This window comes from Eleginops maclovinus, chromosome 19 (genome assembly GCF_036324505.1).
Source record: "Eleginops maclovinus isolate JMC-PN-2008 ecotype Puerto Natales chromosome 19, JC_Emac_rtc_rv5, whole genome shotgun sequence".
Lineage (NCBI taxonomy): Eukaryota > Metazoa > Chordata > Actinopteri > Perciformes > Eleginopidae > Eleginops > Eleginops maclovinus.
Window position 1 is genome coordinate 14,083,699 of NC_086367.1, and position 72,089 is coordinate 14,155,787.

General features: G+C 41.3%; 3 protein-coding genes across 5 annotated transcripts; 1 reads left to right on the plus strand and 2 right to left on the minus strand.

Moving 5' to 3' along the window:
• Nucleotides 1-11,946: 11,946 nt before the first annotated feature.
• rnf144aa (ring finger protein 144aa) lies at nucleotides 11,947-43,939 on the minus strand. 3 transcript variants are annotated; one of them, XM_063908531.1, is made up of 9 exons: nucleotides 28,737-29,412; nucleotides 26,750-28,582; nucleotides 24,806-24,956; nucleotides 23,558-23,662; nucleotides 22,152-22,212; nucleotides 20,224-20,440; nucleotides 18,804-18,951; nucleotides 18,327-18,416; nucleotides 11,947-15,796 (listed from the first exon to the last, which is right to left on the minus strand). In XM_063908531.1, exons 2-9 carry the CDS (start codon nucleotides 26,770-26,772, stop codon nucleotides 15,665-15,667), a joined length of 927 nt encoding a protein of 308 aa, XP_063764601.1. In that variant the 5' UTR covers nucleotides 26,773-28,582; nucleotides 28,737-29,412; the 3' UTR covers nucleotides 11,947-15,664. The 3 variants fall into 3 exon arrangements, with proteins under 3 accessions (XP_063764601.1, XP_063764602.1, XP_063764603.1); XM_063908532.1 differs by lacking the exons at nucleotides 26,750-28,582; nucleotides 28,737-29,412 and adding an exon at nucleotides 43,379-43,939; XM_063908533.1 differs by lacking the exons at nucleotides 26,750-28,582; nucleotides 28,737-29,412 and adding an exon at nucleotides 38,555-38,610.
• A 2,745-nt stretch (nucleotides 43,940-46,684) lies between these two features.
• Nucleotides 46,685-48,976, minus strand: rsad2 (radical S-adenosyl methionine domain containing 2). Its single transcript, XM_063908530.1, has 6 exons — nucleotides 48,559-48,976; nucleotides 48,304-48,465; nucleotides 47,929-48,158; nucleotides 47,676-47,825; nucleotides 47,552-47,584; nucleotides 46,685-47,434 (listed from the first exon to the last, which is right to left on the minus strand). The coding sequence occupies exons 1-6, from the start codon at nucleotides 48,902-48,904 to the stop codon at nucleotides 47,270-47,272; spliced, it is 1,086 nt and encodes a 361-aa protein (XP_063764600.1). The 5' UTR covers nucleotides 48,905-48,976; the 3' UTR covers nucleotides 46,685-47,269.
• Nucleotides 48,977-49,506: 530 nt separating this feature from the next.
• On the plus strand, nucleotides 49,507-53,921 carry cmpk2 (cytidine monophosphate (UMP-CMP) kinase 2, mitochondrial). The gene is made up of 5 exons (XM_063908529.1): nucleotides 49,507-50,190; nucleotides 50,949-51,063; nucleotides 51,456-51,657; nucleotides 51,862-52,095; nucleotides 53,396-53,921. Exons 1-5 carry the CDS (start codon nucleotides 49,606-49,608, stop codon nucleotides 53,514-53,516), a joined length of 1,257 nt encoding a protein of 418 aa, XP_063764599.1. The 5' UTR covers nucleotides 49,507-49,605; the 3' UTR covers nucleotides 53,517-53,921.
• Nucleotides 53,922-72,089: the final 18,168 nt, after the last annotated feature.

Sequence of the window (72,089 nt, forward strand, 5' to 3'; positions counted from 1 at the left end):
GCGGCCCACAATGCAGTGTGTTTGAACCTTTTGAAACCCAAATGGAGAATCGATGCAGCGGCCCAGATTCTCTGAAGAATCCTTCCGTATCCTGCCTGTCTGTGTCTACCTTCTGCCGGGCTCCTTTTAGAAGAACTCTGCATCTTTTATTTATCCCTTGAAATAAGGCTGGACCCTGACGAGAGCATAGGCTGCACACACAGACACACTCTCCCTCAAACACACACGCACACAAATGGGCCTCCTTCTGTTACTGAAAAGTCGGCAATTATGGAGAGAGAGGGGAGGGACAGTTGGGATTTGCATATGTCGTTGAGAGAAGAAACTACATCTCCCACAAGGCCTGGCGGTGGAAATGAACCAGCTGTCCATGGTTTGTAGATCAGATCCCATCCTCTTGATTACGAAATCACAGAATAATAAGGACCAAAAAGTTGTGGGCCACGCTGTTTGTTCCTCCTTTGTTGTTCCCTAGAACAGAAGTTATTTTGCTTCCACTGCCTCTGAGCTGTTTGCCATGTGCCAATGTTTGGTGCACTGTGCTCCACTTGTTCTCCTTCTCACACAGAAAATCAGAAGGATCCAGCCCTGCCCCTCCAAAGCTGTCATGTGAACTCCCGCCTTTTGTTTAATTTACATTTTGAGGCACAGCCCATCAATTCCCCCTCTTCCCGCTGCCCCTTGCCAACACCGCGGCCCCACCACACCAACTGGCTTCATCAAAAATGCAGAGTTCAAACTAATTAGTGACATTTGGCCATTTGTGAAACTTTTTGCTCTCCAAGCTCACCTTCTGTCAAGCATGGCCTCGTAGCTCATGCAGGAATGGTTATCATCCGTAAGGAATAATCAATGTATATAAACAAGAAACTACCTCTACAATCTATTTATGCATAAACCTAGCTAAAGATCTGATGCCTCTTACAGTATGTGATACCAGTAACTTCCCAGGCATAAATTAAAGAAAAATAAATCAATTCCACTTTCCATTTCTAACTAAATTACTTAATTACAATCCATAAAAATAACAACATTGATTATGGTAAATGTTTGCATTTCGTATGGATAAAAAAAAAAGAGCTCTCAGTATGAAAGCAAACATCTGGAAGGATAAGAATAAACAACTGTTATAAAATGCTAAATGTAAAATGATAATGATGTAGAGTCTGGGGAAGAGACACACACACACACACACACACACACACACACACACACACACACACACACACACACACACACACACACACACACACACACACACACACACACACACACACACACACACACACACACATGCCTATTCAGTGTGATTTGGCCAGTGTGAGGTGTCTCTGTACTGCCAGCTATTCTTCAGTGAGGGTACAAACAGGTGTTGTGTAAGTTTTTTAAAATATATATATATAAAAAGCCTTGTTTTTGAGATTTTCCACCATGTATTTTTGCAATGGAACAGTTAGTCTACAAAAAAGGTGAGCGATATGAAATGAAATAAAGCAGGATTGATCTTTTTTAATTTACATTAGCATTAACTATTTGTCTGAGATGAGGGTTAGTAATGTTGATGAACAAACATACCCCTGAATCTGCAGCAGGATTGGACGACAAAATGCAGTCCATTAATGCTACACAAGAAAAACAAGACATCAGTTGTGCTTGAAGTCATTTACTTCCGTTGCTCTCATCAACGCTGTCCAATGTTAGCATGAGTCAGACAACAAAGTGGAGCATTTTAGCAGCTAGAAGACAAAATGTTTGTCTTAGAAGTTGGTGAAAACCAAAAAAACTAAGTTAAAGAAGTTAATTCACCAGGTGTCCAACAACATCAGCCCAAAAGCATAATTTACCCCTTAATTCCCCAAATCACTGATCATATATCATATTATTATGCCTTCATATATCATTTTAAGTAATCTGGAAGCCTACTGAAATTGTGAAAACATGTAATGCTAATCTATGTGGCTCTGGGGGAGCTTTGTCTTTTCTGAGAAAATCAGTCTTTAGAAATACAAACAATTTATACTGTAGAAATTTGCTTCGGATTTGGAGAATCCAATGTTTTGGGAGCTTGACATGTTTACATATCTCATCCTCTGTTGATCTGATTTTGGCTATTCTTTAAAAATCTTTCTTGTGAGTTGCCCAATTGAATGGAAGTTTAATCAAAATTCAATTGACAATTCTGTCAAATGACTGCTATACAAACATAGTTTAAAAATGGTGTTGTACTAAAAAGCTATGTTGCTGTAAGCTTTAATTTAATTTAGCTTGTTAGTTGTTCATCTAGCGCTTCAAAAGTATTTCCAGAATGGAGAAAGCATCGCTGCAAGGCACAAAGTTTCTGCCAAACTTTCTTTTACTGCTGTGTTTCCTGTAGAGTCTGGGTGAGAGGGGAGCACTTGAAAATGAGCGAGCAGCAGAACATGGTGAGGAATGGAGCAGTGCAGGTGAGGAGAGGGGAGGTAAAAAGCTGACAACGTTAATATGGAACCAAAAGGAGCGTGCAACCTGGCAGTCACTCAAATCCTGCACCTGCACCTTTATAAAACAAGCTCTCTGGTGAGCCTCTCTGGCTCCCCCTTTCTCTCTCTCTTTTTGGTTCTTTCGTCTTTCTCCCATCCTCTCTTTTCTTTCCATGTGTTGTTGCTTGGGGCATTGTCATTTTCGGCATTTTTCCTATACAGTGTGCACTCTGTGTATGTGTGTATGTGCATGTGTTAATTGCAGGCATCTTTGGGGAAGGAGAGAACGATGAGGAGGACCTGTTTGAGAGCAGCCGTGCCAGGTTCTGTGGTACGACTCAGCATGGAGCTACAGACACCTGGTCTGCCTGAAGGGCAGGAGGAAGGTAGACTTGCTTTTTCTCTTCACACTCCTTCTGCCCTCCCTTCCCTTTCTATTCGACCTCTCTCATTCTTTCTCTCTCACTTTCACACACTCTTTCTCTGTCTCTGCTCTCTTCGAGCTTGGAGAAAACAGCTGCTGTACAGCCTGCGCACAGGCATCCCACCTTACCGGCCCAGCCTATCCCATCAATCATGGCACTCTACTCACCGCTGTTTGTATGGATGCAAGTGCGCTAGAGAGGGAGAAACTTAGAACTTTGCGGGTCAATGACTTTGAAACAATTTATCCAGAAGGCCCGAGGCCACTGTAACAGTGGATAATGTTCCATAAATTACAACAATACATCACTGACCCTCGTAACCCACTCTGGAGCAGAAAAAGGCTTACCCACTCCTTGAACCTGTGTGCTAGATCATTAATATCACTTAAAGGACAACTCTGGTTTATAATAACTTTGGTCTTATTTTGAAAGTTTTGGCCATGATTGCTGAGATCCGGTGGTAGCTTCCTGTTGTCTCAGGACATTATTGTAGCTGGTAAAGATGTAGTTTGGCCTATAACTCTCTGTAAAACCACAACGTGTTGGAATGGGGATTTAACTACATCTGAACAGAGCCAGGCTAGCTATTCCCCCGTTTACAGTTTTTGTGCTAAGCTAGCTAATCTGTGCTGGCAGTAGCCTCATTGTTATGTTCAGAGATGGGAATTGTATCAATTGTCTTACCTTATTTTTTTGTTTTCATAATTAAACGTTTTAATGGAAAGATTGGAAAAAATGAAAGTCCATGTTGCAAATGACGAATGCCTTTTGCACAGATTTTGAATTATGACACCATGTCATACAATCAAATCCATTAAGCTGTGTTGAAATTACATCTGTAACATGACCATGGTTTAATGTCAGTCTGATAACTCTGAAATTGGACTGTGATCTGTGTTTGTCACCACAGTGTGGCTTAGATTTATGGACTGGCGTGCTTTGTGGCTTTTTCACTGCTCCTTGGCCTTTCCACTCAACTTTGACATTCACCATCAGCTTTGTAGCCATATGTGCACATGGTGGTTGAGTGATGAAAAAGTTGCCCGTTTTCATATTCAAGTCTGACATATTGAGGAATGGAAAGATGCTCATGGAGTGCTTGTGGGCAAAGACAGTGACATACGGACACTATCTCTCTCTCTCTCTCTCTCTCTCTCTCTCTCTCTCTCTCTCTCTCTCTCTCTCTCTCTCTCTCTCTCTCTCTCTCTCTCTCTCTCTCTCTCTCTCTCTCTCTCTCTCTCTCTCTCTCTCTCTTGCATGCGCACACAACTCTTGGTCAGCAGCACAGATGAGTTCTGGGAAAACAAGCAGCTGCAGGAGGAGGAAAGGACCATAAGGCTGGACGGCTTGCCAAATTTCATCATCTATTATGGATTGCCTGAGATGCGTACTCTACTGCAACCAGGGGCATGTCTCAGATTCACATGCAAATCTGTGCACACACACACATGCATGCAAATCTGCGCACCTCTACATATGCTTTTGGCACAAGATTTCAAATCCATAGACCCTATAAAACTAGGATCTGCAATGCCAAACTGAACTCTCAATGTTACAGATGCATTACTAAATGTCCTCTTACAATTTATAATCTTCTTAGTAAAGTAAAGCATATCTACCTCTTTTCCCTCTGTACTGATGTTAGACCAGTGCTTGTAGTGACTCACAGAGAATACCTGTAGAGAAAGATGGGCAAGTTAGTTAGAATACTTTTTTACTAGATATCTCTTGAACACAAAATATTTTCTGACTTTTTCTTGTTACTTATTAACTACTATTGTGTAGGTAAGAGATCCTATTACGACTTCCACTATTTCTCAGCTGCCCTTGTTGCTAACCTTACATTTTAACATATGAGGTAATCTGTTCTGTTGCTTATCATTGCAACATGCCTCACCATAAAATAAGTTAGTTTACTCTGAGACATTAACCTTTGTGAATATTAGAATGCTTACATTTGTAATAATCTGCAGTTTAGCTATTGTGTGTCCTGCTGAATTGTTTTTTTAAATCATGTCAACTCACAAGATTAAATGTCTTCTACAGTGGTTGGAGGGACTTTGTTGGCTTATGTAAAAGATGCTCACTAGATAACCTATTCATTTTATGGGCTGAGGTGTGCTACATGGCAGCTGGAGCCCAGTCCACCTACAGTAGATCCTATCTAACAGCTGTTGTCCGGCTTAGTATCTAATATGGTTTTATTCTGTTCTGCTCTTGATTTAAGCTTTGGGTGAGTGATAAAGTCAGAGCATACACACCAAATATCAACTTTGTACATATTCTGCTGTGAAACTTTTTGATATTTCAGTTGTCTATGATTTACTCACTGTTGACCTAGCTTACTGTTACTGTATTTAGCTGTGCTGAGATTATTATAGATGAGTAGTGTATATTGCTCCATACTTCATAGAATCTACCTATGAAGTGCTTGTTGTGTGGTCACCTTTTTAATCACTTTACACAGTTATTTTCCTGGTGTGGGGAGATGAGGTTGGATCAACGAGCAAACTACTCTCTCAAGCTCCTTCTTTTTTTCATTCATTACACAACTATTGTAAGTAACACCAGGAATGCCTTCCTTGAGAGTCTGAAAATGTATGATGTTAGCCCTAAACTATCACCAGATCTCCATGATGGCACAGGCAACTGCAAGTGTGACCTTCCCAGGACAACTGTACAAATGTTTTGCTGTGAAATGGTTATTTTTAGACATATACCAGCCCTCCATTTCAGTTCAGAAGGGTGTCTAGTTCAAATGGTAATCCCTTTCACTTTTAGGAGGTCTTTAATACAAATAAATGGTCAATTTGTGGTTCAGAACCAATTCATGGGAGCGTATCTGAAGGTTTGTGGTGCACTCAATCTCTGATCTTAATGAGATTTAATTAAATACAAATAAATAATAATTCATGATATGTTAAAGGTGGGTTGAAAAAATTTGTTTAATTTTGGTATTGGAATTTCAAGTTAGTAAAAGATTGAGCAAGTACTTCGGATATACAGAAGTTGCCTTGTGTGCCTCAGCAACATTAATCCGTGGGTGAGATGTTGTAGAGGTGTCTTGGTATTCTTGGTCCCATCTTCAGGAAGGGAAATGAGATAACTTGTTGTTGTGCATGTTTGTGTATCTTTTCAGAGGGAGCACTTTGGCAGGCACCATTACCGCCCAGCAGTAAATTGCCTTGTAAATTACAGTGCCGGGGTAATAAAGCCAGATTTGTATATCACCGGGAGTGGAGACTGTGTCTGTCTTGTAAATTTAATTAAACAGCAGGTGCAAAATCAGGTCATATGGCTTTGATGTGCCCCATGTGAGAATGACAACCAGACAAAGATTCTAATACGAGCGGCATTTACATATTTTTGCATGCGGCAGGCGGCTTGTACGGAGGTAGGGGGAGCCTCGACTATCACCTTGTAGTGTATTAAATTCCCCCCAAATTAAAGAGGATTCAAATTAGCTGTCACCTTCAATTTTAATAGATTGACAGCGAAATAAACGTTAAAGCTCTTCAAAAAGCCTCTTGCTTGTTAAGAGAGCACATAAACTCATCCATTACCTACACCTTGTGCTAAATGAAAAACTTTCAAACTAATTGGCTTTTATTGCCTGTCTACTGTACATTACACAGTATTAGAAACCAACCCATTAGAATGCAATTAAAAGGCTTCTCAAGATTTTCAGTTGAACAAGATGTGACATCAAGCTAAAGTAACGCCTGCAGTCATAAAAAAAGTGTTATTTTCTTGCCGACTAGAATTGGGTTTTAATATAGATCTCTGTCTGACTTATGTGCACTGAAGCCAAAAATCATCCTCTTATGGCTGTGCTTGACCTGTGACACTGTCAACGTGCTGTCTGGGCTCCAGAAGGCCCTTTCCTGTACGTCGGTTTGAGCTCACTGCCAGAGAGCTTACAAACGTGTCAGCGGCATCAGTTGACCTGACGGCAACACCTTGGCTTGTTTCTTTTTTTTGTGTGTTGGGAGGTAGTGGTTGATAATTACCACCTAGGATGTAGCCATCTGTGCCGCCCTTTCACGGCCTGTTAAGCTCGCTTTTCAGAAAGTTTACTGTTGACAGAGGGCACGCGAGAGGAGTGAACGCCAGAGTGCGTTAAAAAGACTGCACACTCAAGCAATATTAAAAGGAGCACTAAGGAGCTGATTTACAAGCAGAAGGTAAAGGAGGAAGAATAGAAGATGAGGGGCGGGGGAAATAGGAGGAGGTTCAAAAAGGGAAGGGCGCTTGGAGGAAAAAATGGTGAGATTGGTTACACTCATTAATACACTTAAATCAGGGAGTCAATCTGAAAACGTGCGTCTTGTAGTGAACATGAAAATATTTAAACCATTTTAGGGAGAGTATTCCTAATAGTCACTGTGACCTCACACAGGTTCACAATCCCTCTCTTGTTTTTGTCCCAGCATGCACACTTTCCACTTGTTCCAGCTCTGTAACTTTTCATCAAACCCGTCCATCACTGAGAGATGCCTATTGTCGTCAGCTATGAGGGACACCTGTGTTTCCGCCATAAGGCAGCAGTTATCATCAAGCTGTCGGATATCTGTCACTATGGAAGGATCTATGTGAAAAACCTTTGCTGTCAAAACCTGTCAAATTTCACTGAGTCTTTAATGAGAAAAAGCCAAGTTGAAACCACAGGCGCAGACATGTGTGCGTGCGTGCGTGCGTGCGTGCGTGCGTGCGTGCGTGCGTGCGTTTGAAAGAGAGCGAGAGACTAGCAGGCGGAGGGAACAGGTGCATGGCTGGAAGCTGTGTTGGTGGAAGGAGCAGTAGGGATCGGTACAGTACGACGTCTCTGATAGCTGATGCTTGTAGTCCCACCAATCAACCACACACATCAATGCAAATGACTGAAGGACAGCTGACTGACATTACATAAAGAGCAGCGGGCTGGAAATCGATCCAGCTCCATTTCCCAAACTTTATGGTAAATCCACAGATGAAATATCTCTTTATTCTTTCTTTCTAAGCCTCAGGAATTAAAAAAATCAATTTGGTAGCTGTATGAAAAGAAAAAGTTTCTTGCTAAACCAAATATAAATAGAACTCGAAAACACTTTTTGAGTGATTTCCCCCCCAGTTCTCTTTCCACCTGGCAATATCGTAATCAACTCATGCCTGTTTGTATTTGAATATGCGCTCATTGCAACGCAAATCCCTAAGGTCCTAGCTGTTCTCAGGTATGTCATCATGACAGAAAACAGAGTTTGTTACCTTCCCTGCGGCGCTCGAAAACCGGTATCCTCAGCAGGCAGGCCTGCCCTCCCAACAGGCCTGTCAGAGGCCAGGTGAGCAGGCTCAGGTGAATGACCCTAGGCAAACTTCTCCCAGATAAAATCAAGGGGAAGGAAGGAGAATGGGGAATGAAACGGTAGGCAGGTGGAGCAGGAAAACAAAAGCAGAGGGTTGTAGTACAGGAAGTGGAATTAGGCAAGAGGGTTAACCAAGCAAAAGTGAAGTGAAGTGAAGGTATGTAAACAACTGGAAAAGGTTACAAAGAGAGTGGAGGAAAACAGTTTACAGAGTGGTGACTTGTGTCCGTTTAAAATGAAACTTCAATTAGCTTAGTTTAACTTTGCAAAGAGATTGGAAACCAGAGGAGATAGCCACTGCCACAATGTTAACACTTGCCCTTACATACAGTATTATCTTCAATTCTAATGTTATTTCATCCATCAGGCTGGTTGAACAGATTTGTTGTTCTATATACAGTAAGTACAAGATTAGGAGCACCGCCGAAGCTCAGTATGTTTTCTGGTTACCTCACAGTCTAACCTTGAGAGTAGACATTTAAAAATGTTTTACAGGTGCTGATCAGTGGGCTAGCCTTGCTATTTTCTTCTGCTTGTAGTAAGTACTAAGGTAAGCAAACTGTCAGCCGCTTGTAGCATGATATTTAATTGACACAAACAAGTGGTAACGATCTGCTCAACTTTCTCTGAGCAAAAAGCTTAAACTACTCCTTAAATTGGATATTTGGAAGTCTTCTTTTATCTTAAAACAATCATAGTGATTTTCTCTGTGCCAGTGCTATTTGCTGGAAATAAGGTTTTCCGAGTTACAGTCTCACCAACTAATGGTTAGAACAACAAATACCGTACAGCCTTTGTTGTTGGTTTGACAGGCCAGGGTTTTGTCTTGCTGAACCACAGGGAGCTAATGAGAGCTAATAGGTGTCCGTAGGCTTAAGGGACAATGAGCATAACAAAAACATGCTGTGATAACCTAAATCAGAGGCAGTAACCTGTCATCTTATGTCAATCACCTGCTGATGTACAATGGCCCCTGGTCACAATTAGAGTCCTGGGGGCTGGGTGTGCAAGTATGAGCAAATGCACATGCCTATTATTAACCCTTAACCCCCCATCGAGAGCTCTAGCTTTAAATGTCAACGTGCATTTACTTGAATTTTTCCTCTGCAGGGGCAAACGCTGCCCGTCAGCATGACATGTCAACACTGAGAAAGACCCTCTAGAATGGGCCTCAATTCTCAGTGGAACGGAAAACAGTACTGTATATATCCGTATACTGCGCTAAAGACTGCATTCAGTGACACATGAGCAAACAAATAAGAGTCCTTAACCGTACAGAATAAACCCTTGATCTATCTAACCCTAGCTCCTCGTAGTTTCTGATGTATCAAAGTCTGTGTGTGTATTATTATTGACAAAGAAGCTGTGCTGTTTTTACAGCTCTCTAGTTCCCTCTTCTGGCAAGCAGATTATCAATAATGTCACATAAAGTATAATATAACCCAGACTATGAGATGACTTTCAGCTGTACTATAGTGCTTAAGAAAGTTTACCTTAAGAATCCCTGTGGGGACTAAAACGTGTCTCACTTCTGTATTCTACTGAAGGAACAATCATAGAGGCAGCTAAGAATTCTAACACTGTTTAATTAAGTAGAGGCATTTAAACAATTAGCTTTTTATTGTGTTGCAGATAATGAAGACAAACCTTAGTGTAATGAAGTCTTGAACAGTTAACTGATATGTGTAGCATACTACTACACTGAGACAGCCATTAATTAACACTTATAAAAAAGACAACAAAAGTATATTTAACTCCATATGTTCCTGTTGGGCGCTGAATAGATTCCAGGAGAAAAAGGTGTTTCCGTTTCTCACAGATGTGACTGAATGTGTTTTTTAAATGGACTAAACCTGGTCCTTAATAGTGTGTATTGGTAAACACTTTATACCGGTTATGTCTTAGCGCCACAAAAACATAAAATGAAGCAGTCCCGAAATAATCGTTCTTGATTAAACTGCTAAAATAAATAGATATTGCTTCTTAATAAGGAGTCACAATTAAAAATACTGTCTGGAACTAATGGAAAAGACTGTATGTACAGTTTAACAGTGGAAATCCAGTCCACTCAAAATAAGAAACAAGGCATTACGACATCTGACTGTGCTACGATTTTCTATACTCTCCCGCATTGATGTTACAATGTTGTTGTAAGAGCTAAAAGGCTAAAAGTTTGTTGGTTGGATTGTATGTGCAGAGCAGAGGGGGGGATACTGATGGGGAGCAGGAGGAGGGTTTGGCAGCAAGGTGTTGGAAGGTAAAGCCAGAGCAGACCAGCCTGATCGGCCTGCAGCCAGCACACGTGTGATAGCAGAACCCTGTGTTCTATACCGAGCAGGTGCAAAGGCCTTGTCTCTTCTCTTTTCATCCATCCCTCTCTCAGCTTGGCTCTTTGTCTTTTAGGCGATACACTCATCCCCGTTTCTCTGTCACATCCATCCATTTCCGTCCCTGCACCTCCTTGCTCCCCCCTCTCAGCCTGTTTAATACTTTATTTGCTCCAGATAACACATCAGCTTCAACGCCCATCCACAAACTCTGTCACCATGATGCCCACAGATGGCAACTTCCTGTGGTCCTGCCCAGTGATTGGTGGAGAGACTTCCAAACAGAGAACAGCTGGTGAGGGATGATATATCACCGAGCGTTTGCACTTTCATTTTCAGGGTTGTCTTGTTAATGCTCCCAATCCAGCATCTGGCAGGAAATAGACACAAAGGCAGAGAGAGGGAGAGAACAACCTGTTCTTTGGCAGACCTTAACAAAAGGCTGACACATGTCTGATGAACACACAGACCTGCAAAACAACAGACAGAACCGCGTGGATGTGAACGAAGGCTTGACGCAAGTTTAACAGAGACTAGAAAAGAGGATGCAAACATTTTCTGCAATAGGTCATAATTAAGAGAAGGACACAATACATAGACCACCGTATCTTTTTAAAGATACACTATATGCTTTTTCCCTAACATTTGTATTATTATAATTGTTTTTCTTTGTGATCTTGGTGATCACAGAGCCTGACGTGAAGCTGCACATTATCACTAATTAAAACCCTTAAAATACACCACTATGTTTTCTTTAGTGACGTTTTTAACTATGACTTTTTCAATATAGTACACTATGATTTTCTTTTGACTATATTAAGAGTTACTTTTTCAACATGCTATGATTTAACTTTTTTCGACCTACTTTTCTGGCGAATATAAAAAAAACCAAGTCATATTTATGTTGAAAAATATGAAAAGAGTCATACTATAGGATGTCGAAAAATATTTTAAAATAAGTCTTATTAGAGGGCATGGTATAATATAGGTTTTTAAAATAATTTGTACAAATTGGTATAAAATTAAATCTTTCTGACTTTTTATATAACTATACCATCACTATAGTGGCTTTTTTTAAAATGATCTAGACTATACTATGAGTTCTTTATGACTTATTTCATTATATTCTTTACTTTAATTTTGGCTCATGACTGCTTTTGTGACATACTATACAGTATTTTTAAAATGTTTTTTATGGCATACTAGATAAGGACATTAAATTACCCCTTGCATTTTCCATCCTATAGGTCTTCATGTTAATTGAAAGGGAAACTACCCACATTCAACACCAGAGGGAGCTGTTGCACAACTACTTGGACGAATACACTTCAAGGTAAGTTTAACATGAAGAATTGTAAGCCTCAATACATTGATACAAATGAAAAGATCTGACTCACAAAAAACAACAACCTTTAATACCTGGTGTCACAGTGTTAGTGAAGTTGTAGATATATTGAGATGCTGAGTCTTAAGTTGCACAGAACTTATCCAAATATTCCACTTTACAATGTTGATATCTTTGTCTCACCCAGGTCAATTCATTTTCAATTACTGACTAAACTAGAGACATGGTTTAATATCTCTATATACACAAGTCTGGCATACAGACAGCATTTCCTCTGACAAAATCCCACTCACTGATGTGACTGAAATGTAAATGACCATAAGGCCTGCCAAACCTGCTCTTAAACAGACACTGCATACACAATAAACTATGATGTAAAACAGGTGTATAAAAAGAAAAATCAACAAAAAGGTAACAGACAAATGAAGCCAACCTGCTTAATATAGTAAGGCCAACCAACGCTGTGTGTCATATGGCATATTGTTCAAACTAAAAAGAAAACTAGACAGTTGAATGATATAGTGACAAAGCTACCATGCCAAAGATCTTTAGAGGCTACAATATTGTAATATTTAGCAGGTCGAAGTCAGAGAAAAATCATGCAGCTTCATCTCTTGACACAAACGGTTATAAAATATAAATTGCTGCTTGTAACCAAACTTGATCTTAGAATAGTTGCAAAGTAGACCTTAAGCACTTGTAAAGCTAACTTTACCCTGCTTCAAGGGCCAAATCCTAGGAACAGGTCCTTAACTTTGTCTGAATGTCCTTTTTCAACACCTGTGCTGATGTTTCATCTGCTTAAGTTGTTATATAGGCCTTTATATTGAGCCCTGGGAAGCTTCTATCGTAGAAAACAATATGCAATGTGACACTGCAGTGATTGTTTGCTGTTTGTTTTGCATAATAGAGTATCTATATGTCGAGTGGTGCCAGCAAACATAAGTAAAAGAGAATGTTGTGTAAAAAAATGGAAGTGGTCATGATTTTGATCGACTTTAATTTGTGCCTGCTGAAGACTTTGATGGTGGTTAAAGTTGTGTTTGAATTAATATTTTTGCGCTTTTGCTAACAGAGCCCTGATAACAATAAAAATGATAAAAAAAACTTTAAAAGTATGGTTGCAATCTGTCATATATATTTACTTCTTTTGAGTAGATATTGTGTTCAGCTGCTAAACTCCCCTGTTGAACACAGCAGGCACCATACCACGCACATCACAGATCATATCAAGGAAACAATGAAACCCATATACAATGCAGCGTTTACATAAAGAAGCATTAAAACATTTTTTTCCCACCCTGTAAAAACTGTTAATACATTACAAATACATGGTCAAAATGCACATACAGTGGACAGCTCCGTTTCCTTATCTGAGCCAGGAAATCTGCTTGGCACGATTGTCATTAAAACAACAAAAGCTTGAGGAATTTAACTATATTTTGGGAAAAGCACCAAACTTCAAAAGTAGAAAATTGGACTGGCTTGAATATCAAATGATCATGCTCAGACAGTAGGTGAGGTCAGTGAAAGCAACACAGGCTACAGGAAAAGTATTCAAATTGTAAGGCTACTACCAATAAAGAGGATCATCCTACAGAACAACCTCGCCAAATGTAAAAATGACTGGAGCGAGTTGGAGACTGGCTACTGTTTATACCCACTGTTCATCTTTTTTTGGTAACTGTAGACACATTTTCAATGAAATGCTACATAAAAAAGCAGTTGTAAATGGCTTGTCAAACATTAGAATGGCTGGGATGAGAAGCATGGTAACAAAGAAATGAGACAGAACACAGGCAATCATAGTGGGATAATTGGTTTATAATTAAATGGGTTTAACTTTGTTCCCTTACTAACTTAACATTGACTAATAGTTTAACTGAAGCTGAGTTTCCCCTCGCTGATATGAGGATTAACAAATGAAAAATGGCAAAACCCTGTTCTGGTTTTTAAGCTAACAAACTTCAAATATAGCGAAAAACAGTAACATACTGTAGACATGGAAGATGAAAACATAATGGATATTTTTCTGAATAACTCCCTGATTAAATAAAAGCCATGATATGCAAATATATGGTGACATTCTGCGGCTCTACCTTTAATCCTAATCATGACAAAGTTGAATATGATAAATCCATAGCCTTTTAAGAATGTTAATGTACAAACTTGCATAGATAAAGTGATACAGTATAGAGCAGCTTAATAATTACATGCCCAAAAACAGAACATTCTTTTATAGGCTTTTCTGATGCCCCTTGCAGGGAATAGCTGCTTGTCGTTGGAGGTGTAACTACCAACAAAAGAAAACATCAACACTTGGACCACTAACATATGCAAGTTTGCAATTTGGGCAGATATTTGTTAAGTCTTAAAGAGTGGGAGTTAAACTACGAGTTATTTTGCAGCTCTCCTGCTCAAAAAGACTTAGGAAATACAGGCCTTAGGTCACACAAAACATCAGTTTAGGACAGCTGTTTTTTTTTCTTTCGTTTTTTTACAGTATGGCTATTAACAGTGTGGCATATGGATGACATCATAGAATCATCTGAATATAAAGGGCTTCACTGACTGTCTGTAATGCTTTTAAACATGCTCTCCCTGGGATTATTTGGACTTTAATTATTTTTAATGCACAGGGGAAATGCCTGATTTTGGCTATTCTCAATTTAAGGCTCTTCATTTCTATTTGGCTAAACCATCACCTGGGGACTGAGAATTACAGGATTGACATCTCTATTATCGTGGTTTTAAAATTGTTCCACAATGCGAGGAAACAACGCCCTCTAATAGACTTAATGCTGTCCTTAAAGGGAAGTACCACTCAATTTGGGAAATGTCTGGATCTAAGAACATAACAAATCTGTGTGACATTTTTTGGAGAATGAATTTGGACAGATAGTATGAAGAATATACGCTGGACGTTTTAAAAAAAACTTGTCACTGTCACCAAATTAAATATATTTCTAGATTTGAGTGGCAATCCCCTTTAATAAGTGTACGTAACAGTTTGGAAAACACTCAAAGTACAACACAGACACTACTCTGAGCACAGTTCTATTAAAAGCAACCGGTTATAAAACATTGACATCATCAAGAGGACGTGCTGTACATCGAGTTGAGAGTGATAACAGCCTCCTGTCTCTACTTCAGTCGCGAACATGAAGTAGAATTCATGTTCCGTGTGCAAATCGAGTGAACACCAAACATGCGTGGTGCAACTCTAATGCTACTGACTGACTCTGTAGAGCTACATTGAGTGTGGTGGTGGGGAAAAAGCTTTTGTTGCGTACGACAAACCGACAAAACAGAGCGATAAAGTAAAAGTTATTTCCAAAGTGGCTCCTGCATTATATTGTCCATACAAGAGAAAAGCATTTATCTTCTTCTTATCTTACCAACTTTTCCTTTGTTTGCTGTGACGCGTCAAAATTCCACATCGCAGTAACCCACAACTAAGGACTGCTTGAAGCAGCCCGGGCTTTGTCTTCATCCCCAGACCACCAATGTCTTGACACGGACACAGTGGTCCTTGACAAGTCTGACCTCCTCTGACCTTCAACCTCTATTCAGCAAAGGTGTAGGTTCGCTTTCCTACCATGCCTCTCTCATGCAGAGCGATGGATCCCGAAGCAGCCGGGGGCTGGTGCAGGCTCAGCCAGAAAAAAATGAAGCACTCAACGCTGGTGGGAGGAGAGGAACGAAAAGGGATGAAAAGGAAATAAAACATGGCCCATCCATGAAGCATCCGGCTCCAATGGCGTGTTTAGGTTGGCAATGGGTCATCATCGCCTTTGCTGCACTTGCACTTGCAGCAGAGGACGATGGGAGTGGCCAGAAGGAGGAAGGGGGAGGCAACGAGCAGAAGAAGGCCGAAGCCGGCAAAAATCCCAACAACCTACAGGGAAAGATCAGAAAAAAATGAATATATATATATGAATCATGAGTCATCGGCATCAAACTGGGCAATTTTGAGGCTGTGGTGGAGAGGAGGACTCTCGACAAACTGTTGTCCATCATGGATAACCCCACCCACCCTCTCCACCTGCAGCTGGACAGACAGCTGAGCTCCTTCTCCAACAGACTGCTCCAGCTCCGCTGTCACAAGGACAGGTACAGGAGAACATTCCTGCCTACTGCAATAACTCTGGACAATAATTCCCCTCTGGCTGGCAGACAACTCCCTGCTCCGTAGCCTCTCTTGTGACTTAACAGTTCACATTTAACATTGTACATTTACACTATACTGATTTAGTATTCCATTTCATTGCCTTATTTGTACATTTGTATATTTGTCATTTTTATTTCATTTGTTTTGCTTCTTTTCATATTTGGCTGCTGCAACGGGAAAAAAATCCCAGTTTGGGATGAATAAAGTATTTCTGATTCTGATATGAATACAACAGTTTGTGTGTTTTTATTTCACTTCCACAAGCTTTTGCCTCAAATCCTTTCAGTGAATGCAATACTACAATTAGCCCTGCAGATGGCACTAGATGCTCAAAACCACAAGTCTTTACAGCAGGGGTGTCCAAAGTTTTTTCACGGAGGGCCACATACACCAAAATATACGGAGAGCTGGGCCACTTATGGGAAGTGAATATTGCCTCATAAGTTATAAGTTAGCAAAACAAATCAAATGTAGGTGAATAATGCGCTATATTGAAAATGCTTTAAGGAAAAAACAGCCTACATCCCATCTCTCTTTAGGGTTTCATTTATCTTTGTTGGCAGATCATTCCTTAAAACAGAAGCCTCAGATTGCTGATAATAACAGTAAATATGAAGGTTCAATTTCAATCTTATTATAGAAATAAGACTAAGGCTTGTTGACTGGAATTATTTGAAAATTGGGCTCATTAACACATGAATACTGTGTCATATATTTTAACATATATATTTGAGAAGTAAAATATAAGATAAGCAAAAGTTTAATTTGTGGGCCATATTCCATTATACTTTTAGAATTTGCTGAGGGCCGATTCAAAATGGCCTGCGGGCCGCATTTGGCCTGCGGGCCGCATTTGGCCCCCGGGCCGTGGTTTGGACACCCCTGCTTTACAGCATACTTAGTAGGAAAATGCATCAGCAAGCTATTTTTTCAGTAACTCAAAGAAAATACAACAGGGGATCTTGGCATTTAAAAAAAATGTATAACTATCCATTATTTACTTTTTTTTGTAATTTTGTAAAAGCTCAAAATATAGCAGAGAGTTTAGAGTGTTGCTATCTAGAGACCCTCTGTTCCAGCATCAACACTAATACATTTGTACTGATGGATTACAAAAACATTATTAGGTTTAAACTCTTTACTGTAATGAGCATGAATGTTGGTAAATTCACCACATGGGGGCGGCAGACACCAGCAAGTTCAGAGCCATAAATGGAATACATAACATGCAGTCACATGCAATAGTGACTTCATGCTTTTCCTCACGTTCTGAGGGAAAACATCACTTTTTGGGGGGGTATTTGCTCGGATACAGGTTTCTTTAAGAACACAAACCTAACTATCCTTCTCACAGCTTGTATACAGGCTGTGCTGTATTGGAAAGCACAGTGTACTGTGCACAATGTGCTCTGAATGATGACCCTGATGCTGTTTCATGTTAGTACATGTCTGTCCTTGTAACCGACGGTAGACATGGACCCCATGTTGTGAGGTACACTCAGGGAGAAAATATGGTTTTTTTGTAAGAATGCTTTGCCCTGGTACATTTTGTATTTAAAAGTGGAGCTTTTAGATGTGGAGGAGAAATGGAGGTGAAATGAGGCGAGCAAGAAAGAGACAAAGACACAGAGCAGTGAAGCTATAGCCGTCTTCTACCAGCTGAACTGTAATCATATGACTCAGCCTGCCCCACTGGGCAACAGATGCCAGTTTATATGCTAATGTTGAGAAAATAACAAGTATGTTGGACAAAGGGACGTGCCAACCCATAATAGGTTATTCTGCTGAGGAAGGATATTGAGGAAAAGTGAACAACAGGGTCGTACTGTGTGGAAGACTTAAAACACATGCCATATCTAATCCCGATCATGTGTAATCCACAATTTTTCATGTTGGAAATGACATGTCATATCCAATCCTTTGTGTAATCCATCATTTCATTTGGTAACCTATCGGCAAAGAAGGATCTTTGTTACGTAAACGTTTTCTCTTTTTTTTTTGTTGAAAGGTGCACATAATAGGCTTAGGCGAAAACAGCAGGACTCAGACCACCAGGCACTTGGCGCCGCATGTGGATCAAGTTGTCCTCTTTTGTATTGTGCTGTCAAGATAATGTTAGTTCGTCACATAAGGCTAGTGTTTGAGCGAGAAAGAGGCAGAACCCGGGAGCATGTGTGTGGCCACATGCTGCAGTGTGGTGAATGTGAGAGAAAGGAGGGGGAAGAGAAAGGAGTAGGGAGGAAGATGGGTTTCTCACCTGTGTTCTGTGCCAGATAACAGACGCCCTAGAGTGGCCTAGTTTGTTTCGACAGGGCCCTTTGTCATAGTGGATGAGGAGAAAATCGTCCTGTCACACAAACAGTACAGGTAAAGACTGACCATTAGCAGTCTCAAAGACACAGGTAGCTGTATTGAGAAAATCTTTTTTTAAATAACCAAGATGACCCAAGATTACATAACGCACCACGACACAAGTCAACCTTATCCAAGCTCAATTTCTCGATAATAAACTAAAACATCTCATCCATTTCTTATCAAGACGATGGATGAGCTACAATTTCCTGTTAATAAAAGCTATTGCTGTCACTGGCAGGTACACAATGTCAATATTCATGCTTATCACATTGTGAAAACAGTATTGCAATATTAACCTGTGGGGATTTTTTGTTAGAAATAACATGCATCTTGCACGCTGTTGCAGTAAACATCTAGGTTCAAAGAAGAGCCTACTCACATCCAGGGACTCCAGACAGTACCAGCAGAAGGCATGTTTGCAGTTCTTGCACATCATCTGTGCACAGCCTTCATCCCTCTCGATGTAAACTTTACATTTAGGACAGCGCTTGATTGGTGCGTCATCCTCTTCATTCTTATAAAAAGCGCTGGGAGGAAGAAAGACACAAGCCTGATGTGATTTTTATTCCAAACACCATTAAAACAAAAAACAAAAAAATCACTCAGCATTCGTTTTACAAAAAAGGGCTGGGGATGAGATTGCTTTAACGCAGCAATCAATATTTACAATCTCTGGCCTAACAGGACTGTGGGATAGCTTCAGTTCAGGGGCCGACAACTCTTCTCAGTCACTAAATGGCATTGAACTCCCTCCAACACTCTTAACCTTCCATCCCTTGGTGTTGGTTTGTCTGTATCTATTTGTCACGTGTCAGTAAGGTGCTGACCCTTGATAATATGGAGGTGAGCAGGTAGAGGTCATTCGAGGCCCTGTCCTGGGACAACGCATAAGCCCATTTATCTCTAGTGAAGAATCTGAACCCAGCTTTTAAAGACTTTACAGTGAACAAGTGTAGCTCAAACGCAGAGGCTCTTTTCAATTTAAGAGTAGACCGGTTAATCCTCAGTCTCTCTCCACGGTGGCCTTTGAGCTTGGTCCTGAACCTGCGCTGACAGAGGAAAGCTCTGCAGAGCTAATGAGGTTTCCAGAGTAAGAGGATATCACAAAGAAACGGCTCGGCTGCATATGTATCCGAGCAGCCCTCTACTTACCTCACAGGTAAGTCATGTTTCCTTAAAAGCAGTCATAAGCCAACCTCAGACGGCTTTACTGCAGTTTAGTTCATATATCTGCCTATTAATTTGAGCTTGAGCCCTGGTTGAGCAGCGTCTGCAAAACAGCCAGGCAGCTGTCAATACATATTAAAAGGAAGCACTGAATGAATCCTCCTGCATATTGACGGGAGGTTCAGAACTCCAGTCAGGCGAGCTGAACTTGACTTATGGATTGCTGATCCAGTTCTATAGGTTGCAGCTACAGAAGCCGTATAGCAGCTCATACTGTCTCAACATACCAAAACGGGAGGAATTTTTATAATGTAGAAAGATTATCATACACAAAATGGCAGAAAAAAAGGTTATAAAATCTCCAGCAATGTTCTTTTCAAAGCCCAGGCTGACACATTCAATGTCTTTGTTTGATTTGTGCAATAGAGTCCAATACCCAAGGACACTTAGTTTGTTATCCATAAAATCAAGACACCAGCAAACTCAAATAAAATGTGAATGTTCTTATTAACTATGTAATTAATTCATGCTGAATGGCTCCTTAAGAGAAGTGCGTATGTATGTGTTAACAGGAGTATAAGGAATGTATGTTAACAACAGTAAAGTAGATGGTAGATGGATAAAGGCTGTACCTGTTTTCTCCTGGTAGAAAGGAGGTAATGGGCAGGTTGTTCTCCTGGCAGGCCTGTCCGGGGTGCCAGTTGGCCTTGCAGGCAGAGCAGAACTCGAGGGCACAGACAGCGCACTGGACCAGCTGGGGCAGCACAGGAGAATCTGCTTCCTTCAGCTGGCACACGGCCTGGCAGGTCGAGGAAGGGCACCACGTCCGGCATGGGTCCAACAGCACCTCTAATGCAACAAAACAAGTGCCAGCGTCATGGAAAGCAGCTCTTTTAGATGGTTAGTTAACCAAAACAGTTTTTCATTGGGAAGTTGTTTTCTTTTGGGTAGAAGGTAGTTATCCTCTCTGTGTGGAATCTTTCAAATTGTTTATCTTTTTTAATAATGTTTGGCCACCATGGTGCCTTGGCAGCTGATGTTTCAGAGAGGGATCTCCAAATATCATCAAGTAAAACCCAGAACAGAAAACCCACAAGCAAGGAGATATTTTAAGTGAGGGAAAATGAATTTACTCGTGGAGATTAAGCTAACCTTGCAAATCAATAAAAGTCTTTCGTCTAATGCATATTTTGTTTAATGTACACTTTTCAAGGTTTAATTTGGTACATACTTATGATGGAAAATAGCTTTTATATGATAGGTAACTTTTGTCTTCCTCATTTCTTCGAATTCTCCAAGCACTTTTTATTACGTGTGAAAGAAACCAGATTTCATGTTTTGCCAGTTCTTTTCCAATTTGGTGGCGTGATGCACTTGCCCTTGTATCCTTTCCTTCCTTTCCCTTTGCGTCTCTGCCAAGAACTCAGAGCCTACATTCCTCATGCACTTTTGGCTCAGGCTGAGAAATATGGAACGGTTACAGCAACTGTTCTGCCTGACTGGACTGGGACATTGATGAGACGGCTGAATGCTCTTATCCAGGCAGCATCAACAGCTATTGCTGAGGCTTTCTGAGGATTTGTATTTCATTTACAGGACCCCCCTCTGTGTTGTTATGTATTTAGATTTGTTTACATTTGTTTGTGCAAGTGAGATCTGCATGTTCTGTATACAAATTGAGCCTGTGTGTAGGTGGAAAACCTGCAGGGCGAGTACCATCAAAGAGAGAAAGCACGGCTTGGTTTCTGCTTTCTCTGGTAGCGAGGGAACTCTAATATTACCGATTAGCACGTCTGCACTGACAGCACGGAGCGACACAGACACATCATCTATCCAGCAACGACATCCAAGCCTCTTACCAGTCAGTTCACATTTATTCTACAAACAGTGTAAACCGCAGACATTGAATACAAAGCGGCACACTGAAGCAGAGATAAAAGGATTTAACTAAAATATCTTGCCATGCTAAGAGACCTGCATCACAGTCAGTCAGACAGTTTACGAGCATAGAGCCGAACCAATCCAATTACAATCCTTTAAACAAAGTCTAGGAGGCTTTCCCTTTTATGTATATTTGATGGGAGCTGGTGTTAACCTTTGATGAGGATGACAGGGTTGAGTAAAAATACTACAGCTCAAATCAAAGCAACATGAGACCTTAGTACCTGTTGCGCGGATATTTCTTCACTTCGGGATTGTTTGTGGTTCAAGAAATAATATTGAATCCCTATTTCTTGTATCAAAGTAAAATTCAAAGATTTAATTCTAATTCCTGAGCACACAAGATTTACTTTCTAATAGCTTTCCGCAGAGGCCCCACAGCGTAATTCAAGAGCAAAAATGTCCCCACGGTGTGAGTGATTTCTGAAAGAGCGGTATCTTGGCTACACTTTCGAGGCGGGATTGTCGTCATTCTTGTGTGTCATAATAATATACAGCCTCCTTGGAGGACAGGAGGCTCGACGTGTGTGTGCGTACGACAGCCATTGCCCACACACCGAGCAGTGAGGCACGTTGGAGATAACACTGACACACTGCGGCTGCTCTTGCGTTGACTCACCCCTTTCAAACTGAAGCTTCTTGTATCTCTGCATCATCTCTGTGGCCACCATGCACTCAATCTACGGGGAGAGAAGGGATGAGTATTGGGAGGGAAATAAGCAGGTCATTGTGCATATTTATAGATAGAAGCTGCAGGAAGCAAATTTATATTCCGTATGCAAATATCATGTCAATTTCATAATCCTACAAAGATCAGAATTTGCTACTAATAAGGCTTTTTTTATTTCATTTTCGGAAAGAAAAAGATAATCCAGTTCTCAGAATGTATTCAAAGTGCATATACAGCCTAACCCAAGGTCAAAGGCACTCATTTATTGGGCAATGAAATGAGCATTGAGGCTTTGTAAAATAGCAGTCAATTACATGGTGAGGACACTGCTGTCAGAGCAGACGGGGATGAGGCATGCTTTGCCTGAGTGGCAGGAGTAGCATGGGTTCCATTAGGGCCAGTGACACTGATTGATTAGAGACATAAGGCTGGTGTGTTGAACCATGCGGTGCCTGAGGGCCTTCATGACCAAGTGAGAGGCTCAGGGAGTCCATGAAGCAAACTGCAGAGGGGATGAGGAACGCCTAGCCCTCAGATTGACCTCAGCTGCTCATTATAAAATAAACACACTGGCAGGTGGAGCACAGTGGTTATCTGGAGATTTGAGGTAAACAGTATGTGTAAACTAAATGTTAGTTTTACCATTCTTTACTTTTTCGTGTGGAACAAAAAAGCAGCAGCATTAGGGCTGAACGATTTTGGAAAATAATCTAATTGCGATTTTTTTCCTCAATATTGCAATTGCGATTTAATATGCGATTATTTTTTCAAGGTCCTCTTCTCATGTATTTTTCAACAAACACAAGCAATAAATCAATCGTGATTACAATCGTGAACCTGGTGAGGTAGCAACAGTAGCGAGGCACGTTCTGCACAATACCTGACGTTGTGCAGCATTTTTTTAAAGCCAAAATAATTCCACACAACTGACGTGCCGCCCCTCTTTGGTACCAAACTTCCAGCCGTGCACTCTTCTGACGAGCCTGAGGCCATTGTGCAACAGGTTCAAGCGCAGCGTTGACTTATTTCCCTGCCTGCTCGGCTTCGCTCGGCTCACTCGCAAGTCACGTGACCAGTCAAATCGCAGCCTTTGCGGTTGGAAAATCTTGTTTTGTCATATCGCGATATTATCGCAAATGCAATTAATCGTTCAGCCCTAAGCAGCATTACAGAAAGATTCTGAAATGATAATAATAACTTTAAGAGAATAAGTCACTATTGTTTGGCCATTATCTGACATGGTCACGAGGTTGAGGTGCTGCAGGGGATTGTTCCGATATTGGCAAACAGTCACCACTAAAAGAGCAATTTAATGATCAAAGTAAAATCTGACATTTCCTTTTATCAATCAATACCTCATTTTCCAGCAAATGTCCTCTTTTGGGACAGGCAGAGTCTGGACAGCTAATTGCAGTTTCAAGGCCTTCTTTGATCAGGAGTTCGACATACTGCTTCAGGCACTGAGGAAAAACAGACAGGCACGCAAATAAGACATTGACCCAGTTCAATATCCAGTCAGTTGGATGGCATAAACGAAAGTCAAATCAAACACTCACATAAAAGTTGGTAAACAAACTCTAGCCTTAGTGTCTCACTCTGTCATTATGTCTGTCTGTTGCATTGCAAAAAAGCAAAGTTCAGGATATTATCCTCAATAAAAAGTGAATTTGTCTTTCTATGTCAAGAAATACAGAAACAAAACAAAAAGGATTCTGTTGCTGCAAACATGTACAACTCTATAAGGTTATACAATGTTGTGTTTATACGTAGATCTTTATAATGTATACATGTTGCTTCACACAAAACGTAAAATGAGCATTTGATGCATACCAGTGAGATATATTTGGTTGCAAATTTACAATTATTGAAAAACTGATACTTTAGAAAGCTGAAAAATGGTGGGGTTTTATGAAATTTGCATTGGAGGACATGCACTAGCTTTTTTTTTTAGCTTTTATGCTATGTTGCTAATGTTGCTACACTATGCATTTTGTTTATTTATTGAAAACCAGTAAAAAAAAAACATGGTGATAAATAAAAGTAGCTCAAGAACCAGAACCAGAATCCCTTTATTCAAGTGAGATAAAGGCTGTGTCTGTGTTCATAAAGTATTTAACCTCTGTGAAATAAACTGTTCCACTTGAGCTTTGGTGATTTCTGACACCGCCCAAACTGTTTTCTGGGAAGTGGCTTCTATTTTTAGTGGTCGTTCTTGGACATTGTTTCCTGGATTGGATGTGACAGCCAATGAGTGTTATATTTCTTTGTCCCAGCCTTTTAACACGATACCACCGTGGCGCAGTAGGGAAGGAGATTTAGTTCTAGATCCTGAGGTCATTTCTGATTTTAAAATCAGGAAAATCCTGTGTGGCTCTGATTAATTAACACTACTTCTGAAAATGCTTGTACAGCATAGTATAATTGTGGACAGCTTCTGTACTCTGCAGTTAATTAATAACCAACACTACCTTTATTCATTGTACCATCTTTCAATATCGCATAATGAAAAGATTTGACATTTACTAGAATTGATTTGTATATCCTATACTTCTAGTAATCACTCTACAGGATATATGTTAATGTTTGCAGAGCCACCTCCTCACCAGTGTACAGAAGACACATTGGCACTGTGTAATGGTCGTCATCTGCTCCAGAGGGAACTCTCCAAGGCACAGCTTACACGAGACCAGGGGGTCAACGGCCAGCTCCCAGGTGGGACGGTACCGTGCAGTGGTCATCTTCACCGCCACTGAGCTGCAAACACAGGAAAAAGGAGGGGAAAAAGGTAAGAGAGCTATGGTCATTGAAGCAAAATGCATCCTTGATGAAGTAAACAAAGAGGAATGGATAGTAATAATCATGCTGATGACACAACAAAGTGCTAATATATGTGGCTCAGTTTTGTTTGCGTCTGTTGAGTCGTGTCCAATGAGCGCACTCACACACACACACACACACACACACACACACACACATATGCAGAATGGCACCAGCTCTCTGCCTAAACGGCCCTTGTCAGGCATTTATTTTGTATTCCATGCATCTGGTAAAGAAACCAAATCAATCCTGAGACTCCTGGAGCTATCAGTTCTCTCAGCACCTTGTTACATCTCCACCTTGGATTGAAACAACACTTTTTTTCTCCACCACACGTCATGTGATTCAGAAAGGGTTATTTTAGGCCGTCTCGTCTCACTCTCTCCTTCGCTCTGCAGCTGAGAGCGAAGAGCACCCACTCGGCTGTTTACAGGAAGTGGTACCGAGCATACAACGTCAACACACCGTCAAGGTCCCCCTGTGCTGCTTAGCAACCAGCTGAAGGACGATTTTAAGAGGTGGAAGGGGCAATGGCTAGGAGCGAGAGAAGCAAGGCAGAGGAGAAGAGACAGGGTGAGATTGCGGTTTCCTTTCACTAGTCAAGATAGATGAAACCCTCTTTATTAGTCACATACATGCACACAGCAGAGCACACACAGTGAAATTGAAATTGTGAAATTGGTCCTCTGCATTTAACCCATCCTAGTACTAGGAGCAGTGGGCAGCTATTGTGCAGCGATGGGAAGGGGGGGATTGGAGGTGTCCGGTGCCTTGCTCAATGGCACCACAGCAGGGCCTAGGAGGTGAACTGGGACCTCTCCAAGTAACAGTCCACTTTCCATATTTCAAGTCTGTTCAGGGACTTGAACCGGCGACCCTACGATTCCCAGTCCAAGCCCCTACTGACTGAGCCACTGCTGGACAAGGTATAGTCGGCCTCAATTTGCAGCTGCCTGCTCATAGACATACAGGAAGAGTGGGAGGAAAGAGGTTGAAGAGTTCACATGCCTGCTTCATGGACCATTGTGTTGTATATGTATGCCACCCAGAAAAGGGAGTGGAGAGAAAAAGATTGATAGTGTTTTCTGATTTACCATTTATTATATCACTGCATATCACAATGCATTTTTGTCTTTTTAGGGGGAGGAAAAAAGGCATTCACCATGGATGAACGTCATGAGGGTGCAAAGTGAAGGCAATCCACAGATGAAAAAATAAAAATAAAAGCAGAGAATAATCTGCTGTGAAAATGAGGCGAATGCAGGCGGCCATGTGATGGGCTGGGGCCTTTGGTGCAAGCCAGATGGTGTGTCTCCGTCTCATTTCTGTTATCTCATATCCTTTATACTTTTTTCTTTTTCCCCACTTAATACAGAAGAATATTAGGTGTTCCATTCAGTAAGGACATTGTCAAGTTATCCAGATGTTAAGATTCAGATTCAGCTCTGCTCAAACTTGAAAACGGCTTGTTCAACACAAATGATGCAAGGGGACAACTCTGTTCCGATCTGGTGATTTATTTTCTTTTAGATTGATGGCACAAAGTGAAATTCCAGAGGAAGAATAGGTTGATAACATTTAAGAAACAAAAGGGCAAATTACATTCCACATCAGTATGCATCAATTATGATCATTAAACTAAACATCTCATTTAAATTCAAAACAGATCAAAATCAAACAGAAAACAGCAAACAAATGATTCTTTCAAACAAAATATTTGAAGTCCATACCAGTTGCGTCTGTGGTTGAACATGAGCTGTCAGTAGGCTGAGGAGACCGAGCAAAGAGGGCTCGCCGAGCTAACTCCAAACATTTTATACTCGTGCTTGATTAGAGGTGCGCAGGTGAAATCGGTCCCTCCAGAAACATGGGTTGCATCCTGTCTGTTGGTGTTCTGGTCCAGCTTTAGCAAGTCATTATGGGAGGTCAGGACATCGTCGACATAAGCATCCTCATCAAGGATCCTACGTTCCTCCTCCAGGCGAGCAAACATGGGCAGCTTTGCTGTCTCCCTCATGGCCAGCTGTGCAATGCACCCTGCTGGTCGATCGCCAATGTTGACTCTGGTGATGGCATACTCTTCGATCTCTCCCTCCTCAGTGTCTCTCCAGAGAAATCTGTGGAGGTGCATCTCCAGGTCTTCCAGCCACACAGAATTGTACATTTTCTTGATGTCGCCAAGGGCAGCATGTTCTCTATGGATCTTATCACCAGAGGATTCTTTATGGCTCCAGTGTTTCCGAGCTCTGTGAGATCGTTCAGGGCCTTCTCAATGGTTTGAATCATGTCCATGACTTTCCTTGGCTGGTTTGCTCTTAAAGCAGGAAATTTCTCCAGATCTTCAATTATCTCCAGGGCAATTGTAGACTTGTTTCCATACCTGATCTCCAGCACTCTGAACTTATCTTCAGCATTGTTGTAAGTAGGCAGGCGCAGGTCCTGGCAAATTCTCTCCTCAACGCTGTCCAGGAGTTGGAACTTCTTTGCCTCTACTGAGCCGGTCGGCTCCCCCTGCCTTTGCAGGTTCTCCCAGTCCTTCCTCCATCGATGGAAATTCCTTTTGAATCCGTCGAACCTGGGTAGACTGGTTGGTTTTATTTTTACTATTGGTTGATGAGCTGGCACAGGCAGTGGTGGTGTTCTTCATCTTCTCTCCTCTTCTGCCATTCTTTGTGCTGTGAGAAATTCTGCTCTCCTCGCTTCAAGGCTGGTGTTTAGAGCTTTCAGCTCCTTCACTCTGTCCTCCAGACTTGCCTTCTGTAATGCTGGAATCCACATCTCCCACTCTGATAGGCTTGTAGCGGCACCTTGGATTTGCTTCTTCACACTGTCCCACCGTAGCTCATAGCCATCTCTACTCACGGCGGAGACAGGTATTCCCTGAAGTACCTCACAGGCTGTCTCTGCCTCTTCTATTGCAGCTCCGATCTCACCTTCCCCATTTCTGGGCCAAAGGTTGTTTTGGACTGTTTTTCGGACTTCATCCAGTTTTGCATCGCACTCCTCCATTACCTTTTCCAGGTCTGTTGGCTGCTGCTCGTCCAGCTTGACTTCTTCACCTTCATCAGTCTCAGCTTCAAGGTCTGCCAGTAGGCCAGCCCTGTAGCCATCATTCGTTTCCCCGATGTTCCTTGCCAGTGACGTGAGCTCCTTGAACTCTTCTTGTAGTTCAGTCTTTGTCAAATTTCCTGACGTTCTGCTCAGGAAGTTGGCTTGTTTGGTGAAGGCACTTCTAGCCAAGGTCCTCTCTTGCTTCAGCTGTTTCACTGTTTTCCCAAGAGCTTCCTTCACCATTGTTTCCCAGTCAATTCTCCCTTTGCAATGACAGCTTTCCTTTCTTCAGGCTTTAATCCTGGGGTCTTCACTGCCACGCTGGATATAAACTGGTTATCAACTGTCAAGTTATCCAGATGTTAAGATTCAGATTCAGCTCTGCCCAAACTTGAAAACGGCTTGTTCAACACAAATGATGCAAGGGGACAACTCTGTTCCGTTCTGGTGATTTATTTTCTTTTAGATTGATGGCACAAAGTGAAATTCCAGAGGAAGAATAGGTTGATAACCTTTAAGAAACAAAAGGGCAAATTACATTCCACATCAGTATGCATCAATCATGATCATTAAACTAAACATCTCATTTAAATTCAAAACAGATCAAAATCAAACAGAAAACAGCAAACAAATGGTTCTTTCAAACAAAATATTTGAAGTCCATACCAGTTGCGTCTGTGGTTGAACATGAGCTGTCAGTAGGCTGAGGAGACCGAGCAAAGATGGCTCGCCGAGCTAACTCCAAACATTTTATACTCATGCTTGATTAGAGGTGCGCAGGTGAAATCGGTCCCTCCAGAAACATGGGTTGCATCCTGTCTGTTGGGTGTCTGGGTGAGCTCTCTCTGCCCCCTTCAGGCCTGGAGTTCCTCCACAGATGCTGGTCCTATGCTCACACTTGTTTGACGCCACAGACATCTTACTTGTTTTATTGAAGCTCGAGGAGAGGAGAAAGGAAGATTCTCAATGGGTACTTCAGTGAGGATACATGAGTACATCTTATGTGGGAGTCTATTATTAGACAGACACTCATTGGAAATCTGTGAGCGATCGAATACTGCAGCTGATGAGGTGAAGTGCATCACTACACTTCACTGCAGTTAAACTACAGGAAGGGCCAGAAGAAATAGAAGCAGAAATGTAGGTGTGGGAAGATTTTCTAATTCATCATTTGGACACATTTACTGGATAAATAGTATGTAAAGTGAGAGTTTCAGAAGAAGGATCTACTTTTTTCACAACATGAATCTTGGCACAATCAAAAAATGAAATATAATTATTGAAATTGTTATTATTCATATGTCATTTTGGGCAGAAACAGCATCAATTTACTTTCAGATAACCAACTACTTCAAGACATAATGAAAGAGCATCATCATATTCATTAGCAAACCATTTACAAAAGAGAAACTGTAAGTATGTGCAAACAGCAGGTGCATATATAAAAAGCCAATTAACAGGAACAAATCAGCTTGTCAAAAATTGCTGATTTACCAGATAGGAAAAATGTCCTACTTGATCAAATGTGATACCCTCAATTCTTCCGCCTTTGCATCTTTTCATCGTGTCAGGTAGGAGGACAGACGAGAATATTGCGAAGTAAGAAAAAATGAGATGAACCTCTGACTCACTCACATCACCTGGCATTCATCCATCTATCCACCATCCATCACACTGACCAGGAAGCACTGAGTGCTGAAGAAGCTCTATTATGTAGGTGCGCAACTCATTTACAAAGGCTTAAATGGCAATTTGTTATCAGGATGGAGCCACAGATTTAAAAACATGATCCTCTGGGGAGTGTGTGGGAAGGCCTGTGCTTTGGTGGTCCAAAATAATACACTGAAGAAGTCTAATCACAGTTGGAAAGTAACCATATTTAGGTAGTTGGGGGCAAACAAGAGGTATGTGTCAGTGTGGAGCAAGTCTGACTGGCAAAGCAACATAAAGTTAGAGTTACAAAAAATGTCAAAATAATTTAATGATGATTTGACAGACAGCATTTCCACACGGACTGAAATTAGTCTGTTTCTTTATCTGTCTCCATGCCTAAGCCGCCAAACTCCATTAGCCCTGTGGCAGGAAAAATAAACTGACGGTAAAAAGTAATTTGCACTGTACCATGCAGGACTTTCTAATGGACTATCAGTGTGTGCTCTTACATTCAAATCAGTTTCTCTCCCTGCAGACTTTATATTGGCTGTGCTAATAGTGACAGACTGGGTCGATGAGGACAAATGAAATAGTTTTGTAAGAATGGCCTGAGGAAAGATGGGGAAGGTAAAGAGAGCGAGAAAGCGAAAATGAGTTTTCATGAGAAAAGGTGGTGCAGTGCATCCACTGCTGCATTATTAACCAGATAGTCCATTATCACTGAGAAACACACACACAAACACACTCATAGACATTATATTCTGAGCAAAGGGGATGTGCATGCAGGTTTCTAAAGCTCTGTGTGCGCTCGATTCAAATATAGCCCTGCAGAATACTATACATCTAGGAAAGTCAGGTCAGAGAGCTAAAGATTAATAGAGCAGGAGTCATAAATGAGTCACAAGTCTTAGATCCATCCTGAGCAGTGGTCACCATGTGTCCGTCACCAGTCTGAAGGCGCTTCACTCATATCCTCACTGACTACAGCAGCACTTTATGCGATTATGGCTCCATAACTCGCAAACACACTCAGAGTCATGCATTAACTCTCCACTGGGGTGGAAATGGTCATGGAGGAGCAGTTGAGGAGAACTACTCCAGGGAGCATGAAGTGTTGGATACATGATGTGCAGTTTACATGATACAATCCATTAAGCTTTCTGCTTTTTATCTACAGCTACGTCATATGTTGTATGAAATAAAGGCCACTTACAGCGCACATAACATAAAATATTAAATCCACTCATGGCTGCATACACCAGCGAAACGTATGATTGATTTATTATCGCCGCAAAATTTCAACTCTAACAATTGTTTTTCATCTTTTGAGTACGGAATGATTTGTCAATTCATTGAGTAGTCAATTAAATCAGCTTATTTGTATAACTGTTGTTTGTGCTATATTAAATACAAATAAATACGTCAGGCTCTGGTTAATAAAATGCAGATTTAAAAAAATGTAACTTAAAAGAAATGGAGATTGAAACTAGACTGTTATTTGATGCCACGCCCTTGTATTTGCTGTTACTATAATAGTGCCCACACAATAAACCAGCCTCTTCTGCATTCAAATGCTTCTTTCTACCATCCAAATGGAAAAAAATGTAGACTGAGTAGACTCACACTGCAGGTTTCACATTCACAAGGAACTAAACTATTTGCCCTCAATGATTCAGTGTGTACACTCTATCTCGTCATCTGCTCCTTCAACATATTTGAAAAAGAGGAAAATAAAGAGGGTAACAATCTTCAAGGCCTTAACTTTCACCTGGTCTGACAGCTTATACTGTCCGTAATTATATAATGTTACATCAAAGCATTGCATAAGACTCTATTTATATACCTCACCATCTATGGCTGATGTGAAAGAAAGATGCAAACAACTGTTAGCTGATCTGGGAGAGGGAGCAGCCCACGTGTTTTTCTCTTGCGAACACACATAATAAAACGAAGAACATTCTTTCAATACGTGCACAAAGCTGTCCTTCAGCTGATTCTCAAGAATGTGCTGTCAGCCACTTAGAGAAGTTAGAGAGAAAGGAAAGTGAAGGCCAGCTAGAGACGCAGGCGGGGCTTAAAAAAGAACAGAGACTATGCGGATAATATTCTACCTTAAGTCTGGGGACAAGCCAACGCGGAAGACGTTCGATTGGTTATCATATGTCGTAGTATAAAACTGAAAAGCATGACATGATACCAGCTGACTCAAGCTGACTTTGTTCTGATGGGTCTTATCAGCGAAACGTATCTAAAACCAAGTTTACCCTTGTCAACATTTTTGTCAGACATACTGCTCAAAGCATTTGCTCTGGTCTAACTGGAAACACCACACACACACACACACACAGCATGGAATTTCTTTCACCTCAAACTCCACACGTATTGAATCACCTGAAATCATGGTACGCTGAAGCGCAATTTCATCACAGAGAGCTCAGGGTCTTTAATAAGCATTTTCTGTCTGCTCCCCCTTCCTCCTTCCTGCTGTTCACCCCCCTTAACAGCCCATCCCTGCTCTTCATGGCCAATTAGTAAGGCTTTTAAGTTTCATTTATGTCATATCCTCTCTGTGTCCACTACTGCAGAGAAAAGAAAGAGAGAGAGAGAGAGAGAGAGAGAGAGAGAGACAGAGAGAGAGAGAGAGAGAGAGAGAGAGAGAGAGAGAGAGAGAGAGAGAGAGAGAGAGAGAGATTTGGTCCACTGTTTCTGACTCCCTTGGCTCACCTTTACTGCCTGCGATTCATTTTTATCAACTAGTTTTGAAAACTCAGGCAGGAAAAGCACACATCCATGCAAATGAAAATATCTACATAGCTTACAAAACTTGCAGGGTTTTTGGATTTTGTGAAGATATAAAGTATGTAGTAGAAAAATATGATGTGTTGCCCTGAAAATAATTTGAAATGATGAACTGCATTGCATTGTTGCATGTTTCTACAGTAGCCCAGAACAGACAAACCTGAAGGCACCCGTAAGTTCTCTACACACATGGAAGGGAAGGGTTGACCAAAGTGGTAAGTAGTTGGTGAGCGTCCTCTACCCTATATGCAGCTACATCCTTAAAACTTTGTGAGGTATTCCTATTATTATTTTGCCAGGTAGCATTACTTTGTAGACCAGTTTTATACATTTGTAAAAAGTGTTACTGTTGTTAAATTCCACAAGCTGTTGAGTTGCCTATTGACAACGTGAACGCATGGTTGGTAGTACACAATGTGACCAATGTATTGTACAAACAACACTTACACCACACACCGACCTCTATACATACAGTGGGGCAAAAAAGTATTTAGTCAGCCACCAATTGTGCAAGTTCTCCCATTTAAAAAGATGAGAGAGGCCTGTCATTTTTATCATAGGTACACTTCAACTATGAGAGACAAAATGAGAAAAGCAAATCCAGAAAATCACATTGTAGGATTTTTAATGAATTTATTTTCAAATGATTGTGGAAAATAAGTATTTGGTCAATAACAAAAGTTCATCTCAATACTTTGTTATAGACCCTTTGTTGGCAATGATAGAGGTCAAACGTTTTCTGTAAGTCTTCACAAGGTTTTCACACACTGTTGCTGGTATTTTGGCCCATTCCTCCATGCAGATCTCCTCTAAAGCAGTGATGTTTTGGGGCTGTCGCTGGGCAACACGGACTTTCAACTCCTTCCAAAGATTTTCTATGGGGTTGAGATCTGGAGACTGGCTAGGCCACTCCAGGACCTTGAAATGCTTCTTACGAAGCCACTCCTTCGTTGCCCTGGCGGTGTGTTTGGGATCATTGTCATGCTGAAAGACCCAGCCACGCTTCATCTTCAGTGCCCTTGCTGATGGAAGGAGGTTTTCACTCAAAATCTCACGATACATGGCCCCATTCATTCTTTCCTTTACACGGATCAGTCGTCCTGGTCCCTTTGCAGAAAAACAGCCCCAAAGCATGATGTTTCCACCCCCATGCTTCACAGTAGGTATGGTGTTCTTTGGATGCAACTCTGCATTCTTTCTCCTCCAAACACGACGAGTTGAGTTTTAACCAAAAAGTTCTATTTTGGTTTCATCTGACCATATGACATTCTCCCAATCCTCTTCTGGATCATCCAAATGCCCTCTAGCAAACTTCAGACGGGCCTGGACATGTACTGGCTTAAGCAGGGGGACACGTCTGGAACTGCAGGATTTAAGTCCCTGGCGCCGTAGTGTGTTACTGATGGTAGCCTCTGTTACTTTGGTCCCAGCTCTCTGCAGGTCATTCACTAGGTCCCCCCGTGTGGTTCTGGGATTTTTGCTCACCGTTCTTGTGATCATTTTGACCCCACGGGGTGAGATCTTGCGTGGAGCCCCAGATCGAGGGAGATTAGCAGTGGTCTTGTATGTCTTCCATTTTCTAATAATTGCTCCCACAGTTGATTTCTTCACACCAAGCTGCTTACCTATTGCAGATTCAGTTTTCCCAGCCTGGTGCAGGTCTACAATTTTGTCTCTGGTCTCCTTTGACAGCTCTTTGGTCTTGGCCATAGTGGAGTTTGGAGTATGACTGTTTGAGGTTGTGGACAGGTGTCTTTTATACTGATAACAAGTTCAAAAAGGTGCCATTAATACAGGTAACGAGTGGAGGACAGAGGAGCCTCTTAAAGAAGAAGTTACAGGTCTGTGAGAGCCAGAAATCTTGCTTGTTTGTAGGTGACCAAATACTTATTTTACCGAGGAATTTACCAATTAATTCATTAAAAATCCTACAATGTGATTTCCTGGATTTGCTTTTCTCATTTTGTCTCTCATAGTTGAAGTGTACCTATGATAAAAATGACAGGCCTCTCTCATCTTTTTAAATGGGAGAACTTGCACAATTGGTGGCTGACTAAATACTTTTTTGCCCCACTGTAACTATAACAATGAAATACACCCTGCTAATGCTCAGTCTTGCAAAAGGACATTTAATAAACACCGTTTTACCTTTCAAAGGCCGCCTGGAGTATAACTGATGTCAATCAACTATGAGTCCATAAACACGGTACGATGTTAACAACCTTTAAAAATATGGGGAAATGGATCTTATCCTCGCCCTTTTACAGACAAAAGGTCCTCCATCTTTTAGCCTTACAGAAAAAGATCTACAGCACATTGCCAAAAGTCAACACTCATTTCAGACACAAATCCTGCCCCAGCCTGGATTGCCATCAACATCTTCTGCATTATTCATACAGTATTGAATTACTTCTTAAAACAGTCATGCGCATGCAACACCAAGAGGTACATTTCATTTGACGATCAAGTCAGAAATACTAAATAACAACAATGGCGCACCTTTCAAATAAAGTCAATGTGAGAAACGTCACTACAATACACAGTAAGAAAAGATCACTGCCGACATCTGATGGAAAAATAACATTGATAAATTTTGAGTGGTTTTATTTTTAGGCAGGATGTAGGTCATGGGTATATATGGGCCAAAGGTTGATGAAAATGATACAATACAAAAAAAAGACACGACACACTTAGTCCATCCACTCCCCACATTCATAACCCTAAGCACTCTCAAAGGGATTTCACTGACAGTGAAAGGTTGCATGCCTTCTTGGAGGGACAGTGGTTGGTGACAGTCTCCATCTGTCTTTGACATGGAGGGTACGCTAAGAGGGTAGCCGAGAGCAGCACTAGGCCTAGTTCTAGTCCCTGGGGAGTTACACAATCACCCAGTTGTATTTTACGTTGGTAGCAATTTTTATGCGATAAAGTGAAAATCAAGTCAAAGTCTGTTTTGCAGTTTGGGTCAGTGGTCCTGCCTGGGTATGACCTGTGCTTTTATGACTACTTGGACTCTTGCCATGTTTCTTAAGCAATGAAAGAAAAGTTCCAACTTTCTTATCAGTGTGTACAGGAAAAACTAGGATTGGTTTGCTTGATCTGGTTTGTATTTACTTAACTTTCATTTGGGTTTGTTGATAAAATCGACAACACCGATTTGGCTGTATAATAAGTTATCTTTTTTTCTTCTCATTAATGCCAAATGCTCTGTTTCTTCCTATCTTCTGTAAACTGTAACAGCATTCAAAGTATTGACATCTTTGATGGTATATGACAAGAGCAACTCTTCCCTATGGTAGTCAGTTCAGACATTATATTGATTTAATGTTTATTATGTTTCAAAAGACAGTAAAGCCAAGCAGAACCAAAACAGACAATGAGTTGGCCAAAAAACGAAAAGAAAGTCAGTGATCATGCAAAAAAAGTGAAATTGGTTAAAAGATTAAAAAGCTGACAAAAAGAAAATGGGAGAAAAACAGCAGAAAGCATGTGAAATTGTAATAAAAAAGGACCATTTTCTACACTCCTGTAAGCCTCATAAGTGGAGTCCTACAGGCTGAGGCTTTGGGAGTGCTTAATGAAATTCAGTAGCATTTGAAATCTTATGAGTTTCTTTATTAAACTTTATACATTGTATGTGTGCCTCACTAGACCCCTGGTTAGGCAGCACTTCCACTTTCTAGACCCTAGATAACATGTCAGTACCTAAAGGAATGGAGACCACGAATACCACTCGCTGCTGTTCTGTCTTCACACCAAAGAATGCAGTTGTTGATGACATATTTGTGAGCAAAAAGCACAGAACAAAACCGTTGGCCAAATGGCAGAGGCAAGAATTGTCCACAATATCTTATTGTTTAGAGCGTAATAGCCAGACTGTACTGAAGAAGGGTGAAAACATTCTGTTCTCTACAAACAACAGGCGACAAAGAACATCAAAAAACAGAACAACTCAACAAGAATGTCCTTATTTTAGTCATATACTGCCAACTCAGTAAGTGCTTAAAACAAGGCTTTAAGCAGGGACAGTAGGCTTGCACACCCCTCCCAAAAAGCCACCTAGGCCCACGTTAGTGTCTCAGACCCTAAGTGAAGATGACAGGCGAGCCACACTGAGCCTATTTCTATTGACAGATGCAGAGAGCCTTAGCAAAGGGTCGACTTTGGTGGCTATCTGTTGTCACTCACAACTTCAGTCGTTGTGTTTACATGCAAACCGTAGCCAGATTACAGTAAATAATCTGATTAAGCTCTCAGTGCATTAATGTGGATGTTGTGACAATCTGGGAAAAGTAACCTGTACTGTATTTATAGAAGCTAAATATTTCATACAAACAGTCCATGGCTGTGAACAAGTTTGGGCTCAACTGCTCTCTTCCTTGTGTTTTCATCGGAAGCTATTTTCAGTTTAATTTAATTTCAGTTAATTTAAAGATTTATTTTCACCCATCCACAATTCCCTTTGTACGTCCATGCCAAACAGAATCCAACAAAAATAAACTGGCAAAACCTACTGTTTAAAAACTCACTCAATTTTGTTTGTTAATATTGTTGGCTTTTTTTGAATAGATGATTTCAAGTGGTTTCACTGCCAGTTATTTTATAGCTTCGTCTTTGAAGTAAGCCTCATTAGAAACTCCCCAAATCACCGCCCCCTCTCCAAAAATAAAACAAAACAAAAAGGTTGTTTATTTATGGGATAGAATAGATTTACTAGCTCTCACTTTTCGTCAACACAGCACAACAGACACAAGGTCACACCCACCGAGGGCAGTGGCTGAAAACCAACAAATAATGGCTGTATTCACAGTCTGATCTAGTGCAGGGTGACGTAACTGGTGGACACTTAGCACACTGCTGGCAGCAATTCTGAAAAGGAGGCCTTATGGCTACGAGCCAAAAAACAGTGTGGCACCCCATAGAAACCCTATTATTAGAGCCATACAAACTGATTGTAACAATGTATTCTGTATTTACAACACCACTGCCCATGATACCATTTACATGTAACAGAAAATGCATTAGTCAAATCATGAATAACGCATGAAATTCAAATCATGCTGACTAAACTCCTACCCTAATTTGAGGGTGTTAACTTGATGGAAATGTTTAAAAGATGTATACGTTCTTTGCATGTATTTAATGGACAACTAAAACCATTATCTCTGTCCAAAGAATAAAGGAATGTTTCACCAAATGCCCCGGTCAGACTGATCCTTGCATATTTTTCCATTGGAGAATGGGTGTTACTGTGACTGCCTTATAAAGACTTCATATTGGTGGAGGTCACTTCAATATGTGTGTTAACTCTCACAGGAATGAGCACATGCAATTGATTTCCTTTACATGCCCTTAGGTGGTTGAATGTTAAGGCACTTGATTGGCATGTCTTCACTTGAGATGTACTGACTCTTTCTGGGGCTCCAGTACGGCGCAGATATATTAAGTGTCTTTAAACAAATGGAGAGAAACAGGAACTAAGCAGGAAATGACTGGCAATCAGCCTAAACATAACACAGCAAAAAGTAAAGTACAATATGTGCCATTTCACATAAGTGGTTGCATGCTGATTGAGACTTAAATGGAGGCATACCATGTCAACAGTTTGGTGCTTGAAATGACTGGTGAGAACACTACAACAAAACAGCAAATACTAAACTCACGAGTGTGAGTGCTGCACGGTCAGGACTGCCGTCACTCCACTGGACAAAAGAGTTTTCATTCAGAGAGCAACTCCAACAGAGAGGCACTCTATCTGCCTAATCTGCAGGGTAGGGTGACACTCTAACTAGCAGTGTGCAGAACAATTCAAAAGTCATTTTGGTACTCGATGAGCTGGGGTAATGCAGACCAAAATTAAAATACAAGACTCAATCATTTTCATGTTACGCGTCACACCAGGTTTTTTCTTTGCTACTTTCCTTCAGTCTCCATGGACACTGCAACATATCACATTCGACAGAGAGCTCTCTCACATATTATATAGTCATATCTCACAACAACAGCACTCTCATTTATTGTTCTGTCCTCACCCCTCATCATTGCTGTTTGGCGAGCAGCTCCCATGTAAAGAGACCCCGTGTGTCAATGCAAAAGAACGGGAAGGAGGAAGTCAAGAACTACATTAGGAAATAGGCTGGCGTCCTGTTGTTGGGTGTGTTGCATATATTCAAAGGATGTAAAGCCTATAAAGATTCAGCAGAGGAAACACTCCAAAAGCAGATGTCTCTTTGTGAGTTATACATCAATAGAGTTAGGCAAAGAGAAGTTACAACACCATGGTGACCCATTTAAAAGGAGTGCTATGAGCAATACTTGCATTCTTCTACTCGTCTTTTTCACCAATGGAATTTTAGTGCATACACTTTTCTGGTTGTTTGGCCCTATACACTTTATTCAGATGTAACATATTCTTCTTTTGAAGGTTAAGGATCTCCAGTCTGTCCGATTGTAGGTGAAGCTGCCAAAATTGAGACACTTGATGTCAGGTTTGGGACAGTATGGATTAAACTACAGGGATATCTGACAGTAATTATAATAATAACCATGTTAGGAAATGGCCATTGGAACTTATCCAACTTTTATTTACAGATCGTATGATAATGTGATAGCGGTGTGGTGTTTTTAACCTTCCTAAGGCCCTGACATTGCAGGCAAAAATAAAATAGCTTTCCCTACCATAGGCTATCACAGAAAACTCAACCATTTTCATTTGAGTTTGCCTCCCTTGCTAGGAGAGTGCATGATTGAATGTAATCCACAAGAATGTTATGATAACAGCCTCACTGTTGACTTTAAGGTACTGCTAATACAAACAGAACATTTGCTACTGCTGCTGCCACCCTTTCATTGTGGAAAAGCCAGAGGAAAATACAATGCTTTTGTCACCATTATAACCTTTTGGCTCTTTGTCATTTTTGACAGACGAAACAACTCCTCACAACTTCACTGTGTCCTGCAGTTGTGTCAAAAAATTCACAAAGCAATACATCAGATTGCATTTGTACTTGTTTTCTTGACTGGTTCCTTTATTAAGTTGTCAAGATTTCTTTGGCTTAAGGCTAAACATGAGGTCATTTTCCATTATATTTCTGACAAAGTTAAAAAGTGCACCAATATCCTACTGGTCACATCAACAAGGCCCAAATGCTCAAGGATTAGTGCTTTAGACCTTTTGTCTTGATAACAGGCTAAAGAGTTCCTCTAGCATTTATACTGTGAGTCATTCCAAAGTATTAGTCGGGCCCTTCCAAAGGGAGACAAAGAACTAGCAAGAGATTTAGATTTAAGGAGGATAGGCCCAACAAAGTCATCACTTAGGCTAGTAATTAGATCTGTTCATGCCTCCTTTACAGTCGTCTGTTTTTCCTCCCTTGTGGCATTCATACCAGGTTGCACCAACTTTTGGCTAACCACCGGCACTCCCAGATCTCGGCATTCTTTCTGACTCATCTACTTAGACTTAAGATATTGGTGTCCAACATTTCACAGAATAACTTTCAGCAGTGTTCGAGCCTGAACATGTTTGTTCTGCTGTTTCTATGTGTAGGTGGGAAGAACCAGCGATAAGATACAGACATAGTAAGAGCAAAGTGTTGGCTTATTCTCAGTCGAGCTGGAGTGTGAGTAGTACCGCCTTAATGAACATGAAACATAATTTGTTGCTGACCTATAGTCTATTGTGGCGAGTGTGGGTGTAAAAACCACTCTCTCCTAGAAAACATTCCTTCCTGACTTTCTCCCAAGTGAGTTACTTTAGGCAGAGGCTTATGCAGTGCAATTGTGAGGGATGGACGGCAAAATTGGAACAAATGTTTTAGAAAGATTTTCTGTACTTTCTTATCCTCATTTCGAAATCCATCACAGCTGCAATTTGATGATGTTGCATTATCTATTCTAAGAGCATTTTCTGCAGGAGTCAGGAAAATCTGCCAACACATAAAAGTGTATCCAGAGTCACACTGACATCTGCTTCTAAAAACTAGTTCACTAGGGCCCTCATTAGGAAGTCAGATAGTATGTTTTGAAGGTTTGTGCTAAAGTATCACAGCTTGAAGGCCATACAGTTAGTATGCAAACTTATAGCTGTAATAATATCCAAAGAACATGAGCACAAAAACAGAGCTCATAGACATGTTACAAAAATGCAACCCTTTTTTCCTGTCTTGAATGACTTCACTCTCGCTGCTTGTTGGTGAAACTCACTCAACCCTGGGGGCTTGCTTCAATTTACCCATTCCTGAAACGCTCAATTTTAGAAGGTGTCAGACGGTCAGCAGAATCTCTGGTGCACTTTTTATATAACGGTGTCTCACTTTACCAGCACTACCTGCGAAAATGGAGCCCGCGAGAGCATTTTAAAATGTCAAGCAGCCGTCTGGAAGAATCACGGCACACACAGGCGTCTCATAATGCTCATAACGATCCCTATCTCAGCCTAAACAATTTAACTGGCTGGAGACAAGACATAACACACAGAGATACAGCGCTCTCTGAGCAATAAACATGATTTTCAGGATCTATTTAGAAGCCAAGTGATTGCTTTGTTGACTGTCTAGGGTTTACACTACCCTCCCCAGATATACACGCACAACCAGTGCACCTGGAAACCAGCGCCGCCCTGAACACTCACTCCTAAAAACCCTGCTGCTGAAATGGCATTTAGGATGTTGCATAATCCTTGGCAGCCCGACTGCACAAAAGACTCCAAGCCCTGGAGTCAGATTACACCAAAATGACATCGCTACATATGTAAATGTTACTAGAATAAAAGGAATGATTCAACAAGTGTTCACCGCAGTAATGTCCATACGAGAAAGCTGAATGTGTTTAGAAATGCCAGTTACCTAACCAAGGAAGATTTACATTCAGAGTTGTCTTGCCCTTAAAGACCCTCCTAAATTCAGGAAAACCACTCTAATACGACTTGGTTTACGAGGAGCTGACACTAATTTGAGTTTTAATTACTGGTTAAGAGTATTAAAACAACATGGGTGTCACATTTCTAGATCAACTCCTTCTCAGGCGGACTAATTTCCTTAACATGAGGTGCTGCTGTGTGATCTACGGTAGAGTTATAGCTCTTACACACACGGACGGATTCTTCAGGGCTGGAAAAACCAAATAACTTTCTTGTTTATTCCCCAGACACACGTGTGTTGTTACAACAGAAGGCAAAATGACATGCTACCTCAGGCACCATAAAGTATCTACAGTACCAGCATCAATACTGCAGTCACAACTCTGACCGTATTATTTCCATCCACAAAACTGTTAATCTGTTTGGTGCTTTGTTTTGCTGAGAGACTGTTCAAACATTGCTTAAAAAGGCCCAACCCTAAGCTGAGTCAATGTAAAACAAATCCAGATTTCCTGGAATCAGAATATCTGTTAGGTTTACTATAGTGCCTTATCATCACCATCACAATAACATATTCGGCAGAGTCTTTTCAATACACAGCAGGAATATTTTTCAGCACATTGAAATGCCAAGGTCAGGCAGCCCCTTGAAAGGCTTAGATAAACATTAAGTGTTTACTGTGAGAGGGCCTGTGCTTTGTGAGGCACAACAAAACAATCCAATCCCTTCCTTGTCTATATACAGTGCCCTTTATAATATGTGAACGCCTGTATACATCTGCGTTTATGTACATTGTTGTGTGTGTATTTTTGACCTGTAGTCCCTCTGGACTGCAATGGCACATCGAGTTCTGGGCATAATAACCTCATTCCTTCTCACTCTTAAGTAAACTCATCTCCACTTCCCTCTGGGAGAAGGGTTGGCTGCTGCTGGTCACTCTGAGGAATGTGTTACTGCTTTGTACAAGACTAGCTTTCGCTTGTTTTCAACAAATCTGCAGCAGCAGCAAAGTAGTGCAGCTTGATGCATTTATTCCCCCGATGGGAGTAGCCGTTTCTGTCCAGAGTGGAAAAAGTGCATCACAACATCTGAATGTCAGTCAAATTGTTTGTGTGTGTGTGTGTGTGTGTGTGTGTGTGTGTGTGTGTGTGTGTGTGTGTGTGTGTGTGTGTGTGTATGTGTCAAATAAAGTGTGTGTTTCACTATATGTAGCTTCTGTGATATAGAAGGAAGAATGAACCTGGAGAGAGAATCAATAACACATAAATATTGACCTCTGTCATTTAATGGATTATGTCTTTACAGAAAGATGATGTACTATTTTGCCTAAAAGGATAAGATACAAACATGACACATGACAGGAGATAAGAGACATCTGAGAAAAGTATATACAGGTAGGACATACATTGGAAATGAATTCACACTTCTGAGCCTTGGCCAGCAAACACTGCAGCTCTATTTGTCTGGTAGCCTGGTTTCCTTGCTTTGCCTATAATCCGACTGTACCCGGAGGGAGGACTTGCTGCTTAAAATGGAAATAGCAAGACACTGAGTGACCTTTCATGCTGGTAGTTCAGATGCAACACTGCTGTATGAGAAACTAGGGAGATTTAAGGGCTGTGGAGAACAACAATTACTGCAACTTTGATGAAGTGTCAGTAACAAACAATCAGAGAGAGAGAGAGAGAGAGAGAGAGAGAGAGAGAGAGAGAGAGAGAGAGAGAGAGAGAGAGAGACCCTTGCTTATATCATTATGAAGCAGCTACCTGCAGTCAGTGCTTCGTCATCTTTTCACCACATCGTTTACTCCAAAATATACCAACTAAGGGTGCAGCGTTACAGTCTGTTGGCTATAAGCCAAATAAGTAAAGCATATATTGCTGTGAAAACAAAGAAATGTCGATAAATAATAATGAAACGACCCTTATAATAAAGACCACAGGCTGCTACAGCACAGGTGTGTAACGGTACATTGAATAAAAGCAGAACACCTTACCTGGCTTTCTGAGATAACGCCGTCTTGATGGTGTACCCTCAGCAAAAGGTTGAAAGATGATCTCCTAAATTGGATTAACGAAGAAGCAGCCAACCAGTCAGGCAGAGGAGGCGGTGGAGGAGGAAATATCTGAAGGGGTGATGCCCATGTCCATTATGTGTCCCTCCAACGTCGGGGTGGAAACATTTGACCTGCTACTGTCGCCTACAGCGCCTGAGATCAGGCCCTGCTGAAACACTCACACCAACAACCATCGGCTGGAAAGATAAATAAGCAAACCGGAGGGAAGCTAAAGCTGCAGCTGACACTCCTATCTGTTTTGCTTGACACCAGGGTTGTTTGTAAACCGGAACAGCGGTCTAATCTCGATTACTGAAGTGCGCAATGTCCAGCCGTCTCTGCTACACGCATTCTGCAAAGGGCAAGCGGCTATCTTGTTGCAGAGAAATCCGGGGGCGGTGTGTTTACCTCTCCACCGTCCCTGCTGCCGTGCTCGGTTGGAAATCAGCTGCTCCGCACTGGAGGGACGCCATTTGTTCGTGAGAGGCTTCCCCTCTGCTGCCGCTTACCGGAGAGCTCACCATCGACCAGCTATACATAAGCCACAGCGCCCTCTGCTGCCCAAACACCGTTACCGATCTTTCCTAAGAGTCGGTTTAAAATGAACTTATTTCAATACGTCCCTCTAGTGGTGGAATCCATGTAAACAGTGACGTTTGCAGGTACTTATTTTCCTAGATAAATAATACAACACTAATGCATTTGAGGCAAATGGAATGTAGTTTTTGCTGTCATTTTTAAATGGGAGCTTCACAAACTACATTTAATTTGCATCCACTATATTGTGGATGTATTTCAACACCTCATAAGGTCGAGTAAGATCAGAACTGAAAACATTTACAAAAACATGCTTTTGGGGTTTATTTAAATAATAAAGAAAATTTCTTGGACAAATTTGACTATTTTTAGTTATACAATACATATTTTATAGAATGTGTCCTTTTTGCAACACTTGCTTTTATTCAAATTGTATTTTATTAGATGTCCTCTTAGTATTGCAACCTACTTGGTAATAAACCAAATTCTGATCATGTTATCTTGAACTCTAAGTGCCCTGGAGTCTGTAGATAGTGCCCAGCAAAATAAGGTTCAGTTGAGTTTCATTTCATTCACGACAATGATTTACAAGCTCTCAGTTGCAGGACTATAATGAAACTCTTGGGGCGTGTTTTGTTACGGTTTACTGACAACATTCCAATACATTTATAGATAATAACATAATCTTACTTCATTTACGAGAACTACCATGCCATTCATAGAGCTCATGTGACTGGTGTTCAGTTCTACTTCTTCATGTGCAACAAGAAGTTACATTGAAAATGTTAAAACAAAAGCCATATGTAATGATTTTTGTACATCAGCATATTGCTGTTTATCTAATGCCAGGGCCTTTATGTTAAAACATTTTTGTAAATAAGTAACTTTTTCCTGTAATACAGGAATATGATATTTCAAGATATACTGAAAAGAGGAAGGGAAAGGGTATAATATGTAGTAAAGTTTGGATTCAAACCTATGACGGCCATAAGAACTCAGCGTTCGTACAATGGCACCCGTACCATCAAGTGAGTTATGAGTTTGACTAGATACAGTGGGGCAAAAAAGTATTTAGTCAGCCACCAATTGTGCAAGTTCTCCCATTTAAAAAGATGAGAGAGGCCTGTAATTTTTATCATAGGTATACTTCAACTATGAGAGACAAAATGAGAAAAAAAAAATCCAGGAAATCACATTGTAGGATTTTTAATGAATTAATTGGTAAATTCCTCGGTAAAATAAGTATTTGGTCACCTACAAACAAGCAAGATTTCTGGCACTCACAGACCTGTAACTTCTTCTTTAAGAGGCTCCTCTGTCCTCCACTCGTTACCTGTATTAATGGCACCTTTTTGAACTCGTTATCAGTATAAAAGACACCTGTCCACAACCTCAAACAGTCATACTCCAAACTCCACTATGGCCAAGACCAAAGAGCTGTCAAAGGTGACCAGAGACAAAATTGTAGACCTGCACCAGGCTGGGAAAACTGAATCTGCAATAGGTAAGCAGCTTGGTGTGAAGAAATCAACTGTGGGAGCAATTATTAGAAAATGGAAGACATACAAGACCACTGCTAATCTCCCTCCATCTGGGGCTCCACGCAAGATCTCACCCCGTGGGGTCAAAATGATCACAAGAACGGTGAGCAAAAATCCCAGAACCACACGGGGGGACCTAGTGAATGACCTGCAGAGAGCTGGGACCAAAGTAACAGAGGCCACCATCAGTAACACACTACGCCGCCAGGGACTTAAATCCTGCTGTTCCAGACGTGTCCCCCTGCTTAAGCCAGTACATGTCCAGGCCCGTCTGAAGTTTGCTAGAGGGCATTTGGATGATCCAGAAGAGGATTGGGAGAATGTCATATGGTCAGATGAAACCAAAATAGAACTTTTTGGTAAAAACTCAACTCGTCGTGTTTGGAGGAGAAAGAATGCAGAGTTGCATCCAAAGAACACCATACCTACTGTGAAGCATGGGGGTGGAGACATCATGCTTTGGGGCTGTTTTTCTGCAAAGGGACCAGGACGACTGATCCGTGTAAAGGAAAGAATGAATGGGGCCATGTATCGTGAGATTTTGAGTGAAAACCTCCTTCCATCAGCAAGGGCACTGAAGATGAAGCGTGGCTGGGTCTTTCAGCATGACAATGATCCCAAACACACAGCCAGGGCAACGAAGGAGTGGCTTCGTAAGAAGCATTTCAAGGTCCTGGAGTGGCCTAGCCAGTCTCCAGATCTCAACCCCATAGAAAATCTATGGAGGGAGTTGAAAGTCTGTGTTGCCCAGCGACAGCCCCAAAACATCACTGCTTTAGAGGAGATCTGCATGGAGGAATGGGCCAAAATACCAGCAACAGTGTGTGAAAACCTTGTGAAGACTTACAGAAAACGTTTGACCTCTGTCATTGCCAACAAAGGGTATATAACAAAGTATTGAGATGAACTTTTGTTATTGACCAAATACTTATTTTCCACAATAATTTGAAAATAAATTCTTTAAAAATCCTACAATGTGATTTTCTGGATTTTTTTTCTCATTCTGTCTCTCATAGTTGAGGTATACCTATGATAAAAATTACAGGCCTCTCTCATCTTTTTAAAATGGAGAACTTGCACAATTGGTGGCTGACTAAATACTTTTTTGCCCCACTGTAAGTGACTTTTTTATGAGATCAAATGCTGTCCAAAATAAATTGCAAGAAAACACTTAAAAATCTTTTTTTATTTCGTAATTTTTGCCAACAAAATTGTCTGCAGCGCAAAATGATATACAAAGTATACATTAAAACCTGTGCTATAAAAATCAGATGAACTTATATTTAATTTAACACTTGAGAGTGTGGTGTATTAAATCTGGGGTGATATACAAAGGTAGATACTCTCTGAGGACAAAGGTTGGGTAAGAGGAATGTGGGGAAAAAACAAACATGTCCCCTTAGGGGGGCACACATTGTTAATGAGTACCTCAGGTGAGCACACACACACTTTGGATGTACACATATTTTCTTCTATAAATGGCACGCACAGAGAGAGTTCGGGGGGACTTTCACAATTGGCTCTGGGAACCCCGCATCGCCCGTGTTGGTGTATGATACTATGCTGTTGTAATAAACCTTATTATATACAAGCTGGTGTCTCCGGAGACTTCTTCATCATCTTCACAAACATCACTACAAAATATACTTCAAGAGGTTAGAAAGTCATAGAAATAAAAATAAAAACACTCACACTCCACTATAAACATTGTCTGTACAACCCCTCATCAAAGGTAAATCGAGTTGCAGTGTTTTCACCACTCTAGCTTCATGTCGGCTTTGCTCCACACATATTTCCCTCCTCTCTCTCGAAACATCTTTTCATCAAACCCACTAAAACAAATGGCCTCCTTCACACCCACATCCAGGATGGACATGGACGGGTCCTTCCTCCCCTCTCGACAGTCCAGGAAACGCATCTGAAATGTGATAAAAAAGTGAGTTGTTTGCACATTTAAATGCTCATCAGATGTGGTAAGTTATGTATAAAACATTTATAAGGCAACAGGGAACGTTTAGTATCATAAGATACTTACATATTCATCAAGGATCAAGTAGGAATTCCTCATCTGTAAAGACAAAGGAAAGAACACATTTTAATTTGTGTTTGTCATATTTAGATTCATATCTGTTAACACTGATAATGATCTCATTTTATACCTTCTCATTGGACTCAGGAACAAGGCAGGGGACGCTGCTGTGTCGATCCAGAAACTCCTGGAACATCTGATCGCTGATGACAAACCTCTCTGCCTCTCTCAGGGCATCCTCTCCTGCATTTTCCCCATCAATCAGCAGACACTGGAACACCTGATCGTAGGAAAAACAGACAGAAAGTGTGAGTACTGTCCTGTATATGTGTCATGATGTCATGTAAGCAAACGTACTACACAAGCTCCCTTTCTGTCATTACCTTCCAGCGAACTGGGTTAAGCTGGAGGATGTTATCCGTCATGTCTTCGTCTATGTTGAAGGTGTTGATGACGGAGTTGATTTTGAAAGCCACTTTGTACTGCTGGCACCAGTTGCGAATCTTGTGAAGGTTGTCAATGTGGCTTTTCCTGCCTTGAGTTCTGCCAATAAGCTGGTTTGTTGCTTCATCAAAGCTGTCACAGGAGATGGCCAGGATGTCCAGATCTTCACCTGTGGGAGTATCATTTAAATAAACATGCATAACATTTGCATTTGTGCCAGACTAAATAATATCCCTCTATTTAGGGTGCAATATGGTAATAAAAGAAGAAGGATGGATTTGTCCTACAAAGCTGAAGCTAATTTGGAGCCTTACCATATTTCTGGAACCATTTTTCTTTGATCATGCTTCCATTGCTGACGATGCTGACACTCGGGAGCTGGAGGTCCTGTTTGCAGTACTGAACTAATTTCCCCAGGAAATCTCCTTTATCATGCAGGAAAGGCTCTCCTCCAGAGAAGTTGATCTTTTCCATGCCTAATAAAAGAAGCAATTAATTTAACTGTAAACATTATATTTTACACCAAACACACAACAACAGAATAGACTGCTATTTAAAATTAAGCCTACCTGATTGCTTTAGGAGATTCAGTCCTCTTTTAGCTTCATCCAGAGGCAGGACGAAGGATGTTTTTGCAGTGTGGAAACAAAATCCACATTTGTAGTTACATTTGCGTGTAAAATGATAATTGACACTTGTTGGACTCGTCTCATTTTTGACAATGCTTTGGTCCACTTTTATGTCAACTTGTGAGACAGACGATGTAGACGGCATGAAGACTCCGCTTGTCCAGTTAAAAACTGTAGAAAAGACGCTCGCAAAAATGTAGAGCAGGTGGCTGACGCAGAGCTGCAGCTGCACCATTGACGGGATCACAGAGAAGGTGTTCATCTTCAAACCAGCCGTATCACACATGCTATGTTGTCACTATGCTTGTTGAGATCTGCAGGGCATTCCTTTTATAGAGCGGCAAGGACAGTGGATCAGCTGAGCCTCTAAGTTTCTGTTTACAAACATCGAAAACGGATCTGCTGGGTGCAAGTCACGTGCAGTGAGGCAGTGATAAAGTGACGCAGCAGGGGAAGTTAAAATACCACAAATATGTATTATTATAATCATTATATACAGATGCAACAATGATACGACATAAGAAACTGTATTGGAGGCTTGAAATGTATAAGAATGCTTTGGGTTTTAATGATTGCATGCCATTAAAGATAATATTAAAACATTCAAATGCATCTTCATAATGGTTGCCTGCTGCGTTCTTTCTATTATGTTGTGCCTCAGTCTGCATTATTAACTACACACTAAGTTCCCTTTTCTTTTCTTCCTACAGCTTCAATTTATCACACCTGGGTCAAGAGATAAATGACGTCAAAGATACACTTAAAAAGTTATTTCTTAAGGTGTGTCAGACTTCTCCGTAAAGATTATGTGGAGCATACATTTCTCGGAAACGAATCTGATGGCGAAGGATAAGTTTCGTTTCTATTGTTTTGCACAGTTCACTTTCGTTTTCCCTTCAGCGGCCAGTCACTGAAGCCTAATGATTCGCAGTAAGTAGCCTATCCTTGAACCAGAGTAGAAACCGACCAATGCGTCTGGTGTAAAAAATGGCCCGGCGGACAATGTCTCTTCTTCCTTACTGCTCCTCTCGTGTGTTTTCAGTGGAGCTGAATGGAACCCCCTTCTACTTTTCAACACAAGAAAAGCACGGAGGAGAAGAAGTGCCCCGGGTGTTCAGGGAAAACAATGGACGGTGTTACTCTCTGCTTGTCTGCAGCAGCGACAGAATCAAACGTGCAAAGTTTTACGGGGAGCTGAAAGACAAACTGTTGACACACCTGCCTCCAGAATGTCATTTGTCTCCCATGTCATCATTTTTACCGCATGTCAAGGGTTCTCTCTTTAAGGGGTACTTTTTGAAAGATAATTCCGAGAGTTCATCCCCTACAGAGCGTCTTTTGCGAGATTTAACACAGCGTGATCCGGTGCTTGTGTGTTCATACTTGAGAGGAGCGAGCGGTGGAGTGTGGACTCAGCACCTGTGGTCTGATGGAGACAACCACACGATGCAGATGTCAAAGGATTCCTATGTGGTGCCAGCAGAAGCACCAGAAAACCACCCATCCACTCTCAACATCATCAACTCGGATGTTTTCTACAGTTTTGAGGAGGCCTACGAGGTTCTACAAAAGGTTATTTTGGTGATATTATGATATACTTACGCTTTTTACAGCAGTCGAAGGTAACTAAGTACCATAACTAGCTTACAATGTTGAGCTACTTGTACTTTACGCGAGGAATTCTATCATATACTCATATACTTGTAGTCCACTACATTTTGGAGGCCAATATTGTACTTTCTAATCAACTGCATTTACCTTCTACACAGCTTTAGTTACTAGGTACTTTACAAATTCATGTTAAAAACTAATACTAAACATATGCATCACATTATAAATAAACATTCACATATAATAATAGGTAAAGATATCCATCAGCAATATACAAAGCATTTCAAATTAGCTCCAAATTTATCAGCTGTGATAAACACATTGATGCATCAATAATTAAAATCAAGAAATGTAATATTGTTTCTTAATGGGAAACTTGTGATACACTTTTGTACTTTGACGAGTAACACATTATTTTTTACAATTAAATATATTTCTTCTTTAACTTAAGTACAATATCTGAGAACCTCTTTCACCACTGCTTGATATACAAGAACATAAACGAATAGAAGTGTTGATTCATTTGCAAGCTATGGCTAAAATTGCACACTCTTGTGGTAGAGGAAGGTATAGCAGTGTGTCCAAAAGGCCTCTTAAAGCTTCCCTTTATCTATCAGTGCCAGGTGGCTCACAGTAGAGTGTGTGTTCATGCGCACCACAGTCCCTGACTCCCTCCTGCCTGCTCTCTCAGCAGTAAACTGACTCTGTCTGTTCTGCAGTGTGGTGACATCATCCCAGAGGCCAGGGCTGTGCTGGAGCTGCTGCCCAGCAGAGCGGAGGCCAGACGGAAACCAGACTTCCCTGTTATTGTCATAGAGGGCCTGGATGCCACAGGTTAATGCCATTACTTCATAAATAAATATGGGATCAGCTTGATATATAGATGTCTCGCTAAAGTGATGGCCAGTTGTTCTCTGCTAAAGCCATTATCTGCCAGTGAGCCTCGCCTAATGGAATATCATGTATCATGACCTCAGGAAAGTTACATCACTGTGAAAATGGTTTATTGAAGAGCTCGCTCATCTAATACTCCTTTTTTCAATCCTCATGAAAACTCAACCTTGTAGGTAGGATGGGAGTTTGTTTTTTTCAAGAGACTCTTAGGCCTATTATTACATTTATAAAAAATATGACAAATTCTTCTTTCTGTTCTCTAAAATCTCTCTCAGTCTTTGTGTGTCTTCTTTGCTTCTGTAGTAACGTTTTCCTTCCTCTCACCTTCACAGGTAAGACAACTCTGACTGAGTCTTTGAGGGATGCTCTCGGGGCCTCTCTTCTGCGGTCCCCTCCCCATTGCCTGTCCCCCATGAGGGCCTGCTTTGATCGGGAGCCTCCCCTCATCCGCAGGGCTTTCTACGCTCTGGGGAACTACATCACAGCAGAACAAATAGGCCAGGAGGGTATGAAGGGACCTGTCATCGTTGACAGGTAAAGAGAGCTGAGATGTCACAGGTGTTGTGACGTTTGCCAGTTTTGTGACCTGTTTTGAGTTAGAGGGGACAATAGACACATCCCACTGGGATCCATACCTACAATGCAATGTTAAACATTGTGTACTCCACCTGTTAGTCACCTGATCATATATCAATCCATCATTCCCCTTTCAATCCACCATTCATTACCTGTCCTCAGATTCTGGCACAGCACAGCAGCTTATGCCATTGCCACAGCAGTCGGTGGTCCAGTGTGCAACCTTCCAGAAGAGGGGTCCGAGGTCTACTGTTGGCCCAGTGACCTGCTCCAGCCCAGCCTGGTGGTCTGCCTCACGCTGGACCCTGAGGAGAGAAGGAGGAGGCTGAGGGACAGAGGGCAAGGAAAGACTGAGGAAGAGCAAGAGCTGGATCACAACCAGCTTTTCAGACTCAAGTGAGACATATTTATAACATGTACATGATACATGTGCAGTACATACATGTTTGAGTTGACAATTTGGCATTTATATTACCAGATATAACTAATCATTTTCATTATAAATTAATCAGATGATTGCTATTTGATAAATAGATTTTTTTTTAGAATACAATATGTAGTTTATGTAATGCTCAGATTTCATAAGATAAGAAAAAATAGTTGTCAAGGGACATCTAAATAGTTATATAATTTGTAACGATTGTCTTATGGACCATCTTTTTAGAACAATTACTGGGATTAATCCTCCTAAACCCAAGGAAAAAAACTGAAATAAAAAAATTATGTTTATGAGACAAATACACTGCTTTAATAGATTTCTGAAATTGTAACAATCACACCATCTCCCTGAAACAGTGACACAACTATTTAGTCAAAAATGTCTACTTGTTTTAGGACCGAAATCAATAAATCCCATATACAGAAAGCCTTAATATATAATGTGACCAAAAGAACATCTGTAGTACTCTACATTGGAACATAAATATAGTTAATTAGGATTATTTGAGATTACAGTATACACACATTCTGTTTATCTGACTGATGGTCCAGTATGACAGTAAAACTCTTTGTTACACAGAGTGGGTAATGACTGAAAAAAAAAAAAACACACTAAGCGATGTGACATGTGGACAAATGTTCTACAGTCTGTGATGAAAAAAGTTTCTTGTAAATGTGAAAACATGAAACCACAGATGGGTAACAAACTGTACTGCACGTTCCACTGAGTCAGGTCAGCTCAGTCTCAGTCTGATCCATCAAACACTTAACAATCAATTACTGTCCCGGGGGGGAAGCAGCTGATGAACAGGTGATTAGTTGCTGAGCTGTTGTGCTCCATTAAGCTGGTCAAAACTCGCAAGGCACTAGCTGCCCAGATAGTCGCTACGCAGACAGGTCGATGGCTACTTTCATTCATCCTCCTTCCTGACATAATGGCCTTTCCACACGGGACAGCTAGATGTTGGGCCAGCAGAATTAGAAAAAAGGGAGGGAATGGACTGTCTTGGGGCTGAGAAAGTGAGAGATTCAGCAGACGTGGTCAATCACTATCACAAGGACTATTCTTCATTTGTCTCAGGAATAGCGCTTTAAGCAATGTGTGCTATTTCTTGTACTAAATGTTGTGAACCATTACCATACAAAATACTCGAAGGAGTCCTGAAAACAGATTATTCACTGTAATGTAAGTGTAATTTGCTGTGTTTATATGCTGGTTTTCTTCACTTGTTGACCAAAATGTTTGTGTGTTGTGCAGAGTGGAGGCAGCTTATCAGAGGATCAGTGGCCCAGCGTGTGTGACTGTGGATGCTAGTCCTCCTGCAGACCAAGTGCTCCAACAAGTGCTGCTTTTAATTAGGGGCAAATGCCACTTGTAAACAGTTCTCCATCTCCCCTGCTGTCGCCCATGCATCAAGTGGATGCAGTACCTGCTTTCAGCACTGGGTGCCAGTAAGGTGTTGTGAATGTGCTAGTCGGAGGAATAGTGACCAGCAAACATTGTACTGAAGAGGCTATTTCAGAATGAGTAAAGGTTGAATGGCCAGGGGCCAGAACTGAAATCTACCATCAGAAATACATATTCATGTGGACACACACACATGCAGGCTCTGATTCTGACACACAACACTATTGTTAAGAAGAAGTGTGCACTGCCGTTCTGACCTCCCAGAAATCACAGTCCAGCAAAAATGTAAACACTGAAAAAGGATCCAGTTTACACTCAGATAATAAACTTTTAAGTTGTTGAAAACATGGTTTAATTAAAACTAAATTGATACTAAGTGTTTGTTGTGGTTTCTAATTATCTTACATAAGGCGATCTCAGAAGTTATACACACTGTGTGTTCTTTTATAATGGCATATTAACGTTCTGTGAACACAATGTTTTTCCTTTTACAAGATTTTTTCAAGCAAACTGCGATTGCAATTCCATATAGTTCGACTGTGTGATATTGACACAACTGAAGCCACTTGTATTGATAACCTGTGTGTCTGGAAGGGGAGCTATAGAGTATACAGAGAACATATAGTGCTGTTTGTACTTGATGTTCTCATGGGCACAGATCCTCACAAGTGTGCACACATAAATGCACTGCTACTTGTGTAAACACACACACAAACCTGCACATTTACTAAGAGCATATACTGTAACTCACATATACATGGAGGAAGTGTATATTTGGCCTATGTGATGGGAAGATTAATTGGTGGTTTTAGTAATTATGAGCTTGGCAAAGCTGCGGGCTGGAGAAGACAGAGTGACCCATCTCTTTTACTGTGATGCATCAGCAGAGCACCATCCAATGCAGACCCTATTCATATGGCAATTAATGGAGCGCTGTATATCAATGTCATTCCAGTGCTCCCCCACATAAGCGCATGGATTACTCCTACTACCAATTACGACAATCCAATGTTTTACTGAGTGGAGAAGGGCTGTGGATGCAAATCATACCATCACATGTAATCACATAAACTAAAATAAGGTGTCATTATGTTTATGGTTTATAGATTCCAACATGAGGTAACTATCTCAGAAGGGTTTATTGAATTCGTAGGCCCTCAGCTGCTGGGTGACGCTACTGTATGTATGTGCTGTATGACACAAAATGAATGTAGCACAGAGCTGTGTGGAATTTTGATTGCCATTAGCACAGTAGCCTCTGTCTCAAGAGAGTCCAAAATTTATGAAGTAGGAGAGTAAAGCAATTAAGCAGTACGCCATACATCATACCTGAATGCAAAGCTGTGTGCCTGTGGTGTCAGCCATATTTCCATGTCAGATGTTATGCTTTGTTTTTCTTGGCAACAAAAAGTGGGTGGTGACACCATGCCATTACTGCCCCTCAACACTACTGTAATATGACATTAATGGCCCATAATCACAGTACATTACACACGCACTGAAATAATTCTCTTTACATTTATTAATAGTGTTTTCCCATGTTGAAACATTAAGGAACTGTTCGGTTGTTTTTGTCAGTTGGCCAGGATACACTCAGAGGTCTTAACAATAACAACAACTCGCACATTGAATGTTTGTGTTTCTAAGGTTGAACAGTTGAACTGCGGTTTGAGGAAAAAAAGTTAATAACTATTGCAATCTGCTTCCAATTTGTGACCTCACTACTGAAGTTGCAAGATAAAAGTCCAAACCACATTTATGGAAAAGCTTATGGGAAAACTCAAGCCTTACACACACATGACCGTACAAACAAATATACAGTTCACTTGCACTGCACAACACAAATGCACACACACACCTCACCCTGTATGGGGCCACTTTGCACTACACTCCTCAACTTCAATATTTCATCTGCACAACAGAGAAGGAGCAGCAGAGAGGAGGAAAGCCCTCCATGAAATAATTAAGATCCAGCAGGGATGCAGCAGCACAGCAGCCGCCGTCCCATCCTAAGTAATAGATCAAATGAAAGCTGTCCCTCAGATCATTAATAATGAGTGTGGTATGGAGACTGAGGGTGTAAGGGTGGGAGGGGAATGGGAGGGCATAGGGCTGGTACAGGTTGGGGGAGGGAGAGAGGGCACCGGGGAAGCACAAGGTGTTTTTATGTATGTGTGTTAGGAGTGTGGTCGGTGGGGGGCGGGGGTTTGAATAGTAGTCTGAGTCCCCTGGCAAAGACCCCAGTGGGCCTCACTTGGCAGCCACATGAAGCGGCATGGCAAGAGGAGTCATGCATATGATTTGGCACCAAGTGTCTGCCAAACTCTTAAGACCCCTACAGCAATGTCTATATACATCCCTTGACAAATAAACAATGTTTTACAGAGTGAATGAGCAGGTTAGCAGGGGCTAATAACACTCCTTTCAATCAGTGGGGCCTCAGAGCGCTACCTGGATGTGATGGGGAAATTTTGGGAGAGCTGTGTTGGCTAGACAGGCAGGGATGGTCGCTGGTGGGGGATGGGGGATAAAAGAAGGACGAGGAGCTGATGAAGAAGACTGAAAAAGGATAGTGGGGGGAGGAAGTGAAGGGGGATGCTGTGGATGCTGTCATCTCTGGGCTAAAAATCCCTCCAGATTCCTCCAGCTGGCAGGTACAGTGTATTTTCCAAACACTATTCTCACCCCTAAATGCAGTATGTAGCATTCCCAAAGCAGCTTTAAACACCATCCGAGGTCTTTCCTAAATATCCACCAACCTCCTTAACATCCCAAACAAATGCCAGGGTTGGTGTGTAAAGAATTAAAACAAATTGGATTAGAACAATCTAATTAATACAGAGTGACTGCAAAAACTAAATATGTTTAAGAGGGCATTTAAAAACTTAGATTTAGATCCAAGTACCCTCATATTGTAATGACTTTTAAATAAGATTGAGGGGCAATAATCTGATTATATTACAGAGTTTAAGTTATCCAGTAGACTTAATTAAAGTACATGGGCCTAATTACAATTCCTTAACCTTTTCCTGATGCACACTTCCTAACAACATTTCCTCCAACCAGCCCAACCTCCTCCACCATCACATGCAAGCACAGCACTACCCCCTTCGTCTAAACACAGCAGAAGGTGGAAGACACCCCAGCCCCATTCTCTTTGAATGACGGGTGGTGGGATGTAAAAACATGCAATGTGTAGGAGATGAACTGATCAATGGTGAAATGTTTGTCAAAAAGCACACAGCAAAGCTCGAAAAAAAAGGTGGAAAAGGCAAAAAAGGGAGGCAGAGAATTACTCTGTTGGGATAAAAAATAAAGTTTGAAAATATTCCATCAAAATTCAAATGTATAATTCAACAGCTCTTCATCATGATGCTCACCCTTTGTCATGGTGTGTGAATACCTATTTGCAGGGGCGAAGACAGCCTCTCTGTCGATAGGTGCGGATATTAGGCACAGCAGGTTGTGTATTCAGGATGCCGTTATAGATTCAGGTTGTGCTTATTTTCTGATGTTTTGAGGGGAAAGGTGCTGTATAGTCTGTGATGATTGCATGAAACCTCACCAGTTTTGCCTTGCGGCTGTTGGGGAGGCTTCACCAGGAACGCTTAAATATTTAAACACTGCTGTGAGATCTCATTAAAAACGGCACATCAGCCCCCATAAGGCCCCTAAAGCACTCCCTCACACACTCCCCGAAAACCCAGTTAGAACTTGGTGGAGTGTGACAAAACAGTTATTGTCTATTTACTGTGGAGAACTTGCAATAAATCATCATATCCTGTCAAATAAGGCAGCTGGCAGTAGTGTTGACAAGTGCTAAGTCGTCATATGAGGGAGGGAAATGATTGAGAATTCAGTTCTGTTTTGACAGCTGCAAACATGCAAAAATATGCCCAAAACAAAACAACATAACAACTAGACCAGACTAATAATTCCATAACACACATATGAAAACAAGACTGAGAACAAACTTTGGGTCTCTGGAGTGTTCTTGCCTTCTCACAAAATCTGGGCAATTAATTCCAACTCTATTGTTTGGGGCTTCTCTATTTTTAGCCTGGCTGCCCTCTCAAATAAATTGATTTCCTGTGGCGAACTTGGAATGTTACTTGTGTGCCATGTTTTTTTTTCCCTCCTCCAAACACACAAATACCGTCCTTCTTCCCCCGGAGGAATAAATCAAAGGCAACAATGCCAAGTTCTACGCAGCTGTTTGTGTGCATCTCTTTTTATACTTGAAAATAGTTTATTTTTGTTTCAGTTCCATTAATGCTTAGGCATGTCTCCTACTTCATTTGGGATCAGCAGACAGCTGAGAAGCTACTTGCTTGACAGGCAAGTGGCTGACTGACTCTAAATACCTCAACTGACTCTCTCTCTTCCTCTCTCCGGCTCTGGACTTACTCTTTGGTTTGATCTCTCATGAGACACAGAGGTCTGTTTTTTTTGTGGTCCTTACCACAGAAATAATGGCTCAATGGGTCAAAACAGACTAAGCTATGGGATCACATGTAGATATTTAAACACATGGCACTACACATAAATAAAAGTAGAGCAACTTGATCTGAAATTCTTGTAACAGTGTCAGGGGAGCCGCTGGTCTTTGATGAGCACTACTAAAGACAGATGCAGAGAGGTTGGGGGAAGCTGCGCTCGCAGGCGAAGAAGTAATTACAATGCACACACTGACAAAGAAAGTGAGTGTAATACTGAGAAATATGAATCATTGAGCAGAGCAAAGGTTTGAACAACTTCAGTGAGACAAGACTCTTAAAATGCAACACACACTGTCATATATCAAATTACTTTTCAATTGTAATGCTGTTAACTTAGTGTACCGGATGCTTACTTTAGTTGAGGGACTTCATGAGTGCATTTTGTAAAAGAGATGACCAGGGATTTGTTGAGGCTAACGTTTCAATTTCTGTTTCCCACTGCCGTTGTCACAGACTGCCGTGTGAAAGTTAAGGATTGTAAATAAGGCCTTGGGGTGTGAAAACCAATAGTGATAGAGAGAGTGAGAGTGAGTAGAGCAGGGAGAGAGACACAAACGAGAGAAACATACCGCTAGATCCCAATTCCTTATCCTGACTAAGCCATCTGAATCCCTCTACACCCATTTAGCTTGCTCACTCTATGGCTCTCCTGTGAGAGAAACCAGGCATTTGCCTACTTTACAGTCTTCTCACCGCACCTCGGAAAATATTGAGTTTATAGCCGCTCATCACCATAATCAACACCATATATCCAGCAGCCTACAGCAGGGACTGCAAGCTAACAGGGGAAAAGGATTGGCAGTGGCTTTACCTCCCAAGTCTTCCCACAAGTCACTCCTCCTGCTTTCAGAGTGGAGTTCAGCAAGCAGTCCTCAGGGCCTGATATAAAGAGCAAAAATGTCTCAACAAGTCTCATACTAACTCACTTTGAAGCACTTCAAATGCTGTCCATCTCTGATAAGAAAACTTTTTAAGTCAAGCCCGTGGTCATCCATGTGTAGAATACAATATGGAGGATATGCATTTTTTGTAATAGGGATTCTATCTCAGTGTTAAAGGGCCAGTATTAAGAGGAATTCATTACCGTTTATTAATTATTGTATAATCTAATTTTAATGACCTTAAATTCTGAAAGAGAATGTTGTCTTTGTTGCTGGCCTTCATGTGCTTCTTCTTGTGTAGGCATGCAAGTGTCTGAATGGTAAGGTTTTGGTGAACATTTTTAGAAGGATTTGTTGATATATTTTTGTTGTTATACGCAGCCTCCATTTGATTCATTTTGATTTCTCAACCCTGGAGACCTGCGAGAATAACAATGTTTTCTTCCAGAATTCAGTGTAACACAGGGGGCTTATTGATATAAATGATCACTTGTGGTTGCTGTAGTCCTATAATTTGCAGCCATTCAAACACACAAGATAAAGTTAGCTTGTTTTGATGATGTATGTAGCCATGACAGAAATGCCGAGAAACCTCACTTTCAGAAAACAACAACTGGGATTGGATCAGTTCCACACAGGTAAACCCAGCTGTAGAGAGGTAAACTAAAACTGCACCAGTGACAAAAAAAGAAAAGAAAAAGTAAGTCTTCCAAACACCCTCTGCAAAGCCAAGTGATGATGTAGCTGGCTACAGCCTAGCTGGAGCAGTTATCCATCTCTCCCTGTGCTGCCAGCTGTCAGAGTACACAGCTCCAGCTAGCCGCCAGTGGCAGGTGTAATCAATATGGACTCCACAGAGAGTTGCACTACCAGAGGCCAGTCTCCACTCTCTAACCCATCTCTGTCTCTCCAGGGGAAACAGTAGGCAGGCGGGCATGGAGAGTACATTTGATGTCTCCTCCAGGCCAAGATGGAGCAGCCCACTATAGGTCTGTAGCAGGTCTATGATTAATCCTGCCTATTGGATGCACCATCATGTTTGGGTTGGAGTAGGATGCTTTTTTTTATCATGCTGAGGTGGGATTTGTGCTATTGCAAAGTCATGTTAGAAATACAGTATAAAGTAAACAACTACCAGTTGTAGTAGAGGTACATGTGTTGATTTAGATGGATAAAAAATGAATACGATGACATTTATGTAATCAATACCTAAACATAATAATAAACAGCATAACAAGCAGGTTTACATTACTAACTTCACAGTTATGTAACATTTCCAATTATGCTGCAATGTTTATTTTTTGTAAAGTTATAGTCACAAGCTAGTTAATATTTTCTGCTAGTTTTAAGTTTGTGCAAGCACTTAATTACATGTAAAATCTATCCTGCTTATATACAGTAAAGTCATTAGTATTAATGATAATATATGGTACCAACAGTATACACCTATTAAATATTCAAGATGCTGTCAAGTTGTGTAGGAGTTTTGACTGATGCATCATTAACACTAATTTCAGTGAGGGACAGACAGACAGTGATAGGAATGAACACACACATGCATGCACACAAACACGCACGCACGCACGCACGCACGCACGCACGCACGCACGCACGCACGCACGCACACACACACACACACACACACACACACACACACACACACACACACACACACACACACACACACACACACACACACACACACACACACACACACACAGTAGCACCCCTGAAGGTATTCACTTCTCCGCCTAATTTAAAGTGCTCTCAAAGCAGAGCAATGGAGAAGAATGAACAGTGAATTTAAAATGATCTTTCATATTAATGACTTGTTGTTGTCTTTAAAAAATCATTTTCTGAAATGTGTTCCGGGGATCTGTGGAGGAGTCAGCTAATTTAAAATAGTGTAGATCTTGCCGGAGGACAGAAATCTTATGTATTTGCATGCACTATGCATTTTTTTTGCACATTCCACTCCATATGCACATACAGAAGCACTTACGGGAGTGAACCATTTAGGTAAAAGAGCTGGGATTTTTTTCCTCCAAATTCTAGTATCTCAAAGGCATTTGTACTGTAACTACTAGAGTCTTGGTTTTCCTGTTGAGTAAGAAAGTATCTTCGGTTTGGTCTATAACTTAGTTAGCATTTAGTTTTAAAGACAGCTTCAAAGTTTTCATGCCGAGGAAATTAAGCTATTATGTTGTATTCTATCAGATTGACCCGGCATTCCAAAAGAGTGTGGTATTAGTTAAAAAAAGCAATCTTTTCCAAAAGGGTTATCAAATGTAACTGGTAAGTCTCAAAAACACATGACAAAGACTGACCTCTGGGTTACAGTGAAGGAAGTGTAGCAACAAAAGGCAGAGATACTATTACAAGGTTAGGCCTATCTTACAGATGCATGCACCCCTACCCCTACCCTTACACACACACACACACACACACACAACAGGGGAGGAAATATCTTTGACAACCATTCCATTCTGAACAGAGATGGAAAACATTATAACATAAAGGAGTAATAATCTGGTGTAGGATTACAGACCATCTAACTGCTTTTTAATATGTAACCAAAACCAATTCTAGATCAACCGCCCACACTTCATGAATAAACCTCAGGCTGTAATAGTCCTCTTTCTTGGTGTGATTAATATGCGTAGTGCAACATTTTAATTTGAAAAGTCACCGGTCCATTGGATTTCTCTTTTCCAGCCATGTCAGCCCAGAGACACCCACACTGCTCTCCACAAATTCTGACACTTATTATTTAGCCAGAAAACACTCTCTTGTCTTTCCCTCTTTCTCTTCACATGTTTTTCTTTAATCTGAATAGTTGTTTCCAATTCCTTTACCTTCCTATTTTACCCTGTCTCATCTTTCTTTATTTCCTGAAGCTTCAGCACGGAGAATCAGCCAAAAGGAAATGGATTTATTGCATGCTTTGGCGTGATCACAGAGTGAGAGGCACAGAGAGGAAGAGAGGTGAGATCAAATGTTGGTAAATTAGATGGAATATTATCTATATTACACAAAAGAAAATGTTCTTTTACAGTCAGGAGATGGAGACAAGAAAGTTTACCTTGGAAGACAAATGTGGGAAAATGTTCTTGTGCTTAATCCAAGCCAAAGTTGCCTTAATTAAAATCTGATGCCACAGACCTCCCGTGAAACTGATATTTAATTTACTCTGATGTATCAAACCCTGGAACAAATTCATCCATAACAGTTGATGACAGACGCCTACACTGATCAACAAAGTCAGGAGTTGCATGCTGCATCAACAATGACGACCACCGTAGCTTAGCGTACATGAAAGGATAAAGGTACGTGACTTTCTATCACTTTTTCTCCTATCCTCCCACACTCTCTCTCCTATTTCACTCTGACCTCGATTTTCTGCCCTCCTAAACAACTAATCCTCTCCCCTGACCTCAAACTAGTCACACTGCTCTGAGAATGATGGATTGGTGCAACACGGTGGCCCATTTAAAGTTAAGTCCTCTACTTTACAGCATATCTGACGCAACACAGCGCTACGCCTTGCACTGTGCAAGTGTGTCAACTGCATCATGCACACAACACTACTCAAAGCTGTTGATATGTATTTAAAATTCAGACAGTATTTATAGGATGATATTCACAAGCTGTTTTTATACCACAAAAAGAAGACCGTCATTTGGATATACTTCAAGGAGAATGTGTTGTTGCAGCCTGTAGCACAATCCTAAGCTTGATGTCTCTTATTACTTCCAACAATTGTTTGAAAGCAGAGAGGCAGATTTCACACCTGTTCGCATGGCATAAAAAAACTAACTGGAGGGCTGTTCCTGGCTCTAATGTTTATACCATCCTCTGCTTCATCCCCACAGGCCACTGAAAACACCACGGATTATTTAATAGTGCTGTATACTGATGGCAGGCTACAGTTTCACTGCCACTTTATGATCCAACGAAAGGAAAACTATCTTTCAGCTGAAAAGACAGGGAATGTATAAGGAAGTGGCATCAATCATCGATGTACAGTATTCTTTGCATGCCTTTGCAAGTTCCTTATTCCGTTGCGAGGTGTACACAAGTCATGGTGCAAGACAGCCTCGCTGTGTACATTAAATCTACGACTGCAGATAAATTGGTCAGAGCTTGGCCGGAGATTGCTTTGATTGACGGCGTAATTACAGAGTTTTGCTGCAGCATTGATATGCCCGACTGTCTGTGCCTCAGTTCTTGTGTATGGTTAATAACAATGAAGCTGTCAGGTCTGCAGAGGCAAGCAGACAGGTCTGATGTTACCGGTCGTATGATGTGTGTGGTGGCATATCTCATGTAGCAACCACAAGTCATATAGGCATGTTATATTACACTGCAGTCTCCAGTATGTCTGAGCATCCCGGCTGAGAGAGTAATCAGATAAGATAATGTAGTCAGGAGAGAGAAAGAGAGGGAGAGAGCAATGACTATAACACTCATTGTCAGGCTGGCAGTGCATCCCTGGGAGGGACCATCTATCACTCTCAACACTCAAACTCACACACACAGTCACATACACACTAAAACGCACACCCACACACAAATTTAGGCTGAAAAGACGTCGCAGACAGGGAGGATGTTTATAAAGTCTACCAGGTTCAGTGCGTCTTTCAGGTTGCATTATGGGTGCTATCTAATTGGTGGTGGTGGAGGCAGAGGTGGGCCTCATTGGAGGTTCAACCAGAGGCTAGCAGTCTCATAGCATCCCAGCAGCTCGTATTTCACTGCGCTGTGTGCTAAGAGGGTCAGTCTGTCTGTCGCTAATACACACACACACACACACACACACACACACACACACACACACACACACACACACACACACACACACACACACACACACGGAAATACGATCACAAGCACATGCAAAAGAGCAAATGTACCTGCACACATGCATATTGAAAGGTAATAGGTCAAAGGTTACACACACACACAACACACACTTCGAAATTCCTTCCATGGTAAGAACTCAAGTGATTGAATTTAAAGTGCTTTACTTCATCATGAAGATGTGTGAGTCAATCTCTTTTTAATTTTGGTACTTTAATCAGTGCTCTTTACATTTTAAAAGCCCACTCTCACTATAAACATGGCAAGACCTACAGAGATCATTGAAACAATAACATGTCGATACTAAATGTTTCATGCATTAAATTCAGTCTTTAGAAATATATATGTTAACCCCATATTCGTATTTTTGGTAAAAATGCATATACTCCATTGAGTTTGCCTCTTCAAAATCTCCAATGCTAGTCGTGATATAGAATTATATAGAATTGTAATCTGCATATAACATGCAGCTTTAGAGGAATAGCCTAACAACATGTTACAGTAGAGATTTATTTTTTAATAAGAAAGCTCATTGTTGTTTTATTTCATTAATAATTATATTTACAGCTAAAAATAGGGAAGACAATATTCCAAATGAACCCGATGAGAAAAACAAGAGATTTATTTGTTCATTGAAAAGTATTTCATTTTTATTATATTGCATTTCCAACAGCACTGACTGAGTTTGTTTGATCATTATTAACTGATGTTGCCCCTCTTTGTGCATAGCATATTGAGTTGTTAAAGCTTCTCCAGACACACTTCTCACAGGTACTGGACCTTCTGATGAATATGGTTCTGTAAAACCATATCAAGTATACAACTGCAAGTATTTTCTTCTTCTTTTACATTACAGTCCTGGCTGTTATGTATGGTCAATCTGCATAGACTCACATGTTAAAATGTCCAACTTTACATAAGAAATAACCCTGTTCAGAGTTTAATTTCCCTTTATAACAGCTTCTAGGAGGTTCATTTTGTATTCAACACACCCGTTGAAATAAGGCACTTTACAGTACCCTTCCATTTTTGCAATCATATAACAACAGACACAGAAAGAGATGAGGGGAGAGCTGGAAGCAATAAAAACAGGCTCTTACGGTTTCTGTTTATGTATAAAGAATAAGGCCTTTATGCAACAATGTCTGTTAGGTAGTAGTCATCTAACAGCATTTTAGATAAGCTTCCATTTTTTGGGACCATGCAATAACAAATAAACCAAGTTTTTCTTTTGTGCACTTTTAAAAGGTTACATTTTCAGGGGCAGCAAGTGTGGACAGAGGCCCAAATGAGAGAAATAAACTTTGGCTAGTGCAGTTATCACACTAATAGACCTCAGTATGTATCTCCTTTACTCTCTTTGTGTCCTTTCACACAGATTCTCTAATTGTCTTCTTTTAACTTCCACTAGATATGGATTTTTTTTTTGCATCAAATATAATACATCTGCTATGCCCTCTCCACCCCCTTTCCTTTCTCTCTACCAGCTCTGTTCTAGTGTGGAGTGGCCAGCCCTGTCTGATCACTGGGCTGAGCAGATCCCTCTGCGAGGGACTTGAGGGGCTCGACTATGTGATTAAGCAAGCCTTGGTTCCACCAGAGGGCCACCGGAGCAGATGTTCTCATTAAAAATGCAGGCTCAGTGAGCGAAGGAGATTGCCTTGTTCCAGGCAGAACCTGGCCGGAGGTTTAAAGCTCTCATTCCTCAAGAGTAAGGCCAGCCAAGTTTCAATGCCTGTACACCCTCTCAGCAATGTGGCAACCACAAAAAATGAAGTACAACAACATTGTGCAATCCTGGGTTATTCTCTTTAGTTCGCTGTTAAAAGGAAAAAGGGGATCATTCAATTCCTGTGTTAAAAAAATAAATGCAAACCTTAGAGCTTATGTGGTTTTCCTCTGGTTTTTGCACCCTGATCGCTGCCGTTCAGATCTCAGTTGGGTGTACTTGTTGAACATCTCATTAGGTGACTGGAGAAAAGAGACGCAAACATTTTAGCATTTTCTGCTCAATACTAAAGTACAAATTGAATATGATCACTGGGTTTTGGGGCTAAAGAACAAGCTGCCGGTGACAGCTTGGGATATTCCATCCCTTCCAGCTGGCACCTAGATGGATCGTGGTACAATTAACAAGAAACTACAGAGCACTAAAGAGTGATGCAGCACTCCAGAGGGCACATCTACACCTACAGTACACAGCTGGTTAATAGATTCAGGGGTATCCATCAAAAGCTTGTGTAAACCTACAGTGAGACGGCAGCGGTCTGAGTTCTTTGTTGAACTCTGAGGATAATCCCTGGGCATTAAATATTGTCAACACAGACACATAGTTTGGCCTATAATGCTAAAGTTGTTGGAAAGTTAAAGGGGGATTTGTCTGATCTGGAGGGGCATTCTGGTTTTCATCAAACAACAGACGCTGGGCTGGGGATTTGATGCTGGGGTTACATGAGAATGTGTACGTGAGTGTGAGTGTGTTTATGTGTGCTAACGTGCACAGATGCATGCGCTGCACATGGCTGTATGCTGTGTATGTAGGAGGAAAGGTTACTGATGGATTATAGTCCTCACCTTTGAGGCTGACCCCATTACTGCCCTTCAGCCTCCCTCACCACCCCTTATCCTTCTCTTCCCAAACGTTCTCTCTTCTATCCTACCATAACAAAACACACACACACACACACACAAACACACACACACACCACACACCACACACACGCACACACACACACACACACACACACACACACACACACACACACACACACACACACACACCCACAGCCCTAACAGCAGTTGCCTTGCCACACGAGTGCACACACATGGGAACCGTTGGGTTTTGTCAGGAGGCCGAGCACATATTTAACTTGACAAGCTTGCCAATCTGAGGTCCTTTCCTGCTGCCGGTGGCTGTTAACTAGAGAGGCCCAGATCTTACTATATGCCCCTACATTATTTCCAAAAGGGTACGTCCCGTTTCAGATATTCGTCAGGCAGAGAATGGTGTCAACATTTTGGCTACCAGTCATGGACGTTTCACTCACACGTCAGGAAGTGTCGGGATAAAGCCTGCAGATATTAAAGATACTGAGGGTGAAGGAAAGTTCAAACATTGTCAGATTCTTCTTTTGAGCTGCATTTGTTGCCTTGTTTGACTTTTTGCTATATTATTTATACCAAGCATTCTGGTAAATGCTTTTATACAGTATGAAAAAAAAGTTACTTCTGTGAGACATGCAAAAGGTCAGAGAAAAGTTTGTTAGTAGAATTATGAGTTAAAAGGTAGACAGTGACCCCTAAAGGAAAGACACATCAGAATTATTAAGGAAGGCTAGAGCTTATTCTAATGGTACGAGTACAGACACACAGAGGCATTATGTACACACAATTACAGAAACTCAGATTTATGAAACATTCGTGTTAGTAGCAGCAATCTCAATGATGCTCTCTCATGATTTACCACAGCAATATGAGGTTAGGAAATACTGCCAGACATTTTACATAATTTACTTTTTTCCCTGTTAAATATGGTGCCGATGTCACTTTGTAGATTATTGGGGAGGGAGGCAGTTCATTATGCTCGGCTATATCTCTCGCTGTCTGTCTGTTGCTTGTGAGTGTAACTCGGAAACTTATATAGTCCATAAAACAAATGGCTGTTGTGTAGAACAGATTGTGTTGTTAAAGCAAACACTGTTTGAAACATTCGAAGGCAAGCAGAATTTCAACATAAAAAGAGCAATAACCTGTGTGTTACAAAGATTTATGAATCCCTGGATGGCGGGGCTTCCTGCACACTGAGGATTGCCAGGTAGTAAATTAGGAAATGCCTTTTGGCAAAGAGTGTACCCTCTACCCATGCACACACATCCACACAAACACACACTGTCCTGCAAGTTTACCACTATGTTGAGCCACAAAATTGAGCAGCACCATTTGCCAATATGTAATGATTTATACAGAGACACATAATGAAACACACATTCAAACACATGTGAAAGAAACCAGAAATAAGTCTTTTAACAACACAAGGTTTCACTCGTTTTTAACAGGCCCATTACCTCCCAAAAAAAGGGGGGGGTTCAGAATCAGTCTGGAAAAACACACACTCCACTTTAATACACACACACACCTAGGAAATAACCCTTGATAGAGGAGAAAGATGTTAGTAACAGGTCTGAAAGGGTTAAAGTGAACTGAAAGCTGTTTGTCATATTCACATATGCACACACATATACTGTACACACACACACACACACACACACACACACACACACACACACACACACACACACATTAATTCCTAGAATGACTATGCCTTATTGATGGAGAGACAGGGCGGCATATCTAATGGCGTTAGCGAGAGAGAGTAAAGAGGCTGCTGGATATGATCCATTTATATGCATGCTAATAACAGAGCGCATTGGGCCTGGGACGAGCAGGAAAATCTCTCTATAATCGACCATCCATCATTAGGATGCGACTACGGCCAGACACAGCGCATCATTACTCTGCACACGCACACACACCCACACACTCACATACGTACGTACACAGCCCAAAATATTTATCTGCTACAGTTCATTTTCTTTCATCACCTCTCCACATACAGTTTATTTGTGTAAATCAGTGGAACTAGTGAAAGTTAGCAAACTTTAATGATGGCAGAGCTCTGGTCAAAAGGGCCTTTGTAAGCGAGACTTCTCTACAAATAATGAAGCTTGTAGCAAAAGTTACCTCCCCTCTGTAAAAACGGTGACCCGAAACTACACACACTTACCCATTTGTCCAACAACATATGGATTATGAGATCACTGAGGGAGCAGTGAATTCTTCTACACAATAAATGTCATCCACGTGTTCTGAGCGAGGGTGGCCGCAGGACTCCTGCAGTGGTTTGGGGGTCAGGGTTGAGGTTAGGCTTGCTGGTCTCTGGTGGCTCAGTGTCAAACCTCAGCTCTCACAGCCTCTCCACTCTCAGAGGAGGAGGTGGGTAGCTGGATTTGGCTTTTCGCCCAAGGAGTGAGAAGACTGAGGGGCCCTTCCGTTCTTGGAATGCCACATTTTTTTAATACCGCCCTTTATACCGCACCCACCAGAACAGAGCGAACCGTTGGATTAAATGAGCATAGTTGGAGTGTGATTTCATCCCCTTTTTTTTGGAGCCATAACTGGTACCCATAACTGGCCTCCTTGTTTTTCTTTCACACTGCATAAAAGGCAATTATTTCCTAGAAATAATTAACTACCTAACTAATTTTGTTTTTTCCTATTTGAGGTATCTGCTCTTGATTTTTCTGAGATATTCTGTCTATGGTATGTCTAAACAGTTTATTGGGCAGACTCATTTATTTTATAAGCTGATTAATTTAGCAATAAATACATTATTTTCCAAGAACCTTGACTTTCCGCAGTTAGATCTTGAGTCAAAATGCGTTTTGTAATAACCAGATTTTAGGTTTTGAGAAACCTCATTAAGTTTCCAGATGGTGTGCTGTTTTAAATCCGAACATTACACAATCACAATTCTCTACATTACACGTTACGTGTTTTGCTCGTCTGTGAAGGTTTGCATTGTAAATCCCCAGACTGAAAAGAAATCCTAACACTCGTGTATGCATTTACATCAACTCCACACTCATACACGCATCATTAAAACATGCACACAGACACACAACTTGCTCACTCTCACTAAGACCTACATATGGCAGACCGTGAGCAGGCAAGTTGGGCAGCTGGCCGGTATTAAATTGGATCCCTGGGTTCCCCACTGTTCAATGGGACTTAAAGCCATATTAAAGGCATCTCCTACAGTCCGGCACCAGTGGGAGTGCATGGACAGTGGCCAAGGAAAGCAGCCTGGTGCCAGCCACACCCCTAGAGAACTGCATCTGCTCTCACTCTACACCGTGGCCTCTTTATGTTGAGCATGACATATCGTCCCATGCGTCCATATGCCAGTGGTAGTAGACTACATGTGCTTTAACATGAGACCATGGCGCTGACGTTGGTAATAAACTTAGATAAATACACCTCTGGATATGCGGTTTTATGTGATTTTGTGTATGTGTGATAGACTGACATTGGAGATAGTGTGTGTTAATGCATGCAGAAGCCAACTCTTTATGCAATTTATGGGTTAGCACATACATGCTCAAATCCCAATGACTGCTGAGAGTCGAGCCCAAATTTGTTGATCCACTCCCTTCTTTTAGGATTTATGTTGAGCATCATTTAATCTGCTGAAGCGCTGTAAGGACAGGGGAGTGTGTTTGTGCTTCCAGTGGCTGCCGAAGACCGGTGTGGTGCAGACTGCGTGGGCAGATGCTACTTTACGCGCCAAGCTCATTTTTATCGCCGCATTGTACTATACACCAGTGACATTAAGCCAGTGGTGCAGTCATGCCTGAAGAAAGTGAGAAGGAGTGTTGGTGGAATCATTTCCCTTTGTATCTCACACATAATTGAACCGCTCTCATTTCCTGCCAAAACAAAAACAGGGGTGATCTAAAGAACGCCCTGTGAAAGAGCGAGTATCACTCCACACAAGAGCAGACATCTAGAAGGTGAGAAAGAGTTTGAGGGTTTTTCTGTGCCTGACCAGAATCAGCATGCAAAGGTGTTAATCTACAATAGCAGCTGAAGAAAAACTGTCGCTCAAACTGCCACTTTAGCTCTGGCCCTGGGAGAAGGAGAAGGATAATGGGAGTAGTCTAATAAGTTTGTTTGGCTTGTTAGTGTGATTGTTTTCTCACAAAGCTAATTAACTGCCTTGGCCTTAGGGACCATCCTCCGTCCTATATCCCACTATCACCACCTATCCACACTCACCAACACATACATACACATTCATCTATCCTTCCCCACCTTGCTCACCGCCTGAGCCCCCTCCTCTCTCACCCTCACCAGCAGCAGCTCTCTGTCTCTCCGTCTTTGGTTCCTGTCATGTTTAAATTGATGGAGGGTATAGAGATTGTCTGTATGGTCCCAAGGTGCCTTTCCCCACTACACAGGCATCTTCCGGATTGTTCCTGGTCCACAGTTGATTACGATGAATCAATCTGAGGGGTCAAACACTTGGACTGGGGCACTGACATCTCCAGTGGCTGTGGGGGTAAGCCGGCCCGGGATAAGAAGGCGTTTCCAGGAACCCGTGACCCCCTCGACCACTCTCGTTTCCGTGGTGAGACCTTCATTAGGGGACAAATCTGTCCCCGTAGTTATATTAAAAAAAAGGGTGAAGTAAGAGAAAAGTGGGGGATGCTCTTGATCTTCATCTCATCCCTCTGTTCTACCTCTGGTGCCCTTATTTCTGCGTCTAGTAGAGCTGGAAACTGAAAGGTAACGGCAGAGCAATAACGACCACCCCCCTGGCTTGTACAGCAAATAATGCCGGAGATTTAATCAATGGCCGAGAGGAAAAGCAAGGCCAAATCAATAGAAGCCTTGCTGTTTGCTACCCTGCTTTGAAGGTGAATCCGGGCTCCACTACATAAATTGGACTAATTGAAGAGCATGCTAGGAAACAAGCCCCGTACAAAGCATGTCTTTGTCAGCATGATACTTGTATGTGAAACTCATCAACCCAGATGTGCAGAGGTTGATATAATAAGCTACCATAAGTCTGGAGACAAAAGTAGAAGGGATAAACATAATATTAACTCGCATTTGAGGTGATAACATTCTTCCGCACTCATTTAGTAGATAAGCGTGGGCGGCATCAACAGTGACACTACTTGGTCTGACGTGTAGAATTACAGCTCAAATTTTTATTTTCTAAGTTGTAAAGAGGATATGTATCATAGCACTATGTATCAAGTGCGTTCCTCCTCATTTATCTATCATAGAGTAGCTTTAGTGATATATGATTTCACATTGTACGATGCGTGCAAGTGTTAAAAGGGCTCCATGCATGCTGAGCTGATGACGTAAATCCAGGGACAGTGATACATCTCGTCAGCAGAGACAACAAATTAAAAACACTCACCCATGAGACACTTGCTATTCAATAAATTGGCCTCATTTTCTGGGGGAAAATGGTACATTCTCGACACAAAAACAATCAATCGAAGTAAATGACCCCGCTAGTCACAGATCTTTCACTGCAGGGCATAGCTATATTATCTGTTGGCCCTTTTATCGGCTGGACACGTTGTGATCTTCCCTGAGACCTCATTTTATTCCCAGGTCTACTTATCAGGGGGGTGGGGCCCTGGGGTCTTAGTCCTCGGGTTGGCCTTAATTAATAAGTTTTGTAGTAATGGCAAGAACAACAGGAGGTGTTAACCCTGTTAGCAGAGT

Coding starts and splice junctions, on each gene's coding strand:
- rnf144aa (XM_063908531.1), bottom strand. CDS start 26,772: ATGTTCAACCACAGACGCAACTG. Junction 23,663..24,805: donor AATGTGTCTTCTGTACACTG/GTGAGGAGGTGG, acceptor GTTTTTCCTCAG/TGCCTGAAGCAGTATGTCGA. Junction 20,441..22,151: donor GAAGCTTCAGTTTGAAAGGG/GTGAGTCAACGC, acceptor TTGTTGCATTAG/AGGTGCTGTTGGACCCATGC.
- rsad2 (XM_063908530.1), bottom strand. CDS start 48,904: ATGTGTGATACGGCTGGTTTGAAGATGAACACCTTCTCTGTGATCCCG. Junction 48,466..48,558: donor GAATCTCCTAAAGCAATCAG/GTAGGCTTAATT, acceptor TTCTTTTATTAG/GCATGGAAAAGATCAACTTC. Junction 48,159..48,303: donor AAAATGGTTCCAGAAATATG/GTAAGGCTCCAA, acceptor ATACTCCCACAG/GTGAAGATCTGGACATCCTG.
- cmpk2 (XM_063908529.1), top strand. CDS start 49,606: ATGGCCCGGCGGACAATGTCTCTTCTTCCTTACTGCTCCTCTCGTGTG. Junction 51,064..51,455: donor AGAGGGCCTGGATGCCACAG/GTTAATGCCATT, acceptor TCACCTTCACAG/GTAAGACAACTCTGACTGAG. Junction 51,658..51,861: donor GGACCTGTCATCGTTGACAG/GTAAAGAGAGCT, acceptor ACCTGTCCTCAG/ATTCTGGCACAGCACAGCAG.